Here is a 72,089-nt window from a genome sequence, read left to right on the forward strand (position 1 = left end):
TGCCTCAGAAACGCCACCAGCATCCACAAAGACTCTTCACACCCCTGCAACAGTCTGTTCGAACTTCTACCATCGGGCAGACGATACAAGGCCTTCTACGCCCGCACCTCCAGACTCAGGAACAGCTTCATCCCCAGGGCCATAGCTGCTATGAACCGGTCCTGCTGAGCCGGATGGTCACATCGCACAGCGAACCGGCACAGATCTACTTGCACTTTATTCTGTTTTAAAACTGTTCCAATTTGTTTCATTGGGTTGTTTAAATTAATACTGACTAGCGAATTAATTTATTGCATCGTATGGGAGGCGCATTCCCAATCTCGTTGTACCCCTGTACAATGACAGTAAAGATATATTGTATTGTATTGTATTACCAATTGAAGGCAGCTTTGAACTTCTAGTTAATTTGTTCCTGGATCTTTTCTGGTAGTAGTTCCCAGGTTGTTTGTAAGGTGCTGTCTGAGAAGAGGTTTCTTTGCAGGGTACTTGAGACTAACATTGATATTCTTGTAGAGAAGAAAGAGAGAAGCAAGGAGCTGCAGGTGCTTGTGTGCAAGAAAAGACACAATGTGCTGGAGTAACTCAGTGGGTCAGGCAGCATTTCTGGAGAACATGGATAGATGATGTTTCACAGAGTGCTGGAGTAACTCAGCGGGTCAGGCAGCATCTCTGGAGAACATGGATAGATGATGTTTTGGATTGGGATCCTTTAGGTCGTGATCCTTATGACGAAGGTTCCCGACCTGAAACGTCACCCCTCCATGTTCTTCAGAGCTGCTGCCTACCCACTGAGTTACTCCTGCACTTTGTGTCTTTTTTTGATATTCTTCTGATAGACTCATGTCATTTCCAGCTGATGTGGACACGCATTCTCACTGGGCCTTTTATATGCCATTGCCCAGATTGAGGACATGACCATCTAACTTTTGTTCACAAAATGCTGGAGTAACTCAGCGGGTCAGGCAGCATCTCAGGAGAGAAGGAATGGGTGACGTTTCGGGTCGAGACCCTTCTTCAGACTGATGTCAGGGGGGGCAGGACAAAGGAAGGATATAGGCGGAGACAGGAAGATAGAGGGAGAACTGGGAAGGGGGAGGGGAAGAGAGGGACAGAGGAACTATCTAAAGTTGGAGAAGTCAGTGTTCATACCGCTGGGCTGCAAGCTGCCCAAGCGAAATATGAGGTGCTGTTCCTCCAATTTCCGGTGGGCCTCACTATGGCACTGGAGGAGGCCCATGACAGAAAGGTCAGACTGGGAGTGGGAGGGGGAGTTGAACTTTTGTTGGTCATGACAAGGTTGTGTTGTCTTGTCTTGTTGACACTGTACCGAGTGCAGCTGTTGGGCTATAAACGTGCAGTCCCTCATGCATGCAGTTGCAGATTTAAAATTTAGTGTGTGCAAGCAACAGTTTAAAAGATTTACTATCAGCAGCAGATTTTATATGTGGTGGCAAAGGATTCCAAACTGGAATGGTTCTGGGGTAGAGCGAGTAGTGGAAACAGTAGTGGAAACAGTCTTTGTTGGTCTGGATGGTTATATAATTCAAGGATTGGTTTGGTCGAGTTCCTGCTCTGTTGTTCCGACTGTATGAAAGATGGGCAATGTTGGATGGAGCTAATGAGCGGGTTTCTTTGCAGACTGCAGTAAGCCTGGATATTATATGGCGTCTTTGGAGGGTGTCCGATTTGAGTTCATGAAGCATTTCTGTGACACTACTGGTCTTTCTATAGTCACCGGTTACAAACCTGGCAGCTCTTCTCTGGGCCTTCTCAAGGTTGTTAATGTGGGTCGCTTGGTAGGGATCCCAAATGGCACTAAACATGTTCCAAATATCTCATCAGCGAGAAGGTTCCATTGAAATTGACTTTCCTCACTTCATGTTTGTCAGTTTCAGCTTCCCAGAGGTTAACATCTCTAACATCTGTTGAAGCTGCTCGTAGGGGTCGATTTGTAACCTGCTGGACCGTAGGCCCAAAGTTTTCAAGTCTGGAGTAGATGCTCTCCCAGGCCTTGTTCGTGCTTCAAGGCTTTGGTACAGGAGGGGTGGGGTGGGGGGGAGCTCTGTGCTAATGACTAGTCTGCTGTTTTTTTGCATTAGTGATCCGGAGGTCCAGAGATGTTCACTAATCCCATTGGGAATTGCTGACGTACCAGACTAGTTCTTGTTTAAGGCAAAATCCACCCAGTGAAAATAGCACGGTTGATTATATCCTTCGCCTTGTATTGTGAACAATAGGCAATGAATGTCAAGAGTTCGTCACGATGACAGATCTGCTAATGCTGGGCGAGTCCATCAGTGTCCCGATAATCCAAGCCCCGAGTTTCATTCTAAGAATTTTATGTGCAAGTTCTTATACGTCAAGTGAAATGAAAGGTCACACACAGTCCAGCAATAGAGCAATAAAAATAAACAATTTCACACACAATCACAACCAATACAACACAACACAAAACAAGAAAAAGAAACATCCATCACAGTGAGTCTCCTCCAGTCACCTCCTCACTGTGATGGAAACCCAGAATGTCTTTTCTCTTCCCCTGCCGTCTTCTCCCGCGGTCAGGCTGTTGGAGTTGCCAAGTTCCAGGCCGCGCCGGACGGTGAAAGGTCCGTGGCGGGCCGACCCAAGCCCCACGATCCGGGGCGGGCGAAGAAGTTGCCGCTGCCGGAGCTCCCGATGTCGGCCCCCACCCAGGGCAGGGCCTGCGAGCTTCCGATATCCAGATGGTGAGTCCGGTCCGCGGGCTCTGCGAACCAGAGCCCAGGTGGTCCCAGCTGGAGGCCGCCAGCTCCAGGTGTTTGGCCGATGGTAGGCCGCAGCGGGAACGGAGATGCGACCCAGGAAAAGGTCAGGTCTCCGTTCGGAAGACAATTTTACAGTCCCGTCCCGTCCCCACATAGTACACAACCACAAAAAACGACATCGCATCTAAACACTACACTCCAGAACAAAGGGTCATCCAGAACAAGGGGTCACAGTTTAAGGATAAGGGGGAAGTCTTTTAGGACCGAGATGAGAACGTTTTTTTTTCACACAGAGTGGTGAATCTGTGGAATTCTCTGCCACAGAGGGTAGTTGAGGCCAGTTCATTGGCTATATTTAAGAGGGAGTTAGATGTGGCCCTTGTGGCTAAAGGGATCAGGGGGTATGGAGAGAAGGCAGGTACGGGATACTGAGTTGGATGATCAGCCATGATCATATTGAATGGCAGTGCAGGCTCGAAGGGCCGAATGGCCTACTCCTGAAACTATTTTCTATGTTACAATCAAGACAAGAAAACAACATAAAACACAAAGACACGGACTGCAGGTGAGCCACAGCTGCTGAGCAGCGCAGGCACACCAGTTTCACTCTTCCCACGCTTAAGCGTAATGGTTTTCAGAATTTAAGGATATTCCCAATGTACATAAAGTGTCTCAGTGACATTGTGCACAAAGTTATTTAGGATGCCATTAAAAAAATCGAAGTTCCGACATTGACTAAAATGCAAGAACTTTGTACTCGGGCTTTTCATTCAATAGAAAGCACAATGGGCATGCATTGACAAGGAGGATGCAGTTGAAAAAATGAATGTAAGGAACGGCAAGATGGAAGCCATGCATCTGATACCATGTGGCAGCAGCTATACCCGCTGCACCACTACCACCACAGTTATTAGCTTTGGATAATATATATCTTCCCGCCTATAACAGAAGAATCAACATAAGAAAGGCGGATGTTCAGTGGTCATGAAAGTAAGTGATTTTATTGGATCAGTCAGAGGAAGGGTCTCGACCCGAAACGTCACCCATTCCTTCTCTCCCGAGATGCTGCCTGACCCGTTGAGCTACTCCAGCATTTTGTGTCTACCTTTGATCAGTGATTTATTCACAAAATGCCGGAGTAACTCAGCAGGTCAGGCAGCATCTCAGGAGAGAAGGAATGGGTGACGTTTCGGGTCGAGACCCTTCTTCAGACTGATGTCGGGGGGGGGGGGGGGGGGGCGGGACAAAGGAAGGATATAGGTGGAGACGGGATGGAGACTTTGATCAGTGACATCTCCTGGAAATGCTTCAATGGGAAGAAATCTTTCTGAGTTCAGTGTGTTAAGACAGGTAGAAATCTCCAGGGCCAATGTTGTTGATGGAGTTGAGCGGGAGGGGTGGAAATCCATAGTATGTTTGAGCACCACAGTGGCTGAAAGTGAGGGGGAATTTAGCACCGGTGTCATGAGAGAGTACTGGAGATTGGTGGAAAAGTAGGGAGAGAGGGGGGATGGAGGGAGGCAGGGCGGTGGAGGGGGGGGGGATGAGGGGGATGGAGTGGCGGGGGAGGAGGGGGTTTGGGGGGGAAAGGGGGTGGAAAGGGGAGGGAGAGGGGGGGAGGAGAGGGTGCTGCACCAATGCAGGAGAGGTTTGGGCCCAACGGGTCTAGTTTAGTATAAAAGTCGGAAAGTCATGTTGCAGCTTTATAAAATGTTCTCGGCTATACTTGGAGTATTGTGTCCTGTTTTTGTTGCCCCATTGCTGGAAGGGTGTGGAGGCTCCAGAGAGGATGCTAAAGATGTTCACCAGCATGTTCCTTGGCTTGGAGTATTAGCTGTAAGGAGGCATTGGGCAAACTTGGTTTATTTTCTCTGGGGTGTTGGAAGCGAAGGTGCAACCTGAGAAAGAGGTATATAAAATTAAGACGCATAAATAGAGTCAATAGACAATAGACAATAGGTGCAGGAGTAGGCCATTCAGCCCTTCGAGCCAGCACCGCCATTCAATGTGATCATGGCTGAATATCCAGGCTTACAAATGGCTGATCACTCTCAATCAGTACCCCGTTCCTGCCTTCTCTCCATACCCCCTCACTCCGCTATCCTTAAGAGCTCTATCCAGCTCTCTCTTGAAAGCATCCAACGAACTGGCCTCCACTGTCTTCTGAGGCAGAGAATTCCACACCTTCACCACTCTCTGACTGAAAAAGTTCTTCCTCATCTCCGTTCTAAATGGCCTACCCCTTATTCTTAAACTGTGGCCCCTTGTTCTGGACTCCCCCAACATTGGGAACATGTTATCTGCCTCTAATGTGTCCAATCCCCTAATTATCTTATATGTTTCAATAAGATCGATTGTATTTCTTTTCCCCCCAGGGTGGAGATGTCAAATACTAGAGGGCATACATTTAGAGTGATGGGGAAAGTTTAAAGGAAATTTACGGGGAAAATTTAAAAAAGGAATAATAGGTGCCTGGAACGTGCTGCTAGGGGAAGTGGTGGAATCAGAACATGGGGCCACAGTTTAAGAATAAGGGGCAGGCCATTTAGAACTGAGATGAGGACAAACTTTTTCAGTCAGAGAGTTGTGAATCTGTGGAATTCTCTGCCTCAGATGGCAGTGGAGGCCAATTCACTCAATGCATTCAAGAGAGAGCTGGATAAAGGATAGCGGAGTCAGGGGGTATGGGGAGAAGGCAGGAACGGGGTACTGATTGAGAATGATCAGCCATGATCACATTGAATGGTGGTGCTGGCTTGAAGGGCCGAATGGCTTCCTCCTGCACCTATTGTCTATTGTCTATGATAGTAATTTGTAAGAAGCATTCAGACACACACGCAAACAGCCAGGGAATGTGGAGATATAGACGATGTGCCGTTTAAATTGCCTTCATGGCCGGCACAGACATTGTGGGTTGAAGAGCCTGTCCTGTGTTCTATATTTATACCACTTAATTTTATCAGTGTTTGATTTTGAGCCATAAACTCTTTATGGTCTATAAGTTGTACATTAATATTGAAGCCTAACATTTAAATTGTTTCAGTGGTTGATTGTGATCAAGGTTAATGATCATTGTTTCATGTAATTACCTGGTAAAAATGCAACGTGTGTTAATCGTAAGAAGAAGAATGGTCTTTATGGAAAATGCTTGCTGGAACTGCATTAAACGAGTACAGAACATAGTTACCCCCTAATATAATTAAAGTGCACCTCCCAAATATATAGAAACAGGCCTTAATTATTCGCCTTGCCTGCTGTGAAACCCAAATGCTATGAAAACGAGAAGAGGATGTTGCCACCAGTGGGAGAGTCTAGGACTAGAGGACCTAGCCTCAGAATTAAAGGACGTTCTTTTTGGAAGGAGATGAGAAGGAATTTCTTTAGTCAGACGGTGGTGAATCTGTGGAATTCATTGCCACAGAATGTTATGTAGACCAAGTCAGTGGATATATTTAAGGCAGAGATAGATTCCTGATTAGTACGGGTGTCAGAGGTTATGAGGAGAAGGCAGGAGAATGCGCTAAGAAGGGGGAGATAGTTCAGCCATGATTGAATGGCGGAGTAGACTTGATGGGTCGAATGGCCTAATTCTACTCCTATCACTTATGAACTTGTGGTAGGTAAGTAAAAGGAATGCTTCACTCTTCACAATGAAGAACTTTCATGGGCTCCCACAGCCCCCTACGGCACTCTGATCTCAGTCTGAGGCTGATGTCAGAAGATCCTTCTCGAGGGTGAACCCTAGGAAAGCATCTGGCGCTGAGAGTGCACCTAGCTACGCTCTTAAACCTGCAGAGACCAACTGGCTGGGATTTTCGCAGACATCTTCAACCACGATACTGGTGCCCAAGAAGAGCAAAGTGACGTGCCTTAACGGCTCCTCACATTCGCGTCCATTCCGAGGGAGTGCCTCAAGGTTGGGGTACAAACCATCTCCTGCCTCTGTGACGATCTGGATGCATTTCAGTTTGCCTACTGCCACAACAGCAGATGCGATCTCGCTGCATCTCCACTCTGTGCTGGAGCACCTGGACAACAGGAGCATGTACATCAGGCTATTGTTCATTGACTACAACTTGAAACATCTCAGCACCATCCCAGCTCATTGTCAAACTCTGAGAACTGGGGGCTCTACGTCCAATGCAAGTGGGACCTCGGCTTCCTCTTCGGTAGACTTCAATCAGTATGGATTGGCCACACCACCTTCTCGCTGAACTCTGAGCTCCATGTTCAGTCCCCTATTCTACTCCCTTAATGACCACGACTCCATAAGTAGAGATCACAACTCGAGAGGTTTTAAGATTGTTTTGAATGGGGATAGATGTGGATATTGGGGAAGGTATTTAATTGAGTCAAGGCATATTGCACTGTCATCAGTCAGAAGCTGTGTAGGGGTTGATTGGGAGTAGTTGTAATTGGGTAAGTCCACAGATGACAAGTGGGCGTTGATTGAACGCCAGCTGAGCCAAAGTGCAGGATCGGCACGTTCCAGTAAGGAGGTGGGATCGGGATGACAAGGTCAGGGAATGGGTAAATGACCAAGGAGGTTGTAAACGCGGTCAGGAAAAACACAAATATAGTTTAGTTTATTGTCACGTGTACCGAGCGAGGTACAGTGAAAAGCTTTTGTTGCGTGCTAACCAGTCAGTGGAAAGGCAGTACATGATTACAATCGATCCATTTGCAGTGAGTAGATACATGATAAGGGAAGAGCGTTTAGTGCAAGATAAAGCCAGTAAAGTCCGATCAAGGATAGTCCAAGTGGGTCATGTCAGGCTTAAGACGTTGGCATCAAATGGCGCTTATGAGGAATTTAATGCGAGGAGGAAAGAACTCAAGCGGGCGATTAGAAGGACCAAAAAGTGGCCATGAAATGTTATTGGTGAGTTGGATTAAGGAAAATCCCAAGGCTTTCTATTTATTTATGTACGTTAAACATAAGAGGGTGACCAGGGAGAATGAGACACCTTGAGGATAAGGGAGGGAATTTATGCTAGGAGTCAGAGGAAGCAGGTGAGATACTAAACGAGTACTTTGCATCTGTATTCACCAAGGCAAAGGACTTGGAGGACAGCGCGATGAGTGTGGAGAATACAAATATGCTGGGGTAGTTTGAGATCAAGGAGGAGGAGGTGGTGATGACGCTCCTGAAGACCATGAAGGTGGACACGTCCCCAGGGCCTGATGGGATCTATCTCAGTTGATTGAGGGAGGCACAAGAGGAGATTGTGGGGGCCTTGACAAGGGTCTTTGTTTCTTCTCTAGCCACAGGTGATGTCCTGGAGGACTGGAGTGTGCCCAATATTGTTCCTTTGTGGATGAAGGGAATTACGGGTCAGTGAGCCTTGTGTTAGTGGGAGGGAAACTGTCGGAGGGAATTCCTCGGAGATAAGTTTTACTTCCATTTTGAAGACAAGTGGAGATAACCAGCACAGATTCATATGTAGGAAGGAACTGCAGACGCTGGTTTGCACCGAAGATAGACACAAAATGCTGGAGTAACTCAGCGGGACAGGCAGCATCTCTGGAGAGAGGGAATGTTTGACCTTTCGGGTCGAGACCCTTCTTCGCACTATGCAGCAGGTCATGCCTTAATAATTAGGTTTTTTTGAGGAGTTGACAAAGGAGATTGAAGGTGGTAGAGCAGTGGTTATCTACATAGATTTTAATAAGGCTCTTGTCTAGGATAGTGGTGGAAGGTGGATATTCTGGCTGGATGCCTGTGATCAGTGGAGTTCCGCAGGGATCTGTGCTGGGACCTCTGCTGTTTGTGATATATATATATGAATGACCTGGCCACAAGTGTAGGAAAATAACTGCAGATGCTGGTTCAAATCGAAGGTAGACACAAAATGCTGGAGTGACTCAACGGGTCAGGCAGCATCTCAGGAGGGAAGGAATGGGTGACATTTTGGGTCAGTCTGTAGACAATAGACAATAGGTGCAGGAGGAGGCCATTCGGCCCTTCGAGCCAGCACCATCATGGCTGATCATTCTCAATCAGTACCCCGTTCCTGCCTTCTCCCCATACCCCCTGACTCCGCTATCCTTAAGAGCTCTATCCAGCTCTCTCTTGAATGCATTCAGAGAATTGGCCTCCACTGCCTTCTGAGGCAGAGAATTCCACAGATTCACAACTCTCTGACTGAAAAGGTTTTTCCTCATCTCAGTTCTAAATGGCCTACCCCTTATTCTTAAACTGTGGCCCCTTGTTCTGGACTCCCCCAACATTGGGAACATGTTTCCTGCCTCTAACGTGTCCAACCCCTTAATAATCTTATACGTTTCGATAAGATCTCCTCCCATCCTTCTAAATTCCAGTGTATACAAGCCTAGTCGCTCCAGTCTTTCAACATATGATAGTCCCGCCATTCCGGGAATTAACCTAATAAACCTACGCTGCACGCCCTCAATAGCAAGAATATCCTTCCTCAAATTTGGAGACCAAAACTTCACACAGTACTCCAGGTGCGGTCTCACTAGGGCCCTGTACAACTGCAGAAGGACCTCTTTGCCCCTATACTCAACTCCTCTTGTTATGAAGGCCAACATTCCATTGGCTTTCTTCACTGCCTGCTGTACCTGCATGCTTCCTTTCAGTGACTGACCAACTAGGACACCCACATCTCGTGGTAAGTCCCCTGTTCCTAACTTGACACCATTCAGATAATACTCTTTTATTATTTGCTTATTTTTGAAAAGCATATGTACAAATAGAAATTTTAAAAAACAACACATTTGTTACAAAGTTCTTACATAGCTTCAATTTTTAAATTTTTGAAGAGAGAAAGTAAAAATTTTTAAAAAACTATAAACTTGGGGAGAGAGAATAAGAGGGTTAAAAAAAAAGATCTAACAATAAAAATTAAAGGGAGTAGATCCGGGAGACAATAACCACAGTTGTACATCCAACCCCTAACTCAAGTTTCAACTTTTAATATAAATTTTTTATTTTAGTCCTGTGCCAAACCCATTTACTTTTCTAAAAATTCAATAAATGGAGACCATATTTTTAAAAATAACTCAGGTTTGTCGATTAAGGCAAACCTTATTCTTTCCAAATGCAGGGTCTCTGTCATTTCCGTAGTCCACATTTTAATTGTGGGGGTTATTGGTTTTTTTCCAAAATTTAAGTATTAATTTTTTCGCAGTTATTAGACTGTAATCAAGAAAATGTACCTGACTTACTGTAAAATTTGTAGTATGTTCTGATAATCCTAATATAATTAATTTTGGATCCATATCTAATTTTTTATTAATAACTTTAGAAACTATTTTAAAAATCTCCAACCAGAAGTTTTGCATTTTTATACAAGTCACGAAAATATGAGTTAAATTAGCTTCTTGAAATTGACATTTATCACAAATAGGAGAGATACTAGGAAAAATCCTATTTAATTTCGTCTTCGAATAATGTAATCTATGTATTATTTTAAATTGTATTAAGGAATGTCTAGTATTCAATGAACATGCCTTCCTATTCTTACGACCAAAGTGGATAACCTCACAAGGGTCTCGACCCGAAATGCCACCCATTCCTTCTCTCCTGAGATGCTGCCTGACCCCGCTGAGTTACTCCAGCATTTTGTGTCCCCCTGGCCAATATTGTAGATGGGTTGGTGAGCACGTTTGCTGACGACACCAAAATGGGAGGAGTTGCAGACAGAGGCAGGCTGTCAAAAGATACAGCGGGATATAGACCAGCTGTGGAAATGGACCGGGAAACGGCAGATGGAGGTTTTAATGTTTAGCGACGCAGCATGGAAACGGACCCTTCAGCTCATCGAGTCCACGCCGACCATCAATCACATGTACATTGGTTCTAGCTTATCCCACTTTTGCGTCCTACACACCAGGGGCAAATTACAGAAACCAATTAAATGTGAGAGGAAACCGGAGCACCCGGTGAAGACTCACGCGGCCACAGGGAGAACAGACAAGCTCCGCACAGGCAGCGCCCGTAGTCAGGATTGAACCTGGGACTCTGGTACTGTGAGGCAGAAGGCCTACCACTCTGCCGCTGTGTGCCAGTATAGCACTCTGGGAGGTTGCATGTAAGGGTAACGTACACAGTTAATGGCAAGACCCTTAACAGCATTGACGCACAGTCGGATCTTGGAGCCGAAGTTCATGGGTCATTGAAGGTGGCGGCACAAGTAGATGGGATGGCAAAGAAGGCGTAAGGTATGTTTGCCTTCATTACTAGAGGCAATGAATATGAGAGTCAGGAGTCGTGATGCAGCTCTGTGGGAGTACAGTGTGCAGTCCTGGTTGCCTCATTACAGGAAAGATGTGGAGGCTTTTGAGAGGGTGCAGTGGAAGTCTACTGAAGGACCTCAGGCACAAGGCTCTACTTCTGTTCCTTTCCCTTTGTGCAAATTGGAGTATTCCATTCAGTAGGAATGAAGCTAGATGGTTTAGTTCACTCTTTGTTAGTCTGAAGATTTTTCTCTGCAGACTATCTGCACTAGTACATATTGCAGTGTGCAGTTTTGGTCTCCAAATTTGAGGAAGGATATTCTCGCTATTGAGAGCGTGCAGCGTAGGTTTACTAGGTTAATTCCCGGAATGGCGGGACTGTCATTTGTTGAAAGACTGGAGCGACTAGACTTGTATACACTGGAATTTAGAAGGATGAGAGGAGATCTTATCAAAACGTATAAGATTATTAAGGGGTTGGACACGTTAGAGGCAGGAAACATGTTCCCAATGTTGGGGTAGTCAACAAGGGGCCACAGTTTAAGAATAAGGGGTAGACCATTTAGAACTGAGATGAGGAAAAACATTTTCAGTCAGAGATTTGTGAATCTGTAGAATTCTCTGCCTCAGAAGGCAGTGGAGGCCAATTCTCTGAATCTATTCAAGAGAGAGCTAGATAGAGCTCTTAAGGATAGTGGAGTCAGGGGGTATGGGGAGAAGGCAGGAACGGGATACTGATTGAGAATGATCAGCCATGATCACATTGAATGGCGGTGCTGGCTCGAGGGGCCGAATGGCCTAACTCCTGCACCTATTGTCTATTGCACTAACGATATAGTTGCAAATAGACCAAGTGGACCCGTTGGGCCCAAACCTCTCCTGCATTTGTGCAGCACCCCCTCCTTTCCCCCCCCCCCCCCCCCTATACGGAGCTCTGGGCTTCACTCTGCAATGATGGTTTGTGAGCTGGCAGAGGCAAAGATTTGCACCAGGTTTCTTACCCAGGAGCAGAGGGCGGAGGTTTAGGTCAGGTTCCCGCCACCACAGCTTAACACCTCCACTCAGTCCGCCTAAAACTACCTGATCTCCCGGTTGCTAAGCACTTTAACTCCCCTTCCCACACTGAACTTTCTGTCCTGGGCCCCCTCCATGGGCAGAGTGAGGCCCAGCACAAATTGGAAGAACAGCACCTCATATTTTGCTTGGGCAGCTCACACCCCAGCGGTATGAACATTGACGTCTCTAAATTCAAGCAACCCTTGTTTTCCCTCTCTCTACCTCCTTCCCCCCTTCCCAATTCTGACCAGTCTGACTGTCCTTGTTTACGTTTTATCTCTGTTTGCTTTGTTGTTACCTTCTCCTAGCTAACATTAATCTATTCTCCATTTTCCATTTGTCTCGTTTTCACACCTTACACCCCCTGATCGCTGTATCTCCCTCTCCCCTGGCTCAGTCTGAAGAAGGGTCTTGACCTGAAACGTCACCCGTTCCTTCTATCCAGAGATACTGCCTGTCCCACTGAGTTACTCCAGCATTTTGTGTCTATCTTCGATTTAAACCGGCATCTGCAGTTCCTTCTTCGAAACCACCGCTTGCAGAGTGAGTGGATGTCTCCTTTTGAAAAGGAGTTTTGTATCTGTGGGGATGTGAAGGAATACGATTGCTGTAATACTGTACGTCAGTACTCTGCAAGGCAGCAGCTTACAAGGTACCTGTTATGACCGTGAGTTGATGTTTTTTTCCCCATTTAAACCTGTTTTTACAGAGCATTTCAACAATGATGGCATGTCTTTTGTTTTGCAGTGTGGAAATTGGGGAGAGTGTGCGAGGCCAAGATGTGTACATCATCCAAAGTGGCTGTGGGGAAATCAATGACAATTTAATGGAACTATTAATAATGATCAATGCCTGCAAGTTCGCATCATCGTCTCGAGTCACTGCAGTTATTCCTTGCTTTCCCTATGCCAGACAGGACAAGAAAGACAAGGTAGCACTGTGTGTGTGTCTGGCTGGCTGTTTGACGTCATGGGGCATGGGGGACTGCTAACTATAGAGCAATAGAACAATTTGATATCAATTTAGGTTTGTTATAAAGGATTGAAAGTATTTGTAAATATTGAAATGTTACTAAGTATGGGAGAGATCGTTAATGTTTACTAGACGGGCGTGGACCCATTGGGCCCAAATCTCTCCTGCGAGCCGGGCAACCCTCCCCCAACTGACGATCCTGCGGGCCCGGCAAGCCTTATCGGTGGAGCCGTTGCCGGCCTGGGAGTGTCCCCCAGGGACGTGGGCGGGCGAGGGGGGACAGGGAAGGGGAGAGCGAGCCGTGGACCCGAAGCCTCTCCTGCAGCTCGGCGGCGAACGGCGGCGACGGCCATCTTGTTGGACCCGCTGACCCTCCCGCTGCACCACGGGCGGAAGGTCAGGCGCGGGGCACGTCGGGACGGGCGCACGTCCTCCCGCTGTTATCTGAATGGTGTCAAGTTAGGAAAAGGGGACGTACAACGAGATCTGGGTGTCCTAGTGCATCAGTCACTGAAAGGAAGCATGCAGATACAGCAGGCAGTGAAGAAAGCCAATGGAATGTTGGCCTTCATAACAAGGGGATTAGAGTATAGGAGCGAAGAGGTCCTTCTGCACTTGTACAGTGCCCTAGTGAGACCGCACCTGGAGTACTGTGTGCAGTTTTGGCGGGACTGTCATATGTTGAAAGACTGGAGCGACTAGGCTTGTATACACTGGAATTTAGGAGGATGAGAGGGGATCTTATCGAAACGTATAAGATTATTAAGGGGTTGGACACGTTAGAGGCAGGAAACATGTTCCCAATGTTGGGGGAGTCCAGAACAAGGGGCCACAGTTTAAGAATAAGGGGTAGGCAATTTTGAACGGAGATGATGTAATTTTGAAAGTTGGCATGCAGGTGCAGCAGGCAGTGAAGAAAGCGAATGGTATGTTGGCATTCATAGCGAGGGGATTTGAGTATAGGAGGAGGGAGGTTCTGCTGCAGTTGTACAGGGCATTGGTGAGACCACACCTGGAGTATTGCATACAGTTTTGTTCTCCTAATCTGAGGAAAGACATTCTTGCCATAGAGGGAGTACAGAGAAGGTTCATCAGATTGATTCCTGGGATGGCAGCACTTTGATATGAAGAAAGACTGGATAGACTCGGCTTGTACGCGCTGGAATTTAGAAGATTGAGGGGGGATCTTATAGAAACTTACAAAATTCTTAAGGGGTTGGACAGGCTAGATGCAGGAAGATTGTTCCCGATGTTGGGGAAGTCCAGAACAAGGGGTCACAGTTTAAGGATAAGCGGGAAGTCTTTTAGGACCGAGATGAGAACGTTTTTTTTCACACAGAGAGTGGTGAATCTGTGGAATTCTCTCCCACAGAAGGTAGTTGAGGCCAGTTCATTGGCTATATTTAAGAGGGAGTTAGATGTGGCCCTTGTGGCTAAAGGGATCAGGAGGTATGGAGAGATGGCAGGTACGGGATGCTGAGTTAGATGATCAGCCATGATCATATTGAATGGCGGTGCAGGCTCGAAGGGCCGAATGGCCTACTCCTGCACCTATTTTCTATGTTTCTATGAGGAAAAACATTTTCAGTCAGAGAGTTGTGAATCTGTGGAATTCTCTGCCTCAGAAGGCAGTGGAGGCCAATTCTCTGAATGCATTCAAGATAGAGCTAGATAGAGCTCTTAAGGATAGCGGAATCAGGGGATATGGGGAGAAGGCAGGAACGGGGTACTGATTGAGAATGATCAGCCATTATCACATTGAATGGTGGTGCTGGCTCGAGGGGCCGAATGGCCTCCTCTTGCACCTATTGTCTATTGGTCCTCTGGTGGAGGGAGGCGCATTTATTAAAGTTCATTAGGTAAATTGTTTTTCAAAAGTAATAAAAGTCGATTTATTGAGACCGCGGGGGAATGGTGAGTAGGGTGGGCCTAAAATTGTTACGCTATCGTGTACTGTTTTTTTCCGGATGAAAACGGCACAAACAAACATACGGGACAAACAAACATACGGGGGAACAAACAAGATGAGAGTTTTAATTTTATATATATAATATATATATATATATATATATAGATAAACAATGTCACATTTTTAATCGTGCATTGTTGTAGTATGTCTGCTTTTAAATCAGAAGGTCTCCATTCTGTAACCAATTGAGATTGAATGACTCAGGGGAACTATGAGTCATGCTGCATAGAAACAGGCCCTTTGGTCCAACTTGCCCACACTGACCAACATGCCCCATCTACACTAGTCCCACCTGCCTGCATTTGCCCCATATCCCTCTAAACCTTTCCTATCCATGTACCCGTCCAAATGTTTTTTAAACACTGCCTTAACTACTTCCTCCAGCAGCTAGTTCCATGTACCTACCACCCTGAGTCTTTAAATCAAAAAGGTTGCCCCTCAAGTTCCTATGAAATCTTTCCCCCCAACCTTAAGCTTATGTCCTCTGGTTCTTGATTCCCTTACTCTGGGTAAAAGTCTACATTTACCCTAACTGTTCTTCTCATGATCTTATACACCTCCATAACTGTCTGAAAGTTTAGAATTAATTGTGTTTTGTAGAAACCTATTTCAACCAAGTTAATTTGTAATCTCATTCTGTGGTCAATGATTAACCAGTCAGTATTTCATTGCATTAAAATGAAAATGTTGGAAATGTAGGATATTTTCTTTTGTAGCCCATTTGAATCCTGCTCAGTCTATGTGCGTGCTTGCAAAATGACCCGTGAATATTGCCCCTGCATGTCTTATTCCCATTCAGTTTTTGGTCAGGAAAGTGTTAATACATAGATGCTTTGGCTTGGACTTTTGTAAACTAAAGTTGGGCTTTTCACAAGTTGCATTAGTCTCTCTAAATGTGGGCAATTGCAACAGATTGTCACCAGCCTTGTCTTTGGAAGTGAATGCTGCTTGTGTTTTTCACGATTTTGGTTGCTGATATTTTTCTGATGTGGTCTGTGGGGTAATCAACAAAACTTTCCACGAGTTGTTATTTTTTGGACTTTCCCTTTTCATTGTAGTTCGACTTTAAACGGGGTTGTCAAGTCAAAGTAAACCAGCAGAAGCAACGACACAGTTTTACTTGAGGGCTGAGAGAAGTGGATTTCAAAACGCCTAGTTACTGGAAGCAGGATAACTGGTTGGGAGAGGAAAGGAGATTTTTTTTCTTCTCAGCAACTAAGTGAGAGGTTTAGTATTAAAGACAAGATCAGTCCTCCTTGTACAAGAGAGGCAAATTAGGACATCTTCCCATCATGGATGCAGTTGGTTACAGATAAAGTTGCCAGAAAAATAATTGCTGAACCTTGTCTAATTCAAAAAGCCAAATTAGGTTCTGGCTTTCTGATGGATCATTTCAGATCTGCTTCACACACCTGTGAAGGGACCATGTGGAACGAGTTTCATCAATTGTGATCTACTTGTCATTCAATGTTGTTGCCCTGGTTAATCTGAAAATGAGAATTTATGTCAAATTACTGTCTTTCAGTCGCTGACAAGAAATGTGGAAACTTTCATGGCTTTGCTAGGTTCAAAATCAAATTTGTAAGCCTGGATATTCAGCCATGATCACATTGAATGGCGGTGCTGGCTCGAAGGGCCGAATGGCCTACTCCTGCACCTGTTGTCTATTATTCTGGAAAATTATACTGACCTTGTAGTGCAAGTTAAATCATGCAGCACCCTTCTATTTATTCACCGAAGCACAGAATAAATGAGTAAAAAAGTCGTGCCTACACTGTTTGAATAACATGGAGCACTGTCTCGAGTTCTGGTCTAATTGTGGGAAAAAGTTAATGACACTAGGATGCAAAAGAGATTTGCAAGTATATAACAAGACTTGATAATTGTAGCCATGAGAAAAGAACAGCTAGATTGGAGTTGTTTGCTTTGGAGGTGTACACAATTGAGAGACTGAAGTTGAGCTGATTGTCCCCAGAGAGGCTGATAACCAAATGTCGTAGAATTAAAACAATTGGTATATGAATGAGAAAGGAGAATAGTATTTTTACTGGGATTGTTCTGGTCTTCCAGCTGGGTGATGTAGGGAAGAAAACCTATCTAATTGTTTTTTCTATTTGTAAATATTACAAAGCACACCAAGAGCTGAAAGGTCAAACTAGGGATCTTCTGGACAAATGCAGACAGCTGTTTGAATGGTCATCATCTGTATCATAAGGACACAAGAGATAGGAGCAGAATCAAGCCATTCACCCCATCAAGTCTACTCGGCCATTCAATCGAGGCTGATCTGACTCTCCCTCTCAACCCCATTCTCCTGCCCTCTCCCCATAACCCCTGACACCCGTACCAATCAAGAATCTTTCTAAGCCTTAAAAATATTCATTAACTTGGCCTCCACAGCGTTCTGTGGCAAAGAATTCCACAGATTCACCACCCTCTGACTAAATAAATTCCTGAATAAATTTATGACTCACTATATAACTAACTAAATACATTTATGATTCTGTATTTCTATAAATGCAATTGCTTCACAGTATTTGGCTTAATTAAGCCATTGTTCAAGGGAAGCTGGCCTGATTCTAAGTAAATGGAAGGACTGCCGTGGCTGTTTGGGTCAGATAGGACTTCAAAAGAAAATGCTCTTAGAATTGGTGTCGACTCATTTTTAAAATCTCATTTGCCTTTTCCTTCCCTACCACGGCTACACAAATCTTGAGGGAATTTGTTCAGACTGAATAATGTTATATGTTTCGATAAGATCCCCTCTCATCCTTCTAAATTCCAGTGTATACAAGCCTAGCCGCTCCAGTCTTCTAAATTCCAGTGTTCCAGAATTCAGACCGGATAAATGGGTCCCTTTCGGAATGGCAGGCAGTGACTAGTGGGGTACCGCAAGGCTCGGTGCTGGGACCGCAGCTATTTACAATATACATTAATGACTTGGATGAAGGGATTAAAAGTAACATTAGCAAATTTGCAGACGATACAAAGCTGGGTGGTAGTGTGAGCTGTGAGGAAGATGCTATGAGGTTGCAGAGTGACTTGGACAGGTTGTGTGAGTGGGCAGATTCATGGCAGATGCAGTTTAATGTGGATAAGTGTGAGGTTATCCAATTTGGTGGTAAGAATAAGGAGGCAGATTATTATCTGAATGGTGTCAAGTTAGGAAAAGGGGACGTACAACGAGATCTTGGTGTCCTAGTGCATCAGTCACTGAAAGGAAGCATGCAGGTACAGCAGGCAGTGAAGAAAGCCAATGGAATGTTGGCCTTCATAAAAAGAGGTTGAGTATAGGAGCAAAGAGGTCCTTCTGCAGTTGTATAAGGCCCTAGTGAGACCGCACCTGGAGTACTGTGTGCAGTTTTGGTTTCCAAATTTGAGGAAGGATATTCTTGCTATTGCGGGCATGCAGCGTAGGTTTACTAGGTTAATTCCCGGAATGGCGGGACTGTCGTTTGTTGAAAGACGAGCCGCTAGGCTAGTATACACTGGAATTTAGAAGGATGAGAGGAAATCTTATCGAAACATATAAGATTATTAAGGGGTTGGACATATTAGAGGCAGGAAACATGTTCCCAATGTTGGGGGAGTCCAGAGCCAGGGGCCACAGTTTAAGAATAAGGGGTAGGCCATTTAGAACGGAGATGAGGAAAAACTTTTTCAATCAGAGAGTTGTAAATCTGTAGAATTCACTGCCTCAGAAGACAGTGGAGGCCAAGTCTCTGAATGCATTCAAGAGAGAACTAGATAGAGCTCTTAAGGATAGCGGAGTCAGGGGGTATGGGGAGAAGGCAGGAACGGGGTACTGATTGAGAATGATCAGCCATGATCACATTGAATGGTGGTGCTGGCTCGAAGGGCCGAATGGCCTACTCCTGCACCTATTGTCTATTGTCTTTTGAAGAAGGGCCTCTACCCAAAAAGTCACCCTTTCCTTCTCTCCTGAGATGCTGCCTGACCCGCTGAGTTACTCCAGCATTTTGTACCCACCTTCGATTTAAACCAGCATCTGCAGTTTTTGTTTCCCCACTGAGAAGGAAGATAGACTGCCTGTCTCGCTGAGTTACTCCAGCGTTTTGTGTCTATCTTTGGTGTAAACCAGCGTCTGCAGTCACTTCCTACACATTTTGTCTGCCCCCAACTGCGAAATCGCCTCAAGGTATGCCTGCTTTGAAGAAGTTCCCCTCTTCTCACAGGGTTCTGCAACACCCTCCCTCAACAATCCCCTCTCTGTGATTCCTCCTGCTCGCCAGCTCTGCGACTACGTTTTAACCCAGTCTCGCTGCCACAGCCACGTGTGCCGTCACCTTCCCCTCAGCCAACAATCAACCATTCTACATTTACCTTGAGCAGCATCTGCTTTGATCTGTCGTTTTCACACCTTCCCCTTCCGCATTCCTAGTCTCCCTCTCCCCTGACTCTCAGTCTGAAACGTCACCCATTCCTTCTCTCCAGAGATGCTGCCTGTCCCCCTGAGTTACTCCAGCATTTTGTGTCTATCTTCGGTGTCGACCAGCATCTGCAGTTCCACTGATAAGGAAAATGAGTTCATACTCTTGGGGAATTGTGAAGGGATTGAGACTGCTTCACATTTGGGGGTGGGAGGTTCCCAATGAACTTTGAGAGTTGGTGAGTGCGATCTGTCTTTTATTCAGGGCTCCCAATGCATGGACTCTATTCTCATTCTCCATTCCATCTGACATTTTGCCAACCTTGGCTCCAAAGAATGTGACTTTCAGCTTATCATTCTTTCCTGATGATAATTGTTTTAAGTTTTGCAATTCGTGCCTGGCCAGACTGACAATTCTATTTTAATGGAAAGGCTGGAAGAGGCAAAGCACGTTTCGTGGCATAGTTCTATTAAAATGTGCAATATATCAAGATGGCTGCATTTGTACATATAACCATAAAACCATATAACAACTACAGCACGGAAACAGGCCCGTTCGGCCCTTCCAGTCCACGCCGACCACTCTCATTGACCTAGTCTCATCTACCTGCACTCAGACCATAACCCTCTAATCCCCTCTTATCCATATACCTATCCAATTTACTCTTAAATAATAAAATCGAGCCTGCCTCCACCACTTCCACCGGAAGCCCATTCCATACAGCCACCACCCTCTGAGTAAAGAAGTTACCCCTCATGTTACCCCTAAACTTTTGTCCCTCAATTCTGAAGCTATGTCCCCTTGTTGGAATCTTCCCCACTCTCAAAGGGAAAAGCCTACCCACTTCAACTCTGTCCGTCCCTCTCAAAATTTAAAAAACCTCTATCAAGTCCCCCCTCAACCTTCTACGCTCCAAAGAATAAAGACCCAACCTGTTCAACCTCTCTCTGTAGCTTAAGTGCTGAAACCCAGGCAACATTCTAGTAAATCTCCTCTGTACCCTCTCCATTTTGTAGACATCCTTCCTATAATTTGGCGACCAGAACTGCACACCATACTCCAGATTCGGCCTCACCAATGCCCTGTACAATTTTAACATTACATCCCAACTTCTATACTTGATGCTCTGATTTATAAAGGCAAGCATACCAAACGCCTTCTTCACCACCCTATCCACATGAGATTCCACCTTCACGGAACAATGCACAGTAATTCACAGTTAGTCCTGAATATGACAGGACTAGTTGGAACAGCATTTGGTTAACCACACGAGCGTCCGGATATGAGGAACGGAAACACACAATACAAAGCAGAGTTACGTGAAAATAAGAACTGAATGTGTGGGAGGGGGTGGAGTGGTTTTGGTTCAATGATGTTTCACCAGAACTGTGAATGTTAGAAATCATACTTAGGAGCAAAGAGGTCCTTCTGCAGTTGTACAGGGCCCTAGTGAGACCGCACCTGGAGTACTGTGTGCAGTTTTGGTCTCCAAATTTGAGGATAGAATATTCTTGCTATTGAGGGCGTGCAACGTAGGTTTACTAGGTTATTTCCCGGAATGGCGGGACTGTCATATGTTGAAAGACTGGAGCGACTAGACTTGTATACACAGGAATTTAGAAGCATGAGAGGGGATCTTATCGAAACGTATAAGATTATTAAGGGGTTGGACACGTCAGAGGCAGGAAACATGTTCCCAATGTTGGGGGAGTCCAGAACAAGGGGCCTCAGTTTAAGAATAAGGGGTAGGCCATTTAGAACGGAGATGAGGAAAAACTTTTTCAGTCAGAGAGTTGTGAATCTGTGGAATTCTCTGCCTCAGACGGCAGTGGAGGCCAAGTCTCTGAATGCATTCAAGGGAGAGCTAGATAGAGCTCTTAAGGATAGCTGAGTCAGGGGGTATGGGGAGAAGGCAGGAATGGGGTACTGATTGAGAATGATCAGCCATGATCACATTGAATGGCGGTGCCGGCTCGAAGGGCCGAATGGCCTACTCCTGCGTCTATTGTCTATTGTCAAACCTATTTTAAGTTGCAGAGCTGCAGTTCTGAAGAAGAGCATCCCCTGATGGCTTCTCCTCACAAGTAGAACTCTGCAATATACTGTAGAGAGAGTGTTTCCAGCTATGTTTTTTTTAAATCTAATTTCAGCATCCTCAATATTTTGCATCTGTTCTAGGATTTATTCTCTCTCAACTCCATCCGTATTCATCTTCTGTTGGCGTTTCCTCCAGATGCATCATTTACACCTAACGAGCCACTTTAACCCTCTCTGCGGACTCCAGTATCTCTGCCACAACTGTCAGTAAGTCTTGGTCTCCACTGTATCACAGACTGCCCATGCTCTCTCGGTTCTCTCTTCACCTCTCCATCTTCTGCAACTTAAAATTTGCCTTCAAATTTTTGAGTCCCACGGGCTGTTGGTCTGGAACATTAACTTTCACTACAAATGGTATCTGATCTACTGGGTGTTTCCAGCACCCATAGTTGATTTGCATTAACAGTGTGACTTGCAAAGAGACCAGTGCTTGTTACCATTAGCTTTACGAGACCAGCTTTTAAGAACACTTTTACATATGTGCCTTGATTATGTATGTTGCCTGCTAGTTGGCTAGTCGGAGAATTGACTGGACTTTTGAATATTCAACTAAAGTCATTCTTGGTCCCATAGCTTTGTGTGGCACTAAACCGATTGACTGCATTGGTTATTTATGGTTTAAAAGCAGCTTATTTCTTCTATCTAATCTTTCCCCACAACAACAATATGTTTTTATTCAAGTTCTTCCTCCCCTATGGTTTCTGAATAGCTCCAGTCTTGTTCAACATTAATCTCTTATTATCCTGGTTTATAATAATAATAATAATAATAATGCATTACATTTATATAGCGCTTTTCATATACTCAAAGACGCTTTACAGGGATTTAGAGAACATAGGGAAGTGAATAAATAGATAAATAAGTAAACAAACAGAGAAAGGAGACAGAAGGTGAGGCGACCTTCAGTGGTTGAAGGCAGTACTGAACAGGTGAGACTTCAGTGATGTTTTGAATGTGGTGAGTGTGGAGGAGTCTCTGACGGTTTGGGGTAGTGAGTTCCATAGGGTGGGAGCAGCGATGGAGAAAGCCCTGTCCCCCCAGGATCTGAGTTTGGTCCGGATGTGGGGGGATAGGAGATTGGCAGCAGCAGAGCGGAGGGTGCAGGTGGGAGTGTGCCTGTGGAGGAGGTCGGTCAGGTAGGATGGGGCCAGGTTATGGAGGGCTTTGTAGGTCATGAGGAGGATTTTATAGTGCCATCTCCATCTTTAATAGCCAGTACATTCCCCATGTGGCTCATAGTAAGACACTGATTTTTTTTTTAAATGTCTTTAAAAAGAACTATCTATCTCCCTGCTGTGTTGTTCATTGGCCTAAATGCATACATTGGTTCAGGAGCCAATTCTATTGTGGTAATTATCTATAAAGTGTAGGGGGCCGGGGAGGCTTTCTAACTCCATTTTGCATGTTCACTCACAATCATCTATATACTAAAACTCTCGTTGTTTGTTTGCTCCTGAACTACAGACAAAACGGTACACGATAGCGCAACAATTTTAGGCCCACCTTACTCACCGTCGTCCCTTTGGTGCTAATGGAAGAAGTTTCATTGAAATCGGTGTTATATTTTTAAAGTTATTCACATTTTAAAGTTTAAATCTATCTCCTAGGGAGGGAGGGGGTGGAGGGAGGGGAGGGGGGAGGGAGGATAAGGGGGGTTGAGAGGGGGGAGGGAGGGGGGAAGGGGGGTTGGGGAGGAGGGGAGGAGGGGAGGAGAGGGTGCTGCACCAATGCAAGAGAGGTTTGGGCCCGAACTAAAATGTGGCAAGTGCAAGGGGTATCATGTCTTAAGTTAACAATTTTGGTACCAGCAGCATCTGTAAACTATCTCATGTGCACCATATTAATCCCAGAGCTGCACTCTTGGTAATTCTTTTGCAGTATTAGTGCATGCCTCTACATAAAATATTTTTGAGAAGGTAGAACAATTTTATTCTCTTTGGCTGTCATGCTCTGCCTTTTAATGGTTAACAAACGTGGAATCCCACGAATCTCAGTTAATTTTTAAAGTGGCCAAACTATTTTTTAATAGTTTTGACCATATGTCAATGGTTGTGGGTAGCGAAGTTTTATTAGCCTTGGAAACAGAAATTGGTAAATACTGTTTAATGTTATGCCAGTTCAGCTGATGGCAGAAGCAGATTATAATAGTTCTGCTCTGTTCTCAGTTATACCGTAGTTGGGTATCAGTTCAGCAGCATTTCATCATCCTCGTTTTATTTTCTCCTCTTGTCAATCCTGTAAACTCCTTGATGGATCTGCTTCAAATTCCAACGCCTTGATATTATTTGTGATTATTAAAACCATCGTTGTCCTAAAGTTGGAATTTGCTAAACTCCTCTTTCCTCAAGAATGTGTTGTCCCCAAGCCATATCTGCCTAAGCTGACGATTAGCTTTCTAACCTTGTGACTTTTACATGTAACATTTGTTAGTGCTACGAGGAGTCTTAAATCATTTTGCTGTGTTAAAGATGCTATATCAGTTAATTATTTTTGAGTGCCTCAAATCTAATCAAATTCCGGTTGCAGTAGATTTTTAGATTTAGAGGTACAGCGCAGAAACAGGCCCTTCAGCCCACCGGGTCCGCGCCGCCCAGCGATCCCCGCACACTAACACTATCCTACACCCACAAGGGACAATTTTTTTAAACATTTGCCCAGCCAATTAACCTACATACCTGTACATCTTTGGAGTGTGGGAGGAAACCGAAGATTTCAGAGAAAACCCATGCAGGTCACGGGGAGAACGTACAAACTCCGTACAGACGGCGCCCGTAGTCAGGATCGAACCTGAGTCTCCGGCGCTACATTCGCTGTAAGGCAGCAACTCTACCGCTGCGCCACCGTGCCGCCTGGGTTCCTTTGGTCTGGCTTCCTTTGATAAGCCATCAAAATCGATCGTGTTTCATTTAATATTTCACTTCAAGCTTGATTGGATTGAAATAATTTGATGTATTGAGTTTAAATGTGAGATTTCTGAATCATTGAGTGGGTAGTTTTGAAATTTTTTTGTGTGTTTAGTTTGGAGATACAGCGTGGAAAAGGGCCCTTCAGCCCATCGAGTTGTTGTTGACCAGCGATCCCTGCACATTAATAATAACAATAATAATAATGCATTACATTTATATAGCGCTTTTCATACACTCAAAGACGCTTTACAGGGATTTAAAGAACATAGGGAAGTGAATAAATAGATAAATAAGTAAACAAACAGAGAAAGGAGACAGAAGGTGAGGTGACCTTCAGTGGTTGAAGGCATTACTGAACAGGTGAGACTTCAGTGATGTTTTGAATGTGGTGAGTGAGGAGGAGTCTCTGACGGTTTGGGGTAGTGAGTTCCATAGGGTGGGAGCAGCGATGGAGAAAGCCCTGTCCCCCCAGGATTTGAGTTTGGTCCGGATGGGGGGGGATAGGAGATTGGCAGCAGCAGAGCGGAGGGTGCAGGTGGGAGTGTGCCTGTGGAGGAGGTCAGTCAGGTAGGATGGGGCCAGGTTATGGAGGGCTTTGTAGGTCATGAGGAGGATTTTGTACTGGATTCTCTGGGGGATGGGGAGCCAGTGGAGTTTGTAAAGGACGGGGGTGATATGGTCATGGATCGGGGTGTGGGTGAGTAGACGGGCAGCGGAGTTTTGAATGTATTGAAGTTTACTGATGATTTTTGAGGGTGCGCCATAGAGGAGGCTGTTGCAGTAGTCCATTAGCACTATCCTACACGCACTAGGGACAATTTACATTTAAATCCAATTAACCTACAAACTACATCTTTGGAGGAAATCGAAGATCTCAGAGAAAACCCACATGGTCACAGGGCAAACAGACAAACTCAGTACAGAGCACACCCACTTGGTCAGGATGGAACCTGGGTCTCTTGCACTGTAAGGCAGCAACTCTACCGCTGTGCCACTGTGCTGCCCCACCTTAAAATATCTTAATTTATGCCTGTTACAAATGTGTAATTTATTGGTTTTGTCAATTTTACACTATGCTCTTTGTTCTCAGTAAGGATTGCAATGGAAACAGTAAATAAGTTAGATTTACATTAAGTAGTTTTGAGATGTCCATTAGGGGTGTTGTTGATCTTGAAGTATTACAGCATAACTTTTACCTTTTTGGCAATCGGCTGCATTACGTGTGCTTAGCACATATTGTTCAAGCATGCAATACATATGAGTGTGTCATTTTATCAATCTAATTAATGGAATGACTCGTGTTGCCATGCAACAAATTCTGGCCAACATTCAGGCTTGGATTGATGAACGGCGAGAAGCATTTCTTCATCTTGCAAATGCCAGCTAATATCCCTCAACAAAATCAGTGACTTCAATAGAACCGTCTTTGAATATGTTGAACTGCCCAACTGTCAGCATTCTGGGGTGCGATTCAGGAAGGGTGCTCTTTGTAAGGATCTTGTAGAGCATATCTAATCAGCCACACATTCTGGCCCCCTCCATACCTTTTCCACTAAGTGTCATGGAGTGTGGAACCAGGCCCGACTTGCCTACACCGACCAACATGTCCCAGCTACACTAGTCCCACCTGTCTGTGTTTGGTCCATATCTCTCCAAACCTGTCCTATCCTTGGACCTGTCTGTTTCGTAAATGTCCGGATAGCCCCTGCCTCAACAACCTCCTCCGGTCCTCGATTCACCTACTCTGGGCAAGAGACTCTGTGCGTCTACCCGATCTATTCCTCTCATGATTTTACACACTTCCTCTCATGATTTTATACACGTGCAAGGCATAAATGGGTAGTGTGATGGAACAGTTTCACCGCCTTGGTGACGCAAGCTCCATCTATACAGAAAGCCTGATACCACGAGGGACGAATCAGCCTGCGTAATTCGTATTCCATCCCCCAATGTGTAACTTTGTTTATACGGCGCTAGGGAGACTGGTGAAGGCAATGTTTATCTTCAAAGAAATGCAGCGATTCCCGAATTCGTGACCTCGACCTCTTAGAAGGACGTAAACAGCAGCTATAATGGAACTTCCTCACTCGCTGGTTGACCTCCAGGTTGAAAATATATTTGCATTTCTTCGTTACTGCTGACATAAAATCTTTTGAATTTTGTGTGTGTCAGCAATGACATTGAAAACTCTTTGAACGCAATTGAGGATGCGCGATAAACACCTATATTCTATGAAAGAAAGTTTCATGACGTTACTACATTAACTGTGTCTAATGCTGGTTGATCACAGAAGAATATCAAAAGTTGTGGCAGAAACGACATCTGTTTGATTGCCATCGCAAGGAGTAAACGTCAAACGTGAACTCTGCACAGCAGATTTCCTTTTGCAAAAGAACTTAATTCACTGCTAGGAGACGAAAATACGTTCATTTATCGCCATTTTAAGAATGACTTTAACAATCCTGCAACAATGTCGCCAGTCGTACACGAGTAGAACTACATTAAATTTTAACAGATTCTTGTCGTTAGGATTTCTATTGTGTACAGATCAGTGCTGTTTAATTTGGTCATTTAATTATGTTGGTTCCTTATGAACATGAATCACGAGGTGTAAGAGCTCTTAATCTGAGATAAAAACTCCTGAAGCTTTGTCTTGAGTAGGCATAAGGTCTTGCTGATGAAGTCGAGGTCACAAAAGGGCCTGTCCAACTTCGACGATTTTTAAGGTGGCTGCCAATAGACAATAGGTGCAGGAGGAGGCCATTCGGCCCTTCGAGCCGGCACCGCCATTCAATGTGATCATGGCTGATCATTCTCAATCAGTACCCCGTTCCTGCCTTCTCCCCATACCCCCTGACTCCTTAAGAGCTCTATCTAACTCTCTCTTGAATGCATTCAGAGAATGCATTCAGAGAATTGGCCTCCACTGCCTTCTGAGGCAGAGAATTTCACAGATTCACAACTCTGACTGAAAAAGTTCTAAATGGCCTACCCCTTATTTGTAAACTGTGGCCCCTTGTTCTGGACTCCCCCAACATTGGGAACATGTTTCCTGCCTCTAACATGTCCAACCCCTTAATGATCTTATACGTTTCGATAAGATCTCCTCTCACCCTTCTAAATTCCAGTGTATACAAGCCTAGTCGCTCCAGTCTTTCAACATATGACAGTCCCGCCATTCCGGGAATTAACCTAGTAAACCTATGCTGCACGCCCACCCCCGACATCAGTCTGAAGAAGGGTCTCGACCCGAAACGTCACCCATTCCTTCTCTCCCGAGATGCTGCCTGACCTGCTGAGTTACTCCAGCATTTTGTGAATAAATCGATTTGTACCAGCATCTGCAGTTATTTTCTTATACTGCACACAGTACTCCAGGTGCGGTCTCACTAGGGCCCTGTACAACTGCAGAAGGACCTCTTTGCTCCTATACTCCTCTTGTTAGGAAGGCCAACATTCCATTGGCTTTCTTCACTGCCTGCTGTACCTGCATGCTTCCTTTCAGTGACTGATGCACTAGGACCCCCAGATCTCGTTGTACGTCCCCTTTTCCTAACTTGACTAGGCTGTCGCGGGCATGGTCGTGAGTAGTCTCCAATGAATCGTAGCTTTTTTCGGGTCGCCACGGAATTTTCTCCCTGCTCGGAAATTTTTGGCGACAGCTGGTTTGACGCCAATGATCTTAGCTTGTCGTCTCCTGTAGAGGGCGCTGTCGTAGGTTGTTGCCAGGTGTCTTTGATTGTCGCCGGTGCAGATCCACCTTTTATAAGAATTTTGTTTGTTTGAATAAAGTAAATTCTGGACATTTTGACCAAAGATTGATGTTTGAAGTTATTGTATTTCAGAGTAGTTTTGCATGGCATCTCTTTCAAATATTTTAATTTTATTTTATCTTAATTTTTTATTTTATTTAAAATTTTAATTTTCATTTCATTTATTTTGACCAATAAATAAAAATAAAACAAAATAAAACAAAATCAAATATTTGAATTTCATTTATTTTGACCAGTAAAATGAACACAATCACAAGCATTGCACTGCATTGAAAAGCGAACTATTTTCATTTATTTTGACATTGCACTGCGTTGGGTCTCTTCAGGGACAAGGGCTTCAACCACACACACCTCTTCTTGGGCTTCTTCTTCCCCATTCTTCTTGTCCTTTTGTCTTGCGGAATTTTAAGTGCGAGGGCCGCTGAAGCAGCAGGGCTTGCATTTGATGTAAGAGCAATGCCGTCATATGTTGCTTCCTGGCAGTCATGATGATGAATGTTCGGACACCCTAGCCACAACCCATTTGTGCGCCAAAATTACGTGAAATTGCTACCCCCGTTGTCATTAGTTGTGACCGACAGGGTCGTAGCTTGTCGAAGGTGGAGGTAGCTTGACTACGGTTGTCGCTGTCGTAGGTTGGACGTCCTTGGTCGCGACGACTGGGTCGCTGGTTGTCGGTAGCTTGCCATCGCCTAGGTGGTATGTTGTCGTAGCTTGTCGTGGACATTGTCGTAGGGTTAAAAAAATCTACGGTTTTTCAGCGATCTGCTATGACTTTTTCAGTCGCCTTAAAAATCGCCGAGGTGGGACAGGCCCCCAAGGTGTATCACTGAGCAGATTTGGTGCAGTGGTAGAGTTGCTGCCTTACAGCGCCGGAGAACCAGGTTTGATCCCGACCACGGGTGCTGTCAACGTTCTCCCCGTGACCGCGTGCGTTTTCTCCAAGATCATCGATTTCTCCCCACACTCCAGAGACGTTGAGGTTTGTAGGTTATTTGGCTTGGTATAAATGTAAATTGTCCCCGATGTGTGAAGGGTAGCGTTAATATGAGGGGATCGCTGGGCGGCGCGGACTCGGTGGGCTGAAGGGCCTGTTTCCACGCTGTGTCTCTAAACTAAGCTAAAAAGATTTGAAAGATTGTTAAATATAGCTGCTGTAAATAAATAATGCTAACATAAGCTGTTGACAATGGCAGTGTTTTTCACAATATATTTTCTGTGAAAAGCTATAATGCATACAATGGCGGCATCAGAAGAAATAACCGTGTACTCAGAGTAGGGTATTGACTGTTTAAGAGGCATTTAGACAGATACAAACAGGGGAGGAGTAGACTGATACAATGTGCAAGCAGATGGGGTTAGATTGGCATCGTGGTTGGCGCAGATATGGTGGGCTGAAAGGGCAATTCTTGCATCGTACTGTTGCAAAGGGACTGCAGATGCTGGTTTAAACCAAAGATAGACACAGAATGCTGGAGTAACTCAGCGGGACAGGCAGCATCTCTGGAGGGAAGGAATGGGCGACGTTTTGGGTCGAGACCCTTCAGACGGTCGTCAGAAGAAGGCCCTCGACCCGAAACATCGGCCATTCCTTTTCTCCAGGGATGCTGCCTGTCCCGCTGAGTTATTCCAGCGTTCTGTGTCTATCCTTTGCATCGTACTGTTCCATGTACTGTCACATCAACCCGATTCCTCCTTAGCAAATTAATTCTTGTAGGATATCAGACACTTTCTGGAAATCAAATGTTTATGATGGAGATCTTATTCAAATCTGTCTTATTTTAGAGTCGGGCCCCTATTTCTGCGAAGCTAGTGGCCAACATGCTATCGGTTGCTGGAGCAGATCACATTATCACCATGGACTTGCACGCATCTCAAATACAGGTGAGTGTATCACATGATCTTGGTCAAACAATGGTACCAAATTTCTACTATCTTAAGGTGGGTTTCATTGTATGATGTGTTTCTTTAAATGTTTAATAGCATTCAATACAAAACCATTCTCGTTATTTTTTGTAATTATACTGCATACAAGGTCAAAAGAACGCTCCAGGAACTGTTCATCTCATGCAATTCTTCCCAATCTGAAGGGGGGAAAAAAATGGTATATTCAATAATCCTAAAGGAATGCTCAGTTTAATATCCGGTATCAATTAAACTGACATCTGTGCATTTTAACATGCTGCTGTGCCAGCAGATTAATCTATTCCTGTTAATTTTTGGCTGGAGTGTCTGCTGGAGTCAGTGTGCTGGAGATTTATTTGGGTATAGAATCAGGAAGAACTTGATTAGTGCGGATGTCAGGGGTTATAGGGAGAAGGCAGGAGAATGGGGATGAGAGGGAGAGACAGATCAGCCACGATTGAATGGCAGAGTAGACTCGAATGGCCTCATTCTGCTCCTATCACTTACGATCTTATGAACTAGAAATATTGGGGATTATGCTGAACATCCCATAAGCATGAGGTGATTAAAATGCTGATGCAGTTTGATACAGAGGTATCTCTTGAGAGAGAAAAATAGATTGTGGACGTAGGTGAATGAAGGAAAGTCGGAAAACATTGCCAAATTTAAATTGAATTGAAAGCTTGACTTATTCCATTCCTTTAGGGAATGCTTGAGGGCCGTCCTTCATGTATTCCTGTAAGGAATGCCTTTCCCACTGCACATGCTACTGTCTGAATATAAGAAAATAACTGCAGATGCTGGTATAAATCGAAGGTATTTATTCACAAAATGCTGGAGTAACTCAGCAGGTCAGGCAGCATCTCAGGAGAGAAGGAATGGGTGGCGTTTCGGGTCAAGACCTTTCTTCAATTTTATTTTTACACATACACCAAGCCAATTAACCAACAAACCTGTACGTCTTTGGAGCGTGGGATGAAACCGAAATTCTCGGAGAAAACCCACACAGTTCACGGGGAGAACGTACAAACTCCATACAGACAGCACCCGTAGTCGGGATCGAACCCAGGTCTCCAGAACTGCCAGCACTGTAAGGCAGCAACTCTACCGCTGCGCCACTGTGTCGCCCTAAGGAATCCGAGTCCTGGAGTAATTCAGCGGGACAGGCAGCATCCCTAGGGACATGGATAGGTGATGTTTTGGGTCAGGGCCCTTCTTCAGACTGATTGTAGGGGGGGGGGGGGGGGGGGTGGTGACGTTTGGGCTAGGAACCATTCTTCAGCTTTTTGAAAAGGTCCAAAGGCTGTCTGGGGGAGTCCAGGAGGAGAAGGGGCTTTGTAGACGGGAGAAGAGGTCATCACTGGGTGGTGAGGACTCCCTCCCAGAGCAAAAGGCATGGTGGCAGAGGTGACGGAAGAAAAGCGCTGCGCTTTATGCTACCGGAAAAGGTCTGAAGAAGGGTCTCGCCCCGAAACGTCACCCATTCCTTCTCTCCAGAGATGCTGCCTGTCCCGTTGAGTTACTCCAGCGTTTTGTGTCCATCCTCAGCTCTATGTCATGGCGGGCCCGGACCTCTGGGGGGCGGAGGGGAACGATTGTGAGGCCTCTGTTGAGGACAGACCGTTCCGTATCGGAAAGTGGGAGGTCAGGGAGGGTGGTGAAGACACGACAAGGGTGGGGGTTGGGGGCCGGGCAGGGGAGGGGAGCGGACGGAGGTGTAGGCGAGGTCTGGTGGGGGTTCAGGGAGGAAGGAAGCATGAGGAGCAGTGTACGGGTGGGGATAGTCGGGGTAACCTGGTTAAAAGGGGAAGGGGATGACCCATCATTACTGAGGTGCCCTGTAAGAGAGAGAGTGAGCACAGTGGGACCCAGCAGAGGCAGACCACGTGGCCTGCATCGTGGAGGCCGAGTGCCTGGTGCTGAGCCTGGGACTCGGGTGAGGCGATGGCTCCGGCCCGCTGGTGGACTATGGAGAGGCGAGGGTCGGCGCAGTTGCTGGTGGAGGCCCTCGGGGGGCTGGAGTAAAGGTGAGGGTCGGTGGCAGCAGAGTCGGTGGCCCCGGTCTACGGAGAGGGGTCGATGGCAGCGGAGGCATCGGTAGTCCTGGGGAGACAGTGAGGGTCGGCATCAGCAGAAGAGTCAAAATCCTGAATCCTGAAGAAGGGTTTTGACCTGAATCATCACCCATCTTTTCTCTCCACTGATGCTGCCTGGCCCACTGAGTAACCCCAGCATTTTGTGTCTATCTTAAGTATAAACCAGCATCTGCACTTCCTTTCAGCACATTGTTTAGAGATTCAGCGTGGAAACAGGCCCTTCGGCCCACCGGGTCCGCGCCGACCAACGATCCCCGCACATTAACACTTTCCTACACACACAACACACTAGGGACAATTTTTACATTTACTGAGCTAATTAGCCTACATACCTGTACGTCTTTGGAGTGCGGGAGGAAACAGAAGATCTCGGAGAAAACCCACGCAGGTCACGGGGAGAACGTACAAACACCGTACAGACAGCGCCCGTAGTCGGGATCGAACCCGGGTCTCTGGCGCTGCATTCGCTGTAAGGCAGCAACTCTACCGCTGCGCCACCGTGACCACCCTTAAGTGTCTCCACTAAACATTGTTTAGATATTGTCAGTGTATGAGCGTGAATAAACATAGTCCCAGCCTGAAGGTTGAAGATTCCTGTCTGTCCTGTGAGTGCACTCCACTACAATGATTTTGTTGGGAGGTGAGGCACCGTATTTGTGATGTTTGGTGTACTGTGTGGGGTGGGAGGACCCGTTGCAGCAGGTGGCGCTGCACAGGACAAAGGGAGATGTTTTGAACATGGTGATCTTGGTTGTACACAGTGTGGAGTGTGCAGTCAGATCGTGGGGTGGCAGCCATTTTAGTTGTCTTCCTGCCAGCATTGAGTTACTGTAATAAAGACTTCTGTTGTACCTTGAAGACTCGCAAAGTTTCATACAGGCAGAGAACAAGAACACAAAAGTGTTGTCGTGCGGAGGATTGTGAGGAGGGGTGGTTTTGATAGCAGCCGGGCGAGGGAAATGATGGTGAGGCAGAAGTTGCAGGATGAGGGGGGTAGCTGAAGGAGAGAGAATACAGGGCAAGTGGGTAATTGTGTAAAGATGGTTTCGGAATAGGCTGCAGCGGTAGAGTTGCTGCTTTACAGCGAATGCAGCGCCGGAGACTCAGGTTCGATCCTGACTACGGGTGCTGCACTGTAAGGAGTTTGTACGTTCTCCCCGTGACCTGCATGGGTTTTCTCCGAGATCTTCGGTTTCCTCCCACACTCCAAAGACGTACAGATATGTAGGTTAATTGGCTGGGTAAATGTGATAATTGTCCCTAGTGGGTGTAGGATAGTGTTAATGTCCGGGGATCGCTGGGCGGCACGGACTTGGTGGGCCGAAAAGGCCTGTTTCCGGCTCTATATATATGATATGATATGATATGATATGAATGGTCTCAACCGAGTGAGACTGGCATATGTGGGTAGATAGTATGAGGGTGTACAGGAGGGCATGTAGTAGATGGAGCACAGCCTAATGTTCTTGTATCATGTCATTGTACCAAGACCTTTCTGCCAAGGTTTTGGGCCCCATATCTGAGGAAGGATGTAGTGACTCTGGAGAGGATCCAGAGGACGATTACTAGAATGATCCCAGGAATGAGTGGGTGAACATATGATGAGTGTTTGTCAGCACTGGGCCTGAACACGCTGGAGTTTAGGATGAGGGGGGACCTCATTGAAACTTACCGATAGAGTGGATGTGGAGAGGATGTTTCCATTATTGGGTGAGTCTAGAACCAGAGGTCATAGCCTCAGAATTAAAGGACATTCCTTTAGGAAGGAGAAGGAATTTCTTTAGTCAGAGGGCGGTGAATCTGTGGAATTCTATGCCACAGAAGGCTGTGGAGGCCAAGTCAATGGATATTTTTGAGAAAGAGACAGACAGATTCTTGATCAGTGCGGGTGTCGGGGGTTATCGGGAGAAAGCAGGAGAATGGGGTTAGGAGGGAGAGATAGATCAGCCATGATTGAATGGCAGAGTAGACTTGATGGGCCGAATGGCCTAATCCTGCTCCTATCACTTATGACACAGAATTTTCCCTCCAAGGTGACATTTAGCATTTGGGACATCGGGCTCTGGTCTTCAGGGTGGTGTTGCCAGGTCAGCACAGTGGTATTGCTGACCAGAGACCAACATGACAAGCAGCAGAAGACCAATCCAAACAACATGTTAGTGGATGCACATTCTTCTTGAATGGCAAGAAAGAGGGACACCATCTTGTCATCAGGATTGAGTTGGTCTAGCATTTTACTTCCCCCTGCAGGATGAATAAAAGCCTTGACCTGTCGAGTTGCCCTTAATGTGGACCCAAATCACTATCGTCAGCAGTACTTGGATCTCAATCCTGGAAGCAATGGAGAGGGCAAAGGATGAATCCTGCTCCTTTTGAGATATTTAGGAATAGGAATAGGAATACTTTGTTGTCACATGTGACTAGGCACAGTGAGATTCTTTGCTTGCTTACACAATGTATACGAGAAGGCTTCCCGACGGGCCGCGCGCGGCTGGCTGGGGACTGGGAACGCGGCTGGAGGGCTTTGTCGAGGTGCCGCGGTCTCGATGCCTCGCGGGTCGCCGCGTGGAAGCCCGGGTAGAAGCTCGGGTCGGGCGACGGAGGCCACGGCTGGAGCCCGTTAAGTGTGGCGTCGACAGCGGTGAGGCCTCAGCGGCGGTGAAGCCTCGCGGACATGCCTCGCAGTTCGACCCACGGTCGATGAGAGCGTGGAGGACCCACATAAACTTTATTCAAAGTGGTGGTAAAATTAGTCTCTGATTTTACTTGTAATAGCAAATTTGTAGAATCCTGTTCTATTCGGCTTGTTACATTGACATTAGATGATGATTTGATCATAACTGAGATTTAAAAAAATGGAAAACCGCTTAGGTTGTTGATTTAAGTTGCAGCAAATCTACTTATTTTACTTGTATCTGTGAATTCACTAAACTCTAAATATTATTCCTTTTTCAGCTTTATTGACGATTTTAGAATTTAAAATTAATATGCAGCAAATGTTGCATGCAAGCATGTATTTTATCTTTTTATCAATATTTTTATCTTTCAATTACACTTACACTATCTTCTCCAGGACATGAAACAGGAAAAATTTGAATGCCACATTGATTTTCACTTAATAAGAATTACATTTTGCTATGGTATTTTAAAAAGGAAAATCTAACAAGATTCCAAGACGACAAAATTGCCAAACAGGAATTCAATATTCAAAGCAGATGTCAGACATGTCAGTGGGGATAAAAATTGTTACCTTGTGGTTCTATAAACCACATATATAAAACCTTGTGGTTTTATAACTTTGCACTAATTATCTTTGTCCTTGTTAGGGTTTCTTTGACATTCCTGTGGATAACTTGTATGCGGAACCAGCAGTACTGCAGTGGATAAAGGAAAATATTCCAGAATGGAAGAATTCTATAGTTGTGTCGCCAGATGCTGGCGGAGCGAAGAGGTGAGTTGAGACGCAACTCTGCTACTTCCGGAGGTGTGAAAGTAGCCGATCGAATTCGCTGTTGGCTAAGGACACAATTGCATTTTATTTTTAATTACTCTGGCTTTAGAAACAATTTGAGATTGAGTTTAGAAGTTGGGAGGTCATGTTGCATTTGTATAAGACCGTATTTAGAGTATTGTGTTCAGTTCTGGGCACCGTGTTATGGGAAAGATGTTGTCAAGCTGGAAAGGGTTCAGAGAACATTTACGAGGATGTTGCCAGGACTAGAGGGTGTGAGCTATCGGGAGAGGTTGAGTAGGCTGGGTCTCTATTCCATGGAGCGCAGGATGAGGGGGATCTTGTAGAGGTGTATAGAATCATGAGAGGAATAGATTGAGTAGATGCACAGAGTCTCTTGCCCAGAGTAGGGGAATTGAGGATCAGAGGACATAGGTTCAAGGTGAAGGGGAAAAGATTTAATAGCAATCTGAGGGGTAACGTTTTCACACAAAGGGTGGTGGGTGAATGGAACAAGCTGCCAGAGGAGGTAGTTGAGGCTGGGACTATCCCATCATTTAAGAAACAGTTAGACAGGTACATGGATAGGACAGGTTTGGAGGGATATGGACCAAGCGCAGGCAGGTGGGACTGGTGTAGCTGGGACATTGTTGGTTGGTGTGGGCAAGTTGAGCCGAAGGGCCTGTTTCCACACTGTATCACTCTATGACTCTATTACTGGTTTACTGTAATTCAGTTATTTTGTTCTTGTACCTTCAGGGTGACATCAATTGCAGATAGGCTGAATGTTGAATTTGCTCTCATCCATAAGGAAAGGAAAAAGGCAAATGAGGTGGACAGAATGGTGCTTGTTGGTGACGTTGTAGACAGAGTGGCCATTCTTATAGATGACATGGCAGACACATGCGGAACCATTTGCCACGCTGCTGATAAGTAAGTAATTGTGGCCAAACTAGTTTTAGTTTAGTTATAGAGATACAGTGCAGAAACAGGCCCTTCGGCCCACCGAGTCTGTGCCGACTAGCGATCCCCGCACGTTAACATTACCCTGCACACACGAGGGACAATGTTTACATTGTATACCAAGCCAATTAACCTACATACCTGTACATCTTTGGAGCGTGGGAGGAAACCGAAGATCTCTGAGAAAACCCACGCAGATCACAGGGGGAACGTACAAACTCCGTACAGACGGCACCCGTAGTTGGGATGGAACCCGGGTCTCCGGTGCTGCAAGCGCTGTAAGGCAGCAACTCTACCGCTGCGCCACCGCTCCGCCCCATAGTTCACGAAGGTTAGTTTTGCCATTGGGGCTTCTCCATTTTGTTTTGCACATGCACTTGGAGGGGAGAACTTGTCAAAAGCCTTGGCCTCCAAGCTGCTTCCTTGAATTACAGTTGGGTATACATGTGTATTAAGGGGAGGTTTAGTGGGCACCGGGATAGGTTGGGCTGCATTTTGCATTGAAAAAGGGCTCTGCTTAGGTGACCATTCATTTTAATAGCTGCATCCCTCCCGTTGTATTTTTGTATCCTCGATCTATTTACATTTTCATCAGTGGAAGATTTGGAGTGTTTATTTAAAGAGCGGGTCCTTTATTAAATGGGTTAATAACATCTCCAAGAAATCTTGCAAAGCCCCGGTAGTCCAAACAACTGTTTGTGCAGTGAATTGTTAAAATGAGCAGTCTTCAGAATCCCACACGTTACACTTCCCTCATTCAGCATGTACACAACGGATTTGTAGGCTTTGTTTTGAGGGTTGCCCCCAGGACAATGCATCAGTGTTGCTGAAGTGGAGATGGGCAAGATTTTCCACGTTTCGAGGTGTAAATAAATGCCACCTATTCGAGCCAAGAAAGCTCTGTTGCACCCCTATTTCCTCAGAAAGCTAACGAAATGCAGCATAACTCCGATGATTCTGACCAATTTTCATAGATGCATCTTGGAAAGTATCCAGTCCGTATGAATGACGGATGCAATGGCAACTGCTCACACAAGAGATTGCAGAGAGTTGTGAACGGGGCCTAGTCCACCACACCAGCCAGCCTCCCTCTCCCCCTCCAATCCCTCCCCACCTGGCCATCGTCTCTATACTGCTTCCTGCTGCAGCAAACCAGCCACGTAATCAAGAACCACACGCACACTGTGGTTGTTCTCTCTTCTCTCCTATCAGACAGAAAATACGAACGATTAGAAGCATCTTCGCCACCAGATTCAAGGACCACTTCTTCCCCTTCGTCATCAAACTCCTGAATGGATTTCTCCATGGCACGGTGGCGCAGCGGTAGAGTTGTGCTGCCTTGCAGCACCGGAGACCCGGGTTCGATCCCGACTACGGGTGCTATCTGTACGGAGTTTGTACCTTCTCCCCATGACCCCGTGGCTTTTCTCTGAGATCATCGGTTTCCTCCCACACTCCAAAGACGTACAGGTTTGCAGGTTAATTGGCTTGGTATAATGAACATTGTCCCTAGTGTGCATAGGATAGCGTTACCATGTGCGGTCTTGGTGGGCCGAAGGGCCTGTTTCCTAGCTGTATCTCTAAACTAGACTATCGAATGCTCGGGATGGATTTCCCAATCTTCCAATCTACCGTGTCGCTGCCCTTGCTCTTTAAAAAAAATTGCTCTTTCTTTGTAGCTGGAATACAATACTTAGAACTTTTTAATTGTGCACTACCTGACACACAGGTATGGTAGGATTTGCTTGGGTGACATGCAAAACAAATATTTTCATATCTTTGTACACGTGGCAATGATAAACCAGTGCCTGCAAAGTCCGATCATAAACACTTCTGTCAGTTGTTCTGCACAGCCATGACATGTATAAATGAAAGGTCAATACCCTTGCCTTGTGACAGGCACCAAATTCCTTATGGAGGTCAGTCACTGTATTTGCTTGACATTTGGCTTTCTTCGCTTCAACGAGTGAATGTGTGGGTTGCAACTACAACTGGTATCAGGTTTCTGCAAAAATGTTGTGTTTGTACAAATATAAAATCTAGTTTGGGGACTGGCAATCTGATAAGAAGGCAAAGGTGAGCCAGCTATATTTTGGTTGTACTTAAAAATCTGCTCATGAATCTACTGTACATGTTTGAAGACATTCGTCATGTTCTTTGTTTTCCTCTGGTGACCATCCTGTGTGAGTGAGAGCAATACTTCCGGCTTGTGAATCCCTGTCAGATAATAACACGTTGATGCAGATAAGCATTGTAACATGTTCATGTCACCAAGCCAAAAACAAATTGCTGAGGCAACTGAATCATCATACCGTAACCAGAGAGCAATCCTGAACTACTATCCACCTCAATGGGACCCTCAGAATATCGTTGATCGGACTTTACTGGCTTTACCTAAACGTGATTCCCTAATCATGTATCTGTACATTGCGAATGGCTCGATTGTAATCGTGTATGGTCTTTCCGTTGGCTGGATAGCACGCAACAAAAGCTTTTCACTGTACCTCGGTACACGTGACAATAAACTAAACTGAAATGAGATGTACTGAAATTAAAGCAGTGAAAATTCCCCAATTTGCAGCAAAAACGCTGTAAAAGCATCAGTTTGGTGCTTAAATATGCCCTTAAATTTAAGTCTATTTTGCTTAAGTTTTTAAAAAAATCGTACAACATGGAAACAGTTCCTTCGGCCCAACTTGTCCAGCCTAACCAAGATTCCCCATCTGGCTACGCCCATTTGCCTGTGTTTGCCCCCAAATCCTTCTAAACTTTTCCTATCCATGTATCTGCCCAAGTATCTTGTAAATGTCGAGTTAATCATGTAAAGGTGTGTGGGAGCTAGATGTTGAGTTAATCATGTAAAGGGTTTAATTTGGCTTTTTTCCTACATAAGGAATCTGAAATCCTTGGGAATGGAGTTGTGTGGGAGGGGAGGTGGAAAAAGACTGCATTCGTAGACACCAAATTAAAATGGTCCACCATGGGTCAAATTAGTTTACACTTTAACATGTTTTTGACAACAATATGCTTTGCATCAATATTGGAGCTTGGGCTTATTAACTTGCTAACCATTCCAGTTCTGATCTGAAGTTTGCTTAGTCTAGTTTAAAGATACAGCGCGGAAACAGGCCCTTCGGCCAACTGAGTCGACACCGACTACAGGATTAATGTTAATCCCCGCACAACGCTACCCTACACACACTAGGGACAATCTTTTTGTACATTTATACCAAGTCAATTAACCTGTGCGTATAGGGAGTGTGGAAACCGAAGATCTCGGACAAAACCCACATAGGTCACAGGGAGAACGTACAAACTCCGTACAGACAGACAGACAGACTCGGGCGGCACGGTAGCGCAGCGGTAGAGTTGCTGCTTTACAGCGAATGCAGCGCCGGAGACTCAGGTTCGATCCTGACTACGGGTGCTGTACCGTAAGGAGTTTGTACGTTCTCCCCGTGACCTGCGTGGGTTTTCTCCGAGATCTTCGGTTTCCTCCCACACTCCAAAGACGTACAGGTATGTAGGTTAATTGGCTGGGTAAATGTAAAAATTGTCCCTAGTGGGTGTAGGATAGTGTTAAATGTACGGGGATCGCTGGGCGGCACGGACTTGGAGGGCCGAAAAGGCCTGTTTCCAGCTGTATAGATATGATATGATATGATAGACAGGCACCTATAGTCCGGATCGAACCTGGGTGCCTGTTGCTCTGCCACCATGCCACCTTAAAACCTTGTGCTTGAAAATTGACTGTCACTTAAAAACAGGTGGAATAAAAGGGTCCTTTATATGGAACTAGACCAAGTAGACCCGTTGGGCCCAAACCTCTCCTGCATTGGTGCAGCACCCTCTCCTCTCCTCCCTCTCACTCCCCCCATCCCTCCACCCCCTTCCCCTCCCCCCCACTCCATCCCCCTTATCCTCCCTCCCTCTCCCCTCCCTCCACCCCCTCCCTCCCTAGGAGATAGATTTAAACTTTAAAATGTGAATAGCTTTAAAAATGTAACACCAATTTCAATGAAACTTCTTCCATTAGCACCAAAGGGACGACGATGAGTAAGGTGGGCCTAAAATTGTCGCGCTATCATGTACCGTTATGGCTGTAGTTCAGGAACAAACAAACAAACAATATTTTTATTATATAAATGGAATGGAATACTTAATTGTCACATGTGACAAGGCACAAATATACTGGGTGATGTAACCAGTTGGGTATTCTAAGGGTGAGATCTTGTTTTTTTTATTTTTTTTATCTTAATAACATGAAGGAAGGAATGAAATGTAAGTTTTCAGAGTTTGCCATCGATATGAAAATAGGCGATGACGTGTGATGAGGATATCACAGAATCACAATGCGATATAGATTGAGTAACTGGTTGAAACCCTGGAAAATTGAGGTTGACGTGGGGAATTGCAAACCCATAGACTTCACAGTGAGAGGAATCAAATGGTAGATTATTATCAAAATGTAGTGTGTTCGGTGGAGTCCTGGTGTTCCAGTATGGGAAATCACAAAACGTTGGCAGGTCCAACAAGTACTCAGAGATGAACATTATTGCAAAGAGATTGGAGTTTGAGAATGGGGAGGTTGGGAGGTTTTGATAGGTGTACCTGGCGTTGGTGAGGCCCCCACCCGGAAAACTGCACCCTGAATAAAAATAGACTTACATTGGAGGCAGCCTGACGGAGATTTGTGCACCAGTTCCTGAAGTGAGTAAATTGTCTTGTTCAGAGAAGACAGATGGTTTTGCTCTGTATTATAATGAGGAGTGACCTTATTCATACATATAACAATGAAATCCTAAAGTGGGGGCGGTTAGTTCGGTTTACTTTATTGTCACGGCTTAAAAAGTCAATGTTATAGGCAATCCTTTAGGATAGAGGCTAACTTTGCCTTTCGTTATAGTGGGTGTTCAGAGGCTGATGAGGCCAAAGTGCAACAGCTCAGTTTAGTTTATTGTCACGTGTACCGAGGTACAGTGAAAAGCTTTTTGTTGCGTGCTGACCTACAGGCAGAAAGACATGATTAAAATCGATCCATTTACAGTGTACAGATACATGATAAGGGATAGGGTTTGTGTGTGGGGGCAGGGGCGGCTATGCTCAATGTTTTTAGGATGCTAACGTAGTGGAAGAGTCATGAACATGGAGACACTTCTGCAAAAAGAAAAATTCAAGTGATATGTAGAAATTTCTGGTGTTTGGGGAACATCAGGAATTTGCTTCCCCTGAAGATGGTGGAGATTATTTGTTACATTTAAGATGGGAATATTTGAAAGACTGAGGAGTTGTAGGTTAAGGGGAAACTGGCACAAAAGATGGGTTGAAGCCAGTCGAGATGAGCCATGATCACATAGCATAGCTTGAGTAACCTGGTGCCCAATTCAATGTCCTTGTTCTTCCCTGACGGTTAGGAGTATATATGTGCTTATTGGTCCACAGATCTGCCTTCCTCGGGTATGATGGTTATCTTGGGGGAATTTGGGCAGTTTTCATTCAGGAAATAAAATCCCACTTTACTGTTTCAGTAAAGCCAGAATGTTGTTAGATTTTACATTGCAGTCTGGGCACAATGTGAAAATGCAACTGTGGACAATTGCTTCAGTTCACCATTATTCTCGAGATATTCAGCGATCATTTTTATTTTGTGCAAATAGATTTTAATATATGTTTGCTGATGTTTTTCACCTCATTTATTCCCTGTTTAGGTTGCTAAGTGCTGGCGCGACCAAAATTTATGCTATCCTCACCCATGGTATCTTTTCTGGCCCTGCAATTAGTCGAATAAACAATGCTCCTTTTGAAGCTGTTGTTGTAACAAACACCATTCCACAAGAAGTTAAAATGAAGGTTTGCTCAAAGGTTCAGGTAAAAAAAAAAAAATCTTTATTTGGGTTTCATAGTGAACTAGACGGGGGTGTTTGGACTTTGGGTCCAAATCTCTCCTCCCCCAACTGACGATCCTTAGGCCCGATACCAGCCTGGGAGTGTCCCCCTGGGGCCGTGGGCGGGCGAGGGGGGAGAGGAAAGGGGAGAGGGAGCCACTCACCTCTGCCCCGGGCGGCCATCGCGTCGGCCAGAGTGAGTCGTGGACCCGTTGGGTGGAAACCTCTCCTGCAGCGGCAGCTCGGCGGCGACGGCCATTTTGTTTGACCCTCTACCGCCGCGCTGCACCACGGGAGGAAGGTCAGGGGCGGGGCAAGTCGGAACGGGCGCCGGTCCTCCCGGCGGGGGGGGGGGGGGGGGGGGAGGCATTTATTAAATTTATTAAGTTAATTGTTTTTAAAATGTAACAAAACTTGATCAATCGAGACCGCAGGGGAATGGTGAGTAGGATGGGCCTAAAATTGTTGTGCTATTGTGCACCATTTTGGCTGTATTTCGGGAACAAATCTATCCACAAACCCACAAATATACAAGATGAGAGTTTTAGTGATATATATATATAGATAATGAATAATGCTTTGAATGCACAAACTGAGCTTGTTTGTTTACCTTTCAGGTGATTGATATATCTATGATCCTAGCTGAGGCAATTCGAAGAACTCACAATGGTGAATCTGTGTCATTTCTCTTCAGCCATGTTCCATTGTAAGCTGGCAGGACTTCGGCCAACCGGCATTTGTGCTGGACTAAATAGCGGTCAACATTTCTGAGCAATTTGTCACTTTTCGCAGGAATATGCAGGCACGCCCTGGAAGGACCCGCTGCCTTGAACCACAAACATCCACACTTGCAAACTGAAGGCGTGGAAAATAGCCATTTTAGGTGTAATGCACTAGATTTCACTTCTTCACTGCCACCATTTCTATAAGGAAAATGATGTGGTGTGTCCTGATAGCAGGGGGTTCGGCTTTTGTACTTTGTTAGAAACGTAAGCTCTTGCCGTGAATTTCTATGAAATTTCGCACTTGTTACTAGTGATGAGGCTTTTCTACACCACAAGCCAATTAAATGCTTGCGTTTGTATGCTGATTCTTTTTATGGGAAACAAATATGGGAGGGGGGGGGGGGGGGGGGTTGGGAGAGGAAAAAGTAATATTTGAGATAGAGTAATTTGAGCAGAGTAATTCTTTACAGACATTCCATTAGATTATCAACAACTGATTTGTGCACTGGTATCCTCAGCTATTTGCATTGTGCAGTAACATGAAACTGGTCTGAATTTGCAAATGGACTCAATGAATTCCAATACAATTTTAAAGTGAAAAATTATTGAATTTTAAACCAAATTACAATGCTTTCAGTGGCTTAAATAAAATCTCTGAAGAAAAGGGTTACCTGCAGTCATTTATAATTTCTTGGTTCTGAAGCCAATTGTGCGGGTAAAGTAGTTAGGAAATGTGAAGGTAGATACAAAATGCTGGAGTAAGTCAGTGGGTCAGGCAGCATCTGTGGAGAGAAGGAATGGGTGACGTTTCGACTTGAGACCCTTCTTCAAACTGATGGGACTATGTCTATCTTCGGTGTAAACCAGCATCTGCAGTTTCTTCCTACATAGTTAGGAAATGTTTTGTTTAGTTTAGTTTAGAGATACAGCGCAGAAACAGGCCCTTCGGCCCACCGGGTCTGCGCCACCCAGCAATCCCTGCACATTAACACTATCCTACACACACTAGGGACAATTTTTACATTTACCAAGCCAATTAACCTACATATCTGTACGTCTTTGGAGTCATAGAGTCCTACAGCACAGAAAGAGGCCCTTCGGCCCATCGTGTCCGTGCCGCCCGTTACCAAACACAGTCTAATTTTAATCCCATTTTCCCGCATTTGGACCGTAGCCCTGAATGTTGTAGCATTTCAAGTGCCCATCCAAATGCCTCTTAAACGTTGTGAGTGTTCCCGCCTCCACCACCACCCCAGGCAGTGAGTTCCAGACTCCAACCACCCTCTGGGTGAAAAAGTTCTTTCTCACATCCCCCCGAAACCTCCCACCCCTTACCCTGTATCTATGTCCCCTCGTTGTTGAACCTTCCACCAGTGGTAGAAGTTCCCCGCCATCTACCTTATCTATGCCCCTCATGATCTTGTACACCTCGATCATGTCCCCTCTCAGCCTTCTCTGCTCCAGGGAAAACAACCCCAGTCTGCTCAGTCTCTCCTCATAGCCGAGGCCCTTCATCCCTGGCAGCATCCTGGTGAATCTCCTCTGCACCCTCTCCAAAGCTATCACATCCTTTCTATAATGTGGTGACCAGAACTGTACACAATACTCCAGCTGTGGCTTCACCAGTGTTCTGTACAATTCCATCATTACCCCCCTTACTTTTATATTCGATGCCCCGGCTAATGAAGGCCAGTAACCCATATGCCTTTTTAACCACCCTGTCCACCTGTCCTGCTGTCTTCAAGGACTTGTGTACCTGTACTCCAAGGTCCCTCTGTACCCCTGTCTTCCCTAGGGTCCTTCCATTCATGGTGTACTCCCTCTCCAAGATATTCCTGCCAAAGTGCATCACCTCGCACTTTTCAGGATTAAATTCCATCTGCCACTGCTCCGCCCATCTGACCATCTCATCTATATCTTCCTGCAGCTTGCAGATCCCTTCCTCGCTATTCACCACCCCCCCCTACCTTTGTGTCATCTGCAAACTTGCTGATCATGCCCTGTACGTTGACATCCAGATCATTAATGTAGATTACAAACAGTAAGGGACCCAACACCGATCCCTGCGGCACCCCACTGGACACCGGCCTCCAGTCACAGAAGCACCCTTCTACCATCACCCTCTGCCTTCTGTCACTAAGCCAGTTTTTAATCCATTTTGCCAAGGTGCCCTGGATCCCATGGGCTCTTACCTTCTTGACTAGTCTCCTGTGTGGGACCTTGTCAAAAGCCTTACTGAAATCCATGTATACCACATCCACTGCACTACCCCCATCTACCTCCTTGGTCACCCCTTCAAAGAATTCAATCAAGTTAGTCAGACACGACCTTCCATTAATAAAGCCATGTTGACTATCCTTAATTAACCCTCGATCCTCCAAGTGAAGATTGATTCTGTCCCTCAGAATCTTTTCTAGCAGCTTCCCCACCACCGATGTCAGACTCACCGGCCTGTAGTTTCCAGGTTTATCCCTACTGCCCTTTTTAAATAATGGCACCACATTAGCTATCCTCCAGTCCTTTGGTACATCCCCTGTTGCAAGAGAGGCTCTGAAAATTTGTGCCAGAGCCCCTGCAATCTCCTCCCTTGCCTCTCTCAGCATCCTGGGATACATCTCGTCAGGGCCCGGAGACTTATCCACTTTTAAGCCTGCCAGAGCCTCCAGCACCGCCTCCCTGTCAATAGCAATACGCTCAAGAACATCACAGTGTGGGAGGAAACCGAAGATCTCGGAGAAACCCCACGCAGGTCACGCGGAGAACGTACAAACTCCGTACAGACGGTGCCCGTAGTCAGGATGGAACCTGGGTCTCCGGCGCTGCATTCGCTGTAAGGCAGCAACTCTACCGCTGCGCCACCGTGCTGTTCTAATTAAGTTTATAAACATGAGGTAACCTTTTATTTAAGTGAAAACCATGATTGTACTCCTTGTGTTTCTATATTTTATAACGTTGGGTGAAATTAATTATTCAGATATTGATTTAATGAATAAGTGGGTGAGGCAGCTACTTGCCCTTGCTTGAGAATTATATGTACTCTTAAAATTAGCTTTTATCCATCATATGAGTAAACTTTAAAATTAATAATTTTAAGAACTTTGTTTAAAAAAAAAAATGGAAGCTTTTAACACAGAATCATTGAATGAGACTGCAGTAAATCCCACGTATCGACTTCCCCTCTAAGTCCCTCCATCAACCCAGGTCCTCGGACACATCTTTCTTTCCCAGAGCCTCCACCACTTCCCCAACCCAGAATCACTAACCATTCCATTTGCCGATCACCCGCACACACCAAGCCTTCTACCACCCTGGGTTGGGTCACCTCCCCCCCCCCCCCACCCACTGTTCCCATCTTCTATCTGCCCACTTCATCTCCCTTATTTGGTCACGCACAGAAAACCTTCCTCTCCCCTCTGATTCCATCTGCTGCAGCTCTTCGTCACTACTACTTATAAAATCCCAGCCTCTGCTATCTCCACTGTTCTCTCCTCCAACTGACTCCAACCACCAATCCACCCCTCCTCACGTGGAACCACCCATTCCAATATCAATCAACGCAAACTTTGATGGTATTAGCCAGGAACTTGCAAACGTTCAGTAGTTTACTTTAGGGATACATCGGGGAAACAGGCCCTTCGGCCCACCGAGTCCGGACCGAGTCCAGCGATCCCCGCACACCAACACGATCCCACACGCACTAGGGACAATTTACATTTATACCCAAGCCAATTAACCTACAAACCTGCACGTCTTTGGAGTGTGGGAGGAAACCGAAGATCTCGGGGGAAACCCAAGCGGTCACGGGGATAAAGCACAAACTCCATACAGTTCGGTAGCCAGGATCGATACTGCATCTCTGGTGCTGGAAGGCAGCAACTCTACCATTCCGCCCCTTAGAGTGGGGTTGTTTGTGAGAGAAATTAGAGTGGGTTGTTTGTGGGGACAGGGTTGTCTGGAAAATGGATGACTTTGCTCAGTGTGACAGAGTTCAAGGTATGAATGTCCCTGCAGGACTGAAAGACCACGCAGTCAGGAGTAGGATGCTCAGAACAACGAGAATATTGAGGGCTCTGATCAGGAAAAAGGCATAGGTCAGATATGGGCATCGAGTATAAATAATCCTGCCGGAATATAAGGCAGTGAGAAGTATATGTAAAGAAATCAGGGGGACAAAAAGGAAACTCGAGATCAGTCTGAAAGATAACCTTAAAAAGAATCCTAAAAGATTTTAAGAATATTAAGCAGGAAAGAGTAACGAGAGAGAATATGGGCTGTGCAGATGCTGGTTTAAACCGAAGATGGACACAAAAAACTGGAGTGACTCACTGGGTCAGGCAGCATCTTTGGAGAACATGGAAAGGTGATGTTTTGCATTGGAAACCTTCAGACTTTTCCAGAGATGTTGCCTAACCCACTGTGTTACTCCAACATTTTGTGTCTTCTTTTTTGCAGTTCCTTGTTTCTCCATTTATTTATTTTTTTGGATGTCCTAAAATGTATGAAGTGGGCCAAGGGCTGGAAAATAAAGTTTAATTCAGAAAATGGAGGTACTGCATTTTGGGAAGTCAAACCAGGGTAGGACCTTCACGATGAATGGCATGGCCGGCAACATTGCAAAGCAGAAAGATTCAAAAGTACAAGTGCATATTTCCCTGAAAGTAGCATTGCATGTAGATTGCACAGAGGAGGGTAAGAAAAAGGCCTTCAGGCAAGGAATTGAGTGTAGAGATTGGCAAGATGTGTTGCACATGTACGAGATACTAGTGGGCCTGCATTTCAAGGTTTCAAGGTCAGTTTATTGTCACATGTACCAATTAAGGTACAGGGACATTTGAGTTATCATACAGCCATACTAAGTGAAAAGCAACAAGACACACAACCACATGAAAGTTAACATAAACATCCACCACAGTGGACTCCTCATTCCTCACTGATGGAAGGCAATAAAGTTCAATCTCCTTCCTCTTTGGTCTCTCGCGGTCGGGGCAGTCAAACCATCTGCAGTCGGGGTGATCAAAGCCCCCCCCCCCCCCCCCCAGACGACGATCGAAGCCCCTGTCGGGGTGATCGAAACTCCCGCGTCGGGGCGGTTGAAACTCTCCGCGGCATGGGGCTCCCGAGTCGGCCTCTTCTTACCAGAGACCGGGGGCTTCACGATGTTAAAGTCCACAGGCCCCGCGGTTGGTGCTTCGATCCCCAGCAAAGGGATCGCAAGCTCCGCGATGTTAAAGTCCCCCAGCTCGGAGCGCCGGGCCGGTCGGTCTCCAGGAAAGGCGGCCAACTCCTCGACGTTAGGCCGCAGTGGGGATGGAGATACAATACAGAAACAAAATCGCATCTCCGTCGAGGTAAGAGATTGAAAAATAGTTTCCCCCAACTCCCCTCACATAAAACAAGCCAAGGAACACCAAAACATACTTTTTAACACATAAGAAAGGACAGACAGACCGTTGGTGAGGCAGCCACTGATGGTGGCGCCACCCAGTGTCCAATGTGTTCAGTTTTGGTCACTCTACCATAGGAAAGATGCCATCAAGCTGGAAAGAACGCAGAGGAAATTTAAGGGGACATTGCAGAACCCGAAAGCCTGAGCTATAGGGAGAGGTTGAGCAGGTCAGGACTTTATTCCTTGGTGTGGAGGAGATTGGGAGATGATCTGCCAGAAGTGGATAAAATAAGGAGGGCAATAGATAGCATGAATCCACATTGTCTTTTCCCGAGGGTAGGAGAATCAAAAGCGAAAGGCCTTAGGTTTAAGGTTAGAGCTGAATTTTTTTCACGCTGGTGGTGGATATATGGAACGGGCTTCCAGAAGTAGAGGCTGAGGCAGCCACAATAACAACACTTAAAGATCGCTTGGACATTGATATGGAGAGGAGAGGTTGAGAGATATGGGCCAAATGCAGTCAGGTGCGACTAGCTTAGTTGGGGCATTGTGGCCAGACAATAGACAGTAGGCCATTCGGCCCTTCGAGCCAGCACCGCCATTCAATGTGATCATGGCTGATTATCCACAATCAGTACCCAGTTCCTGCCCTCTCCCCTGACTCCGCTATCATTAAGAGCTCTACCTAACTCTTGAAAGCATCCAGAGAATTGGCCTCCACTGCCTTCTGAGGCAGAGAATTCCACAGATTTACAACTCTGAGTGAAAAGGTTTTTCCTCATCTCCGTTCTAAATGGCCTCCCCCTTGTTCTTAAACTGTGGCCCCTGGTTCTGCATGGGTGAGTTGGGCTGAAGGGCATGTTGCCCTTGTGCTTGACGCTCTGCCCTCTTGTGTGCCAGCTCTTGCCCCACTCACACACCACCTTATACTGGATATTGTCCGTCCACACTTTCAGTTCGGAAGGGTGTTGTCCACTTCCCTCCACAGATACTGCCTGCCCTGCTGAGTTCCTCCAGCAGCTGTAGGCCCCGGATTCTACCAGCTGTCGTCTTCTGTGTTTCCCTGTCTCAATTTCTCCTTCCCACCAGAGCTGCGGCAATCTGCAGTTTCATTTCTGCATTGAAGTCCGCCGTATAATAAGTGCAATATAACTCATTTGAAGTGAGTGGCCAGGAGCAAAGATACTAGAGGAACAAGATAGACCACTCGACCCCAAAAACCGTATTATGTCAAGGCGCCATTTTAGTAGGCAGAAACTTGCAGAAACATTTAAAAAGAAAAATAACAAAAATCTGTGACTTGATAGGTGAGATATATTCTGCATTTTAATGGTATCATCACACATACAGTTCCCCCAAAACACTGATTACACTGCGAGAGGCGGAGCGAACGGCAGGTTTTGCTTACTAAAATGGCCCCTTTGCGTCCTACACTTCAGTATAGGCGATTTCAACGGAGTGGTCCATCTTGTTCCTCTAGTATCTTTGACCAGGCTCATCTCACAGCAAAAGGACAAGGTTATGAATTGCAAGGCTTCGACTTCCAGGGAATGCAATCAGCTGCGCACGAAGGCTGAGGTCCAGCAGAAAACCCAAGCCCTAAAGAATATGTGATGCCTTGAAGGAGTGCAGCAGATCCAGTAGCTAACATTACCACGGCATCAAAAGAGTCTGAGACAAGAACTGTGTTGACTTATTAGACCTGAGAGGCAACTGATGGGAAGGCCCTTTCAACGATCCTCACAACTGTAGAAACTCGCCACAGAATGTCTTCGTGATCAGAACAAGCCCATTACTTCACAACACAGCAGGCTTGCTTTCATTTATTGACACCGCTGACCAAGTTATTAAAAAGGCCATCTGACAACTCAACAGGTTGTCCTTGGGAGTAGCCGGTGTCATTGTTAATGTTCCAAACCTTAGCAGGTACAGAGGTCGGTCACAAATCTGCAACGCCATTGGTCAATATCTGCGAAGTGGTCATAGATCGATATACTGAAGAAGGGTCTCGACCCAAAAAGTCGCCCATTCCTACTCTCCCAAGATGCTGCCTGACCTGCTGAGTTACTCCAGCATTTTGTGAATAGATAGTGTGAAAACAGGGCCCTTCAGCCCAACTTGTCCACACCGGCCAACATGTCCCACACCGGCCAACATGCCCTAAAATATATGCCAGAGAACCTTCTTAGCCCCCCCCCCTCGGTCATGGCTGACCATGGGTGATGCACCCTAGTTGGCTGCTTGCTCCACACCTCGGCTAGAGCAGCGTCGCTCGTGGCTGAAGAGACCAATGTGGGAGTGACAGTCTCTGTGGCAAAGGTCACATTTGTGTGTGGTCTCTGGTCAGCATGGTTTTGTACGCGGGAGGTCTTGTCTCACAAATGTGACTGATTTTATTTAACCAAGAACTCTGAGGACAGAGCCATAGATGTTGTCTATATGGATGCATTCATTTAGTTGGGCAAGGGCTAATTAGGGATTTTGAAGATGTGACCAAAAATGTTAATGAGGCCAGAGCTGTAGATGTTGAGCTCATGGATTCCATTTCAGCCAGACTTTTGATAAGGCTCTGCATAGTAGGCTGCTCGGGAAACAGAAACATAGAAAATAGGTGCAGGAGGAGGCCAATCGGCCCTTCGAGCCAGCACCGCCATTCATTGTGATCATGGCTGATCGTCCAAGAGTTATTTATTTCTGGGAACTATGCAATGGGTTTAAGGGAGGGAGGATGTCCTTGCTTTTCATTGAGAGTGGGAGCTGGGAGTGTGAGTGTAGATAAGTGTTTAGATTAGTTTAGTTTATCGGCACGAAACCGAGTAACAGTGAAAAGCTTTTGTTGCGTGCTAACCAGTCGGCAGAAAGTCACGCAACAACCAGTCGGCAGAAAGACAACACATGATTACAATTGAGCCATTTACAGTGTATAAATCCATGATAAGAGAATAACATTTAGTGCAAGGTAAAGCCAGCAAAGTCCGATCAAGGATAGTCCGAGGGCCACCAAAGAGGTAGATGGTAGTTCAGCACTGCTCTCTGGTTGTGGTAGGATGATACAGTTGCCTGACAACAGCTGGGAAGAATTATTCACAAAATGCTGGAGTAACTCAGCAGGTCAGGCAGCATCTCGGGAGAGAAGGAATGGGTGACGTTTCGGGTCGAGACCCTTCTTCAGACATTTCAGAAGAAACTGTCCCTGAATCTGGAGGTGTGCGTTTTCACACTTCTAAACCTTTTGCCTGATGGGAGAGAGGAGAAGAGGATGTGACTTGTCCTTGGTCATGCTGCTGGCCTTGCCAAGGCAGGGTGAGGTATAAATGGAGTCATTAGAAGGGAGGTTAGTGTGTGATGGTCTGGGCTGCTGTGATGGTCTGGGCATGTGTGATGGTCTGGGCTGCTGTGATGGTCTGGGCATGTGTGATGGTCTGGGCTGCATGCACAATTGGCAGCATTTTCTTGCGATCTTGGATGGAGCTGTTCCCAGACCAAGTGGCAGGTTAGGTTGGGAGGAGAGATTGAATGTGGTGGTTTAGAGTCCATGAAGGGGGCATTCTTCCATCTTGGGAAATCTACAGTTTATTGTGTGTAGAGCTAAGAGATAACCCATGTAGGAAAATAACTGCAGATGCTGGTCCAAATTGAAGGTAGACACAAATGCTGGAGTGGCTCAGCGGGTCAGGCAGGAGAGAATGAATGGGTGACGATTCGGGTCGAGACCCTTCTTCGGATTGGCGTTTCAGGTCGAGACCCTTTTTCATAACTAGTGAATTTAACACTAAATACAGAGATGGCGGTGACACCTAAAGGTGATCTGCTTTGGAATAATATGGATTTGAACTAGTCGGGCGGTAGTTCTGACTTGAATACACAAAGCCTGAAGGACATGACACGGGCAAAGATTATATTAGCAAGTGCCTTGGCAACCTAGAGGTTACATTTGGAATTGTGTGGGGAACGTGAGAGGCGTGGACCAAGGTGTTCACTAACACAACAGACATGGGTGTGGCAAAGCAGTCGTCTTTGTGAATGCACGCCTTCACTTACGCTCACCAATGGAAACATTTCGTCCAGCTACGTGGCAGTTTCAGTTAAAGTGCTCCGTGCCATGACGACTGATTGTGGATTTATAATTGCTGTATAAATAATGGACTTTATATGACCCTGGGGCCAGTTCTAGCCCAGAGCCACCACAGCTGTTAAAGAAAACACACTCCTGTGACAAAAACCCTGCAGTCACATTCCTCCAAGCTGACTTTGATCAACTTTGACCGGGGTATAGCTTCTTCCTGGAAAAGGCTGTCAAACCTGCTGTTTTTGACAGAAGTGGAAGGGCAGCCTGGATAAGCAACAACAGCACAGGTGACACGGTGTGAGGTGGGGCAAGACTAGGTGGTCTTTGTGCAGTTGCGAGTCTCACTCGAGCAGCAGCAATAGATGCTGACTAAGGACACCGAGAAACACAAAGACTGGATCTTCTGCTTCTCAAGGGAGGCCGTATCTTTTAGTACATTAAACTTCGAAGTTTGGAGATCGACTGGTGGGAGTCAAGGTCTCGGAGTGTTGAGGAAACAGGAAGCAAAGCTGCAGATGCTGGTTTAAATCGAAGGTATTTATTCACAAAATGCTGGAGTAACTCAGCAGGTCAGGCAGCATCTCAGGAGAGAAGGAATGGGTGACGTTTCGGGTCGAGACCCTTTGTTGTTGAATTATCAGAAGCTCCAACATTAAAACAACAAAATTCTTACTGGAGTTTAACAGGCCCATATATATATATATATATATATATACGCCACAGAAAATATAATAATAAAAACAATTCAATAAATCAATAATAGTTACACTAGGTTTATTTGGCCTCAGATCTTCTACAAATTGTAAACACGTCTCTTCTCTCAGGTGTCTTCCCACAGGGCCTGAAAACTGCAGCCTTCAAGAGACTCTTGAAAAAAGAACAATCTAGACACGTCACAAATGAACAATTACTGGCCCATATCAAACCTTCCATTTTTAAATAAAATCATTGAAAAAGCTGTTTTTCAACAGCTTAACAACCTCTTGTCACTAAACAAGTGTTTTGATGTCTTCCAGTCTGGTGTTCGACCACACCACAGCACCGAGACTGCTCTTGTTAAAAGTCTTCAATGACATCCACTTAAATACGAAGGTATTTATTCACAAAATGCTGGAGTAACTCAGCAGGTCAGGCAGCATCTCAGGAGAGAAGGAATGGGTGAAGTTTCGGGTCGAGACCCGTCTTCAGACTGATGTCAGGGGGGCGGGACAAAGGAAGGATATAGGTGGAGACAGGAAGATAGAGGGAGATCAGGGAAGGGGGAGGGGAAGAGAGGGACAGAGGGACTATCTAAAGTTCTAATATATCTAAATATCTAAATATATAAATATCTAAAGACATCAGTCTGAAGAAGGGTCTCGACCCGAAACGTCACCCATTCCTTCTCTCCTGAGATGCTGCCTGACCTGCTGAGTTACTCCAGCATTTTGTGAATAAATACCTTCGATTTGTACCAGCATCCGCAGTTATTTTCTTATATTATTCCACTTAAATACCGACAGTGGCAAAATTTCAGTCTTAGTATTACTGGATCTCAGTGCTGGGTTTGACACGGTCGACTGATTACTAGACCGATTGGAAAACTGGGCTGGACTTTTTGGCACAGTACTAAACTGGTTTGAATCCTTCTTAAAGAACAGGGACTACTTTGTGTCTACAGGTAATTACACGTCAGAGCAGACAAATATGACATGAGGAGTTCCCCAGGGCTCCATTCTGGGCCCTCTTCTGTTTAACATCTACACGCTTCCACTGGCTCAGATTATGGAAAACAACAAAATAAGTTACCATAATTATACAGACGACACACAAATTTACATAACCAGGGGACTGTGGTCCAATACAAACACTCAGTAAGTGCATCGAACAAATCAACGATTGGATGTGCCAGAACTTTCTTCAATTAAACAAAGACAAAACTGAGGTGGTTGTTTTTGGAGCCAAAGAGCAACGATTAAAAGTCAGTGCTCAGCTTCAATCGGCAATGTTAAAAACCTCGGACAAAGCCAGAAATCTTGGTGGAGTCATGGGCTCGGACCTGAATTTCAACAGCCACTTTAAGACAATTACAAAGTCGGCCTACTATCACCTTAAGAATATATCAAGGGTTAAAGGACTTATGGCGCGGCAGGATTTGGAAAAACTTGTCCATGCATTTATCTTCAGTAGACTTGACTACTGTAATGCTGTCTTTACAGGTCTCCCTAAAAAAATGATTAGATTCAGAATGCTGCTGCTCGAGTCCTCACTAAGACCAAGACAGTCGATCACATCACTCCAGTTCTGAGGTCTTTACACTGGCTTCCAGTCTGTCAAAGAATTGATTTCAAAATACTACTGCTGGTTTATAAAGCACTAAATGGTTTAGGGCCAAAATATATTTCTGATATTCTGCTATGTTATGAACCATCCAGACCTCTCAAGATGGACTGATGTCAGAACTGAACATGGAGCAGCAGCGTTTAGTTTTTATGCACCACATATATGGAACACGTGGCGGCACGGTGGCGCAGCGGTAGAGTTGCTGCCTTACAGCGAATGCAGCGCCGGAGACTCAGGTTCGATCCTGACTACGGGCGCCGTCTGTACGGAGTTTGTACGTTCTCCCCGTGACCTGCGTGGGGGTTTTCTCCGAGATCTTCGGATTCCTCCCGCGCTCCAAAGACGTACAGGTGTGTAGGTTAATTGACTGGGTAAATGTAAAAATTGTCCCTAGTGTGTGTAGGATAGTGTTAATGTGCGGGGATCGCTGGGCGGCGCGGACTCAGTGGGCCGAAGGGCCTGTTTCCGCGCTGTATCTCTAAATCTAAATCTAAACAAACTCCCAGAAAACTGCAGGACCGCTGGAACTCTCAGTTCGTTTAAATCGAGGCTGAAGACGTCTGTTTGACCCTGCCTCTTATTAAATCAAATAATTATCCATTTCTTACACTGCACTGCAACCTTTATTCTGGTACTTTATACATGTCTTATTCTATTTTAGTTTGTTTTTTTAAATCTTCTATTCTCTTTAATGATTGTTTTTGATTGCTTTTAACTGCTCTTTAATGTTTTATGTAAAAGCACTTTGAATTGCCTTGCTGCTGAAATGTGCTTTATAAATAAACCTGCCTTGCCTTAGGTAGCCACATTAGTGCAAAAACCAGTGTGCAACCACAGAGGGTCATAGTTGCTGAGGTGAGTGTTATGTAGTGTTCAGGAGGCTGATGGTTGCTTGGGAAAAAGCTGTTGTTGAACCCATTGCTCATGTTTTTCAGGCTCATAACGAGCGAATAGATTCTTGAACATCAAAGAATTTGAAGGAAATAGATTATTGCACGAAAATCCAGTCATAAAGCACTGAAGCAGGCCCTTCAGCCCAACATCCATGCTAGCCCCACTTGTCCGCATTTGGCCCATATCCCTCTAAACCTTTCCTATCCATGTACTTGGCCTAATACCCCTCAAAAGTGGATATTGTTTTTACCTCAACCACGTCCTCCGCAGACTAATTCCACGTACCCACCACGCTCCGTGTGAACTAGATGCACCTCAGGTTTCTTCAATTTCTCTTTCCCTTTCACCTTAAACCTCTGCACCATAGATCTTGATTCACCTACCTTGGGAGAAAGCAGTGCATTCACCCCATCTATTCCCCTCGTGATTTTATACACCTCAGTAAGATCAAACCCTCATTCTCCCACGCCTCAAGGAATACATTTCTAGCCTATCCAACCTCTCCCTACAGCTCAGTCCCTTGAGTCTTGGCAAAAGGACGGCACGGTGGCGCAGCGGTAGAGTTGCTGCCTTACAGCGAATGCAGCGCCGGAGACTCAGGTTTGATCCTGACTACGGGCGCCGTCTGTACGGAGTTTGTACGTTCTACCCGTGACCTGCGTGGGTTTTCTCCGAGATCTTCGGTTTCCTCCCACACTCCAAAGACGTACAGGTATGTAGGTTAATTGACTGGGTAAATGTCAAAATTGTCCCTAGTTTGTGTAGGATAGTGTTAATATGTGGGATCTCTGGGCGGCATGGACCCAGTGGGCCGAAGGGCCTGTTTCCGTGCTGGATCTCTAAATCTAAAAATCTAAAATATTCTTTTCATTATTCTTTTTCCAACTTCATGGCACCTTTCCTATTGCTGGGTGACCAAGCTTGAATACAATACTCCAAGTGTGGCCTCGCCAATGCCTTGTACAACTACAACATAACATCCCAACTTGAATGCCCAACTCAATGCCCTTGCAAACGAAAGCCAGCATGCCGGAAGCCCCCCCTTCACTACCCTATCTATCTGTGATGCCTCTTTCATTGAATTATGTACGGACTCCTGGAACCCTCTGATTCACAACACTCTCCAGGGCTCCATCATTCACTGTGAAAGTCCTAGCTTTGTCTGATTTTCCTCACACTTTTCTGAATGAAACTCGATTTCCCATTCCCCACCTCATTTATCCTGCAGCAATCCTGATGTTAAGGTTAAAGTTCTGGAGTGAATGCATTGAATGGTAGATCAGACATAAGAGACTGAATCTATCAATACTAATTGTGGCAAACACAGCACAACTGTGAAAAGTAATCAAAGATCATCCCTTTTTAAGTTTGTGTCCATGCTTCTAGTGGCAGCACGGTGGTGTGGCAGTAGAGCTACTGCCTTACAGCGCCAGAGACCCGGGTTCGATCCTGACTACGGGCGCTGTCTGTACGGAGTTTGTACGTTCTCCCCATGACCCGCTTGGGTTTTCTCCGACATCTTCGTTTTCCTCCCACACTCCAAAGACGTCCAGGTTTGTAGGTTAATTGGCTTGGTGTAAATGTAAACTATAAAATTCTCCCTAGTAGGGTAGCGTTAAAGTGCGGGGATCACTGGTCGGTACTGACTCGGTGGGCCGAAGGGCCTGTGTTCGCGCTGTGTGTCTAAACTAAACTAAACTAAATTACAAGCTTGCCGAAAGAAGATCTCATGAACACTTTCCGATTAGTGATTTATTTCTGAAGGACCCAAACTTCAACTCTGCAGTGAATGTTTATTTTGAGTGCTGGAGGAGTGATCATTGTGCATAAGGACAGTTATGGTATAATTTTTGCCATCATGGCAAGTGGTTTGATAGTAACAAATTAAGAATGTTGAGTAAACAGGTGGTGGGATTGTTGAGTGTGTAAGTTGTGGCTGAATATCACAGCAATCATTTTGGGACTCCTCTATCATTTTCATACATGCGTGAGTTTAGACAATAGACAATAGACAATAGACAATAGGTGCAGGAGTAGGCCATTCAGCCCTGCGAGCCCGCACCGCCATTCAATGCGATCATGGCTGATCACTCTCAATCAGTACCCCGTTCCTGCCTTCTCCCCATACCCCCTCACTCCGCTATCCTTAAGAGCTCTATCCAGCTCTCTCTTTAGTTTAGTTTAGTTTAGAGATACAGCACGGAAACTGGCCCTTCGGCCCACCGGGTCCAGCAATCCCCGCACATTAACACTGTCCTACACCCACTAGGGACAATTTTTACATTTACCAAGCCAATTAACATACAAACCTTTATGTCGTTGGAGTGTGGGAGGAAACCGAAGATCTCGGTGAAAACCCACGCTGGTTACGGGGAGAACGTACAAACTCCGTACAGACAGCACCCGTAGTTCGGATCGAACTCGGGTCTCTGGCGCTGCATTCGCTGTAAGGCAGCAACTCTACTGCTGTTCCACCGTGCTGCCCTGCTAAGTTCATCAGCATAAAACTAACCAGCATTGCTATTGTCATAGTTCCAGGTCAGATGAGGCTTGACTTCCACCTGCTGTGATACAAATTGCCTGGAGTAACACAGGGTACTCCTGCAAATGCCTGGAGTAACACAGGGTATTCCTGCAAATGCCTGGAGTAACACAGGGTATTCCTGCAAGTACCTGGAGTAACATAGGGTACTCGTGCAAATGCCTGGAGTAACACAGGGTACTCCTGCAAATGTTTGGAGTAACACAGGGTACTGCTGCAAAAGCCTGGAGTAACACAGGGTACTCCTGCAAGTACCTGGAGTAACACAGAGTACCCCTAAGCACAAATGGTTGGCCCCGCTCCCAGAATGGCTCTGACAACAACTGACCCCCTCCCTCCACTAAACCATTAGAGTTTCAAAGCTGCCATTGGGGACTGAATGTCATTTTTTTTCAATCATTGAAGCATTTAGGACGATTGGGAGTCAATGGATTAATATTAATATTATAATGGATTAATATTGAAACGTCACCCATTCCTTCTCTCCTGAGATGCTGCCTGACCTGCTGAGTTACTCCAGCATTTTGTGAATAAATACCTTCGATTTGTACCGGCATCTATGTTTATTTTCTTACACTTACAAAAATGAGAATGATACTAAATCATGCGTTGACAGAGTACCTCTTCATCTAGGACTTTGGAGATATCAAGCTTTCTTTAGATGGAACGCTGTGACATTTATTCTGCATTCTTAAATGCTCTGGGAGGATGGTGGGATTTATTGAGCTCTCTCAGTACTTTTGTTGCCAAAAAGGTCATTGCCAAATCCTGACGCAGTTCTCCTCTTGCCCTGAGGGTGGTGGTGTTGCTGCAGTGTTTCCCCCAGAAGATAGTCCTAGCAGCCACACAGTGAGTACAGCAACAGAGCTGCTGGATGTGGCAAGAATGGTCATGCAGCTGTATGCCAGGCGATGTTGATCCTCAGCCTCAGCCTCAGCCACACAGCCTCTGCAGCTTTGTCTAGCGTACGTCGTCGGCTTGAATCAACCCCAGCCCTGTCAACTGCTAATCTTGCCCATTGCCGTATTACTAATAGCTTTATTGAAAGCAGTTGTCAACGATTAGTCGAGTCAGCTGCAAAAGAAGAAAAAAAATCCATAGTTGCTCATTAAATGATCTCAGAATTCTGAATGCTAAAGACTTTATCTCCCCCTCCCATTCCCACACTGACCTTTCTGTCCTGGGCCTCCTCCGTTGTCAGAGTGAGGCCCAACGCAAACTGGAGGAACAGCACCTCAGCTTACACCCCAGCGGTATGAATATTGATTCCGCTAACTTCAAGTAACCTTTGCTTTCCCTCTCTCTCTCCATTCCCCCCCCCCCCCTCCCCACCCCAACTAGTTTCACTGCCCTCCTGATTAGTTTTACTGATTGTGTGCCTCGTTGTCACCTTCCCCTCAGCCAACAGTGAACCATTCTACATTTCCTCACAAAATGCTGGAGTAACTCAGCAGGTCAGGCAGCATCTCGGGAGAGAAGGAATGGGTGACGTTTCGGGTCGAGACCCTTCTTCAGAAGGTCATTGCCAAATCGTCACCAATGGGTGCCAAAACATCACCCTCCTCTCCCGAGATGCTGCCTGACCTACTGAGTTACTCCAGCATTTTGTGAATAAATACCTTCGATTTGTACCAGCATCTGCAGTTATTTTCTTATTCTACATTTCCTTATCAGCGTCTGCTTTGATCTGTTGTTTTCACACCTTACCCTTCCACATCTCTAGCCTCCCTCTCCCCTGACTTGCAGTCTGAAGAAGGGTCTCGACCCGAAACGTCCCCCTTTCCTTTTCTCCAGGAGATGCTGCCTGTCCCACCGAGTTACTCCAGCATTTTGTGTCCATCTTCAGAATCTTCAAACTCTTGCAGTTTGTGAACCCAGTGAAAGTCAGTTATTGTATCTCATTCCAGCTCTATCCTCGAGATGGTCTATCCACCGTTATATTCTGCAACGTGCTTGATTTTGTCCTCTCGTGCTTTCTCTGACCAAAGGTTACATATACCCAAGTTAAAACGCTTTTCAGCATGTTTACTGTCTACAAATATTTCTGCATGTGAATGCCCAATCTCTGTGCTCTAACCATCTTTAAAAAATTGATATTTGCCATTCAATTTTAATGATATTCTTAATTATTTTATTCCCCAGATATGTTATGCATTTCTGCATTTAAAGTCACAGGTCATTGATCATTTCACCACTGAGTGTGCCGACCCTCTTGCAGATTTTTCCCCGTGTTACATTCAAAGGGATGACGAACTGGACATGATTCAGTAAGATTACTCCAAACCCAACAGGCACCCACAAAGGCCGCATCAAAGCCTAGTTTGCAGGATCGCTAGATCCACATTTTTTAATTAACGTCGCAAATGAAGCATAACCACAGCTGGTGCAAAGCTAAATTTTAAATGGCTGCATGCTCACGTTGTTTTGCGGTTAACATGATTATTTCCAGACCTTTACCCTGTGCCATTTAAGTTGAGCACAAATCTTATGTTGGCGTTGTGGTGAAGCCACAATTGGAGTTCACTTTTGGCCACCCTGCCACAGAAAGGATGCCATTAAGCTGGAAACAATGCAGAGAAGATTTGTAGGGATGTTAAGAGGACTCGAGGGCCTGAGCTCTTGGGAGAGGTTGAGCAGGTCAGGTCTTTATTCTGAGTGCAAGGGGGCTGAGGGGTGATCTCATAGAGGTGTAGGGAGAAGGGTCTCGACCTGAAGCGTCGCCCATTCCTTCTCTCCTGAGATGCCGCCCTGAACCGGCTCCGCACAGGGGTCGGCCGGTTCAACGCCAACATGCATCGTTGGGGGTTGCGTCCGTCAGCAGCCTGCGTGTGTGGAGCAGACCAGCAAACAGCGCAGCACGGCATGTCCTCCGTCCCCCTGGTAGAGGGGTAGACCTCACGGCCCTCGACAACAGCACATTGCACTGGCTGCAGCGCCTGGAGGGCGTAACATAACTTCTGTTGCCTCAAACGCAAGAAGAAGAGGAAGTAGAAGGAGGACAATAGACAATAGACAATAGGTGCAGGAGTAGGCCATTCAGCCCTTCGAGCCAGCACCGCCATTCAATGCGATCATGGCTGATCACTCTCAATCAGTACCCCGTTCCTGCCTTCTCCCCATACCCCCTCACTCCGCTATCCTTAAGAGCTCTATCCAGCTCTCTCTTGAAAGCATCCAACGAACTGGCCTCCACTGCCTTCTGAGGCAGAGAATTCCACACCTTCACCACCCTCTGACTGAAAAAGTTCTTCCTCATCTCCGTTCTAAATGGCCTACCCCTTATTCTCAAACTGTGGCCCCTTGTTCTGGACTCCCCCAACATTGGGAACATGTTATCTGCCTCTAATGTGTCCAATCCCCTAATTATCTTATATGTTTCAATAAGATCCCCCCTCATCCTTCTAAATTCCAGTGTATACAAGCCCAATCGCTCCAGCCTTTCAACATACGACAGTCCCGCCATTCCGGGAATTAACCTAGTGAACCTACGCTGCACGCCCTCCATAGCAAGAATATCCTTCCTCAAATTTGGAGACCAAAACTGCACACAGTACTCCAGGTGCGGTCTCACCAGGGCCCGGTACAACTGTAGAAGGACCTCTTTGCTCCTATACTCAACTCCTCTTGTTACGAAGGCCAACATTCCATTGGCTTTCTTCACTGCCTGCTGAACCTGCATGCTTCCTTTCATTGACTGATGCACTAGGACACCCAGATCTCGTTGAACTCCCCCTCCTCCTAACTTGACACCATTCAGATAATAATCTGCCTTTCTATTCTTACTTCCAAAGTGAATAACCTCACACTTACCTACATTAAACTGCATCTGCCATGTATCCGCCCACTCACACAACCTGTCCAAGTCACCCTGCAGCCTTATTGCATCTTCCTCACAATTCACACTACCCCCCAACTTAGTATCATCTGCAAATTTGCTAATGGTACTTTTAATCCCTTCGTCTAAGTCATTAATGTATATCGTAAATAGCTGGGGTCCCAGCACCGAACCTTGCGGTACCCCACTGGTCACTGCCTGCCATTCCGAAAGGGACCCATTTATCCGCACTCTTTGCTTTCTGTCTGTCAACCAATTTTCTATCCATGTCAGTACCCTACCCCCAATACCATGTGCCCCAATTTTGCCCACTAATCTCCTATGTGGGACCTTGTCGAAGGCTTTCTGAAAGTCGAGGTACACCACATCCACTGACTCTCCCTTGTCAATTTTCCTAGTTACATCCTCAAAAAATTCCAGTAGATTTGTCAAGCATGATTTCCCCTTCGTAAATCCATGCTGACTCGGAATGATCCCGTTACTGCTATCCAAATGCTCAGCAATTTCGTCTTTTATAATTGACTCCAGCATCTTCCCCACCACTGATGTCAGACTAACTGGTCTATAATTACCCGTTTTCTCTCTCCCTCCTTTCTTAAAAAGTGGGATAACATTTGCTATCCTCCAATCCACAGGAACTGATCCTGAATCTATAGAACATTGAAAAATGATCTCCAATGCTTCCACTATTTCTAGAGCCACCTCCTTAAGTACTCTGGGATGCAGACCATCAGGCCCTGGGGATTTATCAGCCTTCAGTCCCATCAGTCTACCCAAAACCATTTCCTGCCTAATGTGGATTTCCTTCAGTTCCTCCATCACCCTAGGTTCTCCGGCCCCTAGAACATTTGGGAGATTGTGTGTATCTTCCTCAGTGAAGACAGATCCAAAGTAACGGTTTAACTCGTCTGCCATTTCTTTGTTCCCCATAATAAATTCCCCTGCTTCTGTCTTCAAGGGACCCACATTTGCCTTGACTATTTTTTTCCTCTTCACGTACCTAAAAAAACTTTTGCTATCCTCCTTTATATTATTGGCTAGTTTACCCTCGTACCTCATCTTTTCTCCCCGTATTGCCTTTTTAGTTAACTTTTGTTGCTCTTTAAAAGAGTCCCAATCCTCTGTCTTCCCACTCTTCTTTGCTATGTTATACTTCCTCTCCTTAATTTTTATGCTGTCCCTGACTTCCCTCGTCAGCCACAGGTGTCTCTTACTCCCCTTAGAGTCTTTCCACCTCTTTGGAATAAATTGATCCTGCAACCTCTGCATTATTCCCAGGAATACCTGCCATTGCTGTTCTACCGTCTTCCCTGCTAGGGCCTCCTTCCAATCAATTTTGGCCAGCTCCTGCCTCATGCCTCTGTAATCCCCTTTGCTATACTGTAATACCGACACTTCCGATTTTCCCTTCTGCCTTTCCATTTGCAGAGTAAAACTTATCATGTTGTGATCACTGCCTCCTAATGGCTCTTTTACCTCTAGTCCCCTTATCAGATCAGGATCATTACACAACACTAAATCCAGAATTGCCTTCTCCCTGGTAGGCTCCAGTACAAGCTGTTCTAAGAATCCATCTCGAAGGCACTCTACAAACTCTCTTTCCTGGGGTCCATTTCCAACCTGATTTTCCCAGTCTACCTGCATGTTGAAATCTCCCATAACCACCGTAGCATTACATTTTTGACACGCCAATTTTATCTCCTGATTCAACTTGCACCCTATGTCGAGGCTACTGTTTGGGGGCCTATAGATAACTCCCATTAGGGTCTTTTTACCCTTACAATTTCTCATTTCTATCCATACTGATTCAACATCTCCTGATTCTATGTCACCCCTTGCAAGGGAATGAATATCATTCCTTACCATCAGAGCAACCCCACCCCCTCTGCCCACCTGTCTGTCTTTTCTATACGTTGTGTACCCCTGAATATTCAGTTCCCAGCCCTGGTCCTCTTGTAACCATGTCTCAGTGATCCCTACAACATCATACTTGCCCATGACTAACTGAGCCTCAAGCTCATCCACTTTATTTTTTATACTACGCGCATTTAAGTACAACACTTTAACTTCTGTATTTACCTCCTCTCTCACATCGTTCACAATTGGCCCTGCCCTTAATTTCTTTTCCCCTCTAGAACTTCTGTTCCCATTCTTCCGAGAGTCTTTTGCAATATCTCCTGTATTCCCTTTGACCTCATCTTCATATTCACAATTTGTTAACCCCTCCCCCCCACTACTTAGTTTAAAGCCACAGGTGTCACACTAGCAAACCTGCCTGCCAGAATGTTTGTCCCCCTGCTGTTAAGATGCAACCCGTCCCTTTTGTACAAGTCACCCCTAGCCCAGAAGAGATCCCAGTGGTCCAGAAATCTAAATCCCTGCTCTCTGCACCAGCCCCTCAGCCATAAATTCATACCCTCTATCTCTCTGTTCCTGGCCTCACCAGCACGAGGTACCGGTAGCAGTCCAGAGATAACCACCTTCGACGTCCTACTTCTCAGCGCTTTTCCCAACTCTCTAAACTCCCGCTGTAGCACCTCCTTCCTCTTCCGCCCGACGTCATTCGTGCCCACGTGCACAACGACTTCAGGTTGATCGCCTTCCCTCACTAGGATTTTCTGAAGCCGGTCTGTGATGTGTTGAACCCTGGCACCAGGGAGGCAACAGACCATCCTCAAGTCCCTCCTGCTGCCACAGAATCTTCTGTCCGTCCCTCGGACTATGGAGTCACCGACCACTACGGCTCTTCCAGACTTCGGTCTCCCCTGTCGAGTATCCTTGCCAACAGGTCCGCCACTCGGACTGGAAACGTCTTCTGCCCCGACAGTTCCCAAGAGGGTATACCTATTTGCAATAGGCACAGCCACTGGGGTCTCCTGTAGTCCACGTCCACTCCCCCCTGAAACAGTCTCCCACCTTCGCTCGACCTGGACCCTTGGCGTGACAGCCTCACAATAGGTCCTGTCGAGGAAACTCTCGCATTCTCGGATGGCCCTGAGGTCATCCAACTGCCTCTGCAACTCCACCACACGTCCCTTCAGGAGCTGCACCTGGACACAGTTCTTGCAGGTGTAGCTCCCAGAAACTCCAGCGACGTCCCTGTCTTCCCACATCCTGCAGGAAACACACCGCACCAACTTTTCCGCCATCACCTTGTGCCTATAACCAGCTCTGGCTTAAAACAATGGTATCCTCCTCACCTCAGCCTCCTCGCCGAAGACTCGCAGCCAAAGACTCGCACTTTTCTCACTGGGCTGCACCTGAACAGGGCTGCACCCTTTTGCAAGTATTGCTTATATTACCAATTAAATTGCCTGATTGTCCAATTTACCTGACTTCTCACTTAAACTAGCACTTACTTTAATGCTCAGCCAACGGGCGTCCTTGCTCTGCTCCCGGACTTTTGAAATTGACTACTAGCTTCCTTTTGGCGCTCTTTTTAAACTGCCTGCTCAACTGTGATTGGCACTTACTTTAGTGCTCAGCCAACGGGCGTCCTTGCTCTGCTCCCGGACTTTTGAAATTGAAAAGGAGGAAGAGGAAGAGGAAGAAGAGGAAGAAGGAGAAGGGGAAGAGGAAGAGGAGGAAGAGGAAGAGGAGGACAGGGAGGGGGAGGAGGGAGGGGGAGGGGGAGGGGGAGGGGGGAGGAAGAAGTTTGACGAGACCACATCTGAAGGTCTTTTGCACCATTCTGATTGCGGCGGTGTTGGAAGAGGGTGCCGAAGAGGTTTACTAGAATGCTACTAGGGTTATGGGGGTATTAGCTTGAATAAGAAGTTGGGCAAACTTGCATTGTTTTCTCTGGAGCTTCGCAGGAAGAGAGGTGTATAAAATTATGGGAGGCTAGAGAATAGAAGGCATAGCTTTAAGGTTGAAAGGTTCAAAGGTATTTTATTGTCAATTAAGGTACAGTGAAACTTGATTTACCATCGTCACAGGTGAGAGGGGCAAAGTTTAAAGGAAACTAGACCAAGTGGACCTGTTGGGCCCAAACCTCTCCTGCATTGGTGCAGCACCCTCTCCTCACCCCCTCTCCTCCCCTCTCCACCCTCCCCCCTTCCCCCTTCCCCCTTTATAAATATAACCGATTTGAATGAAACTTCTTCCATTAGCACCAAAGGGACGACGGTGAGTAAGGTGGGCCTAAAGTTGTCACGCTATCGTGTACCGTTTTGGCTGTAGTTCAGGAACAAACAAACAAACAAACGAGAGTTTTAGTTTATTGATATGTGGGCCAAGAATTTTATTCAGTGAGTGGTGATTGCCTGGAATACAGTGTTAGGTGTGGTGGTGAAGGCAGGTACGCGAGTGGCATTTAAGATGTTTGTGGATAGTCAAATCTATACGCTGGGAATGTAGCGATTGGATCACATGCAGTCAGAGAAAATGAGTGTGCCTTGGCATCATGTTCGGCACAGACACTGTGGGCCGAAGGGCCTGTTCCTGTTCTGTGTTCTATGTTCGGTCTGAAGAAGGGTCTCGACCCGAAACGTCACCCATTCCTTCTCTCCTAGATGCTACCTGACCTGCTGAGTTACTCCAGCACTTTGTGATACCTTCGCTTTGTACCAGCATCTGCAGTTACTTGCCTACACAGGAGGGGGAGATGGATCAGCCATGATTGAATGGCGGAGCGGACTCGACGGCCTGATTCTGCTCCGACCACCTATGACCTTGCGGACAGAGGAAAGATTCAAGAATGTTCTCAAGACCTCCTTGGGGGGAAAATAAATGCCCCCTCCCCACTGACCCTTGTGAATCCCTGGCCCCCGGGTCAGATTGAGCAGGAGCATTCGGGATTTGGAGTGATATTGGCAATCTTGGTCCTGCAACAAAAGCATCGCAGTGAGCAGTGGAAGGAATGCACCGGTTCACAAGCCACCCAGCCACGTCAGATGGCTTCCGCTGCACCCAGGGGGGGCGTCTGCAATTCCCACATTGGCGTCATCAGTCACCTCAGAAACCACAAGACCAGAGTCAAAGCAAGTCTTGACTTGTATACACTGGAATTTAGAAGGATGAGAGGAGATCTTATCGAAACGTATAAGATTATTAAGGGCACGTTAGAGGCAGGAAACATGTTCCCAATGTTGGGGGAGTCCAGAACCAGGGGCCACAGTTTAAGAATAAGGGGTAGGCCATTTGGAACTGAGATGAGGAAAAAAGTTTTCAGTCAGAGAGTTGTGAATCTGTGGAATTCTCTGCCTCAGAAGGCAGTGGAGGCCAATTCTCTGAATGCATTCAAGAGAGAGCTGGATAGAGCTCTTAAGGATAGCGGAGTCAGGGGGTATGGGGAGAAGGCAGGAACGGGGTACTGATTGAGAATGATCAGCCATGATCACATTGAATGGCGGTGCGTACAGGCTCGAAGGGCCGAATGGCCTCCTCCTGCACCTATTGTCTATTGTCTATAGTCACTCCTGAGGAGAAGTCATTGATGGAATTGCAGAGGAGAAACAGACAGGATATTTTCTGATGTGATCTGTGTGGATCACCACGAGGCGCTCATTTGCATTGAGGTCACAAGACGCGGACACATCAAACACGTAGCTAATTAAGGGCATAACTGTCGCAATCCGCATAAAGGGGCAATTCTTAGTTCAAAAAGACGTGACAAATCAAACTTTTTCAGTGTGTAGTTGCTGCTCAGTATCTGAAAGCACTATTTTGTCTGGTGGTCTCGGATCGTTGAACACAGTAACCCCTCGAAGGACTTGGCATTGTGTGACTTCTACCAAATATGAAGGGATTTGAAGCTAGCTTAGAAGATTTAGAAGTTACGGTGTCATGAAATTGCGCTCACTTTACGCTGAACCGCTTTGCATTGCACGTTTTATTTTGCAAAAAAATGATACAGCTTCTTATAGACAATAGATAATAGGTGCAGGAGGAGGCCATTCGGCCCTTCGAGCCAGCACCGCCATTCAATGTGATCATGGCTGATCATCCTCAATCAGTACCCCGTTCCTGCCTTCTCCCCATCCCCCCTGACTCCGCTATCCTTAAGAGCTCTATCTAGCTCTCTCTTAAATGCATTCAGAGAATTGGCCTCCACTGCCTTCTGAGGCAGAGAATTCCACAGATTTACAACTCTCTTCTTATTCTTAACTGAGTTAAATTTTTGGGAAGGTTTGGTTGATTTTCTGCAGTTGTAGTCTTTAGTGTTAGTGAGGATGTTTGTGCTTGGTTAAGCCATTGATCGTGTAACTTTGAGCAGCCCCTAATATCTCAAGGATGGCAGTACCATGTACAAATTTGGCTCTTGGACACCTGTCCAATTGTGTGTTGTTGTTGGGATTCTGGAAATGTTAGGATCTCCAATGATTAAAACGGGCGTATTGGTTTGCAGTCCCCACCTCAAATTTGAACCAAACTTGATGGGTGTGCATTAAATGAGATGAACAATTACCTATGTTCTCGTAATGGAATGTTCCTTGAGGGATTTACTTTAATAGCTTTAGAAAAATATTTACCAAAATTTACTAATATTATCTTAGGTGCTCATATTTTTCACCTTTGTGCAGTCATTATCCTTGAGCAATATAGTCTTTCTGGTGTAGAAAGGAGCCGCAGATGCTGGTTTATACCGAAGACAGACACAAAATGCTGGAGTAACTCAATGAGTCAGGCAGCATCTCTAACACTGATCTCTAACACCGGTCTCTAACACTGCTCTCTAACATTGATCTCTAACACTGATCTCTAACACCGATCTCTAACATTGATCTCTAACACCGATCTCTAACATTGATCTCTAACACCGATCTCTAACATTGATCTCTAACACTGATCTCTAACACCGATCTCCAGCATTGATCTCTAACATTGATCTCTAACATTGATCTCTAACACTGATCTCTAACATTGATCTCTAACACTGATCTCTAACACTGATCTCTAACACTGATCTCTAACATCGATCTCTAACACTGATCTCTAACACTGATCTCTAACATTGATCTCTAACATTGATCTCTAACACTGATCTCTAACATTGATCTCTAACACTGATCTCTAACACTGATCTCTAACACTGATCTCTAACACCGATCTCTAACACTGATCTCTAACACCGATCTCTAACATTGATCTCTAACATTGATCTCTAACATTGATCTCTAACACTGATCTCTAACATTGATCTCTAATACTGATCTCTAACACTGATCTCTAACACTGCTCTCTAACACTGATCTCTAACATTGATCTCTAACACCGATCTCTAACATTGATCTCTAACATTGATCTCTAACATTGATCTCTAACACTGATCTCTAACATTGATCTAACACTGATCTCTAACACTGATCTCTAACATTGATCTCTAACACCGATCTCTAACATTGATCTCTAACACCGATCTCTAACATTGATCTCTAACACCGATCTCTAACATTGATCTCTAACACTGATCTCTAACACTGCTCTCTAACACTGATCTCTAACACTGATCTCTAACACTGCTCTCTAACACCGATCTCTAACATTGATCTCTAACACCGATCTCTAACACTGATCATATCATATCATATCATATATATACAGCCGGAAACAGGTCTTTTCGGCCCTCCAAGTCCGTGCCGCCCAACGATCCCCGTACATTAACACTATCCTATACCCACTAGGGACAATTTTTACATTTACCCAGCCAATTAACCTACAAACCTGTACGTCTTTGGAGTGTGGGAGGAAACCGAAGATCTCGGAGAAAACCCACGCAGGTCACGGGGAGAACGTACAAACTCCTTACAGACGGCGCCCGTAGTCAGGATCGAACCTGAGTCTCCGGCGCTGCATTCGCTGTAAAGCAGCAACTCTACTGCTGCGCTACCGTGATCTCTAACACCGATCTCTAACATTGATCTCTAACACCGATCTCTAACATTGATCTCTAACACCGATCTCTAACACTGATCTCTAACACTGCTCTCTAACACCGATCTCTAACATTGATCTCTAACACCGATCTCTAATATTGATCTCTAACACTGATCTCTAACACTGATCTCTAACACCAATCTCTAACACTGATCTCTAACACTGATCTCTAACACCAATCTCTAACACTGATCTCTAACACTGATCTCTAACACTGCTCTCTAACACCGATCTCTAACATTGATCTCTAACACCGATCTCTAACATTGATCTCTAACACCGATCTCTAACACTGATCTCTAACACTGCTCTCTAACACCGATCTCTAACATTGATCTCTAACACTGCTCTCTAACATTGATCTCTAACACTGATCTCTAACACTGCTCTCTAACACCGATCTCTAACATTGATCTCTAACACTGATCTCTAACACTGATCTCTAACACTGATCTCTAACACTGATCTCTAACACCGGTCTCTAACACCATCCTCCAGCACCGTGCTCGAACATCGCCCTCGAACACTGCCCACATCTACACCTACCATAACCACCCATTTACATTAATCTCATATTGAACCCATTAAAAAATTTCTCCCTACATTCTTGCCACCTCCTCCCAGCTTCTACCACTCACCCACAATTTATAGTGGCCAATTAACAGAGCAACCAGCACACATGTGTTTGTGGGAGGAAACCAGAGCTGCTCGAGGAAGGACAAATGGTCACAGGGAGAATGTGCAAACTTGGCGCAGACAGCAATGGCGGTCAGGATTGTGCCCGAGCCTCTGGTATTGAGGCAGCGGTTGTAATGGCTGCATCACTGTGCCCATCACTGTGCCCATCACTGTGCCATCACTGTGCCCATCACTGTGCCCATCACTGTGCCCATTTGCTGCATCATTGTGCCCATCACTGTGCCATCACTGTGCCCATCACTGTGCCATCACTGTGCCCATCACTGTGCCCATCACTGTGCCCATCACTGTGCCATCACTGTGCCCATCACTGTGCCCATCACTGTGCCCATTTGCTGCATCATTGTGCCCATCACTGTGCATTCACTGTGCCCATCACTGTGCCATCACTGTGCCATCACTGTGCCCATCACTGTGCCCATCACTGTGCCCATCACTGTGCCCATCACTGTGCCCATCACTGTGCCATCACTGTGCCCATCACTGTGCCCATCACTGTGCCCATCACTGTGCCCATTTGCTGCATCATTGTGCCCATCACTGTGCATTCACTGTGCCCATCACTGTGCCCATCACTGTGCCCATCACTGTGCCCATTTGGTTTATCTTAAACATTGATATACAGCGAGTTAAACAAAGAATAGCACAGCACAGGAACAGGCCCTGTGGCCCAAAATGTCTATGATGAACACAATGCTAAGATAAACTAATCTCATCTCCCTGCACATGATCCATATCCATCCATCCCCTTCCATATCCCTCTATTCCCTCTTGGTATTTAAATGATCAAAGATGTTGGAAGTTATTAAAGATGTGATAGCATCACATTTGGAAAGTGGTGAAATCATCGGACAAAGTCAGCATGGATTTACCAAAGGCAAATCATGTCTGACGAATCTTATAGAAATTTTCGAGGATGTAACTAGTAGAGTGGATAAGGGAGAACCAGTCGATGTGTTATATCTGGACTTTCAGAAGGCCTTCGACAAGGTCCCACATAGGAGATTGGTGTACAAACTTAAAGCACACGGTATTGAGGGTTCAGTTTTGAGGTGGATAGAAAATTGGTTGGCGGACAGGAAGCAAAGAGTAGGAATAAACGGGTCCTTTTCGGAATGGCAGGCAGTGACTAGTGGGGTACCGCAAGGCTCAGTGCTGGGACCCCAGTTATTTACAGTGTATATTAATGATTTGGACGAGGGAATTGAATGCAACATCTCTAAGTTTGCGGATGACACAAAGCTGGGTGGCAGTGTTAGCTGCGAGGAGGATGCTAGGAGGCTGCAGAGTGACTTGGATAGATTAGGCGAGTGGGCAAATGCATGGCAGATG

At 45.8% G+C, this 72,089-nt stretch overlaps 1 protein-coding gene across 1 annotated transcript; it reads left to right on the plus strand.

Annotated features, from left to right (window-relative positions):
- The first annotated feature begins 12,449 nt into the window (after positions 1 to 12,449).
- Positions 12,450 to 43,523, plus strand: LOC144598488 (ribose-phosphate pyrophosphokinase 2-like). The gene is made up of 7 exons (XM_078408639.1): positions 12,450 to 12,651; positions 12,747 to 12,930; positions 29,893 to 29,991; positions 35,435 to 35,559; positions 36,319 to 36,492; positions 42,231 to 42,390; positions 43,025 to 43,523. Exons 1-7 carry the CDS (start codon positions 12,551 to 12,553, stop codon positions 43,115 to 43,117), a joined length of 936 nt encoding a protein of 311 aa, XP_078264765.1. The 5' UTR covers positions 12,450 to 12,550; the 3' UTR covers positions 43,118 to 43,523.
- Positions 43,524 to 72,089: the final 28,566 nt, after the last annotated feature.

The sequence above is a fragment of the Rhinoraja longicauda genome, chromosome 12, assembly GCF_053455715.1.
Source record: "Rhinoraja longicauda isolate Sanriku21f chromosome 12, sRhiLon1.1, whole genome shotgun sequence".
Lineage (NCBI taxonomy): Eukaryota > Metazoa > Chordata > Chondrichthyes > Rajiformes > Arhynchobatidae > Rhinoraja > Rhinoraja longicauda.

Excerpts from the sequence above, each read along its gene's own strand:
- LOC144598488 (XM_078408639.1), top strand. The coding sequence starts at position 12,551 with ATGTCTCCTTTTGAAAAGGAGTTTTGTATCTGTGGGGATGTGAAGGAA. Across the intron at positions 35,560-36,318 it reads GATGCTGGCGGAGCGAAGAG|GGTGACATCAATTGCAGATA; the intron begins GTGAGTTGAGAC and ends TTGTACCTTCAG. Across the intron at positions 42,391-43,024 it reads AGGTTTGCTCAAAGGTTCAG|GTGATTGATATATCTATGAT; the intron begins GTAAAAAAAAAA and ends TTTACCTTTCAG.